Source organism: Drosophila montana, unplaced genomic scaffold (genome assembly GCF_035044405.1).
Source record: "Drosophila montana isolate Dmon_TW-CO22-7 unplaced genomic scaffold, ASM3504440v1 contig_1761_1, whole genome shotgun sequence".
Taxonomy (NCBI): Eukaryota; Metazoa; Arthropoda; class Insecta; order Diptera; family Drosophilidae; genus Drosophila; species Drosophila montana.
The window spans coordinates 1,506,886-1,575,479 of NW_026996690.1; the positions used below are offsets into that span (position 1 = coordinate 1,506,886).

General features: G+C 41.7%; 10 protein-coding genes, 1 long non-coding RNA gene and 2 other non-coding genes across 13 annotated transcripts; 6 read left to right on the forward strand and 7 right to left on the reverse strand.

Moving 5' to 3' along the window:
• The first annotated feature begins 2,065 nt into the window (after nt 1–2,065).
• Nucleotides 2,066–3,008, forward strand: LOC135440953 (chymotrypsin-2). Its single transcript, XM_064700373.1, has 2 exons — nt 2,066–2,746; nt 2,813–3,008. Exons 1-2 carry the CDS (start codon nt 2,066–2,068, stop codon nt 2,999–3,001), a joined length of 870 nt encoding a protein of 289 aa, XP_064556443.1. The 3' UTR covers nt 3,002–3,008.
• A 2,306-nt stretch (nt 3,009–5,314) lies between these two features.
• Pglym87 (Phosphoglyceromutase 87) lies at nt 5,315–6,491 on the reverse strand. Its single transcript, XM_064700475.1, has one exon. The coding sequence runs from the start codon at nt 6,419–6,421 to the stop codon at nt 5,522–5,524; it is 900 nt and encodes a 299-aa protein (XP_064556545.1). The 5' UTR covers nt 6,422–6,491; the 3' UTR covers nt 5,315–5,521.
• A 6,536-nt stretch (nt 6,492–13,027) lies between these two features.
• On the forward strand, nt 13,028–14,020 carry LOC135440954 (chymotrypsin-1). The gene is made up of 3 exons (XM_064700374.1): nt 13,028–13,112; nt 13,179–13,780; nt 13,850–14,020. Exons 1-3 carry the CDS (start codon nt 13,028–13,030, stop codon nt 14,003–14,005), a joined length of 843 nt encoding a protein of 280 aa, XP_064556444.1. The 3' UTR covers nt 14,006–14,020.
• A 292-nt stretch (nt 14,021–14,312) lies between these two features.
• LOC135440955 (collagen alpha-1(III) chain) lies at nt 14,313–15,822 on the reverse strand. The gene is made up of 3 exons (XM_064700375.1): nt 15,792–15,822; nt 15,454–15,732; nt 14,313–15,379 (listed from the first exon to the last, which is right to left on the reverse strand). Exons 1-3 carry the CDS (start codon nt 15,820–15,822, stop codon nt 14,313–14,315), a joined length of 1,377 nt encoding a protein of 458 aa, XP_064556445.1.
• A 3,838-nt stretch (nt 15,823–19,660) lies between these two features.
• LOC135440956 (chymotrypsin-1) lies at nt 19,661–20,599 on the forward strand. Its single transcript, XM_064700376.1, has 3 exons — nt 19,661–19,727; nt 19,786–20,381; nt 20,444–20,599. Exons 1-3 carry the CDS (start codon nt 19,661–19,663, stop codon nt 20,597–20,599), a joined length of 819 nt encoding a protein of 272 aa, XP_064556446.1.
• Nucleotides 20,600–20,799: 200 nt separating this feature from the next.
• Rsbp15 (Radial spoke binding protein 15) lies at nt 20,800–22,894 on the reverse strand. The gene is made up of 4 exons (XM_064700377.1): nt 22,600–22,894; nt 21,657–22,216; nt 21,575–21,592; nt 20,800–21,516 (listed from the first exon to the last, which is right to left on the reverse strand). The coding sequence occupies exons 1-4, from the start codon at nt 22,781–22,783 to the stop codon at nt 21,025–21,027; spliced, it is 1,254 nt and encodes a 417-aa protein (XP_064556447.1). The 5' UTR covers nt 22,784–22,894; the 3' UTR covers nt 20,800–21,024.
• A 1,316-nt stretch (nt 22,895–24,210) lies between these two features.
• Nucleotides 24,211–25,655, forward strand: LOC135440968 (short-chain specific acyl-CoA dehydrogenase, mitochondrial). The gene is made up of 3 exons (XM_064700389.1): nt 24,211–24,322; nt 24,382–24,600; nt 24,653–25,655. Exons 1-3 carry the CDS (start codon nt 24,289–24,291, stop codon nt 25,624–25,626), a joined length of 1,227 nt encoding a protein of 408 aa, XP_064556459.1. The 5' UTR covers nt 24,211–24,288; the 3' UTR covers nt 25,627–25,655.
• A 343-nt stretch (nt 25,656–25,998) lies between these two features.
• Cog1 (conserved oligomeric Golgi complex subunit 1) lies at nt 25,999–31,297 on the forward strand. Its single transcript, XM_064700388.1, has 5 exons — nt 25,999–26,207; nt 26,285–26,976; nt 27,356–28,413; nt 28,480–29,142; nt 30,820–31,297. Exons 1-5 carry the CDS (start codon nt 26,074–26,076, stop codon nt 30,964–30,966), a joined length of 2,694 nt encoding a protein of 897 aa, XP_064556458.1. The 5' UTR covers nt 25,999–26,073; the 3' UTR covers nt 30,967–31,297.
• Nucleotides 31,298–39,486: 8,189 nt separating this feature from the next.
• On the reverse strand, nt 39,487–39,558 carry TRNAT-UGU (transfer RNA threonine (anticodon UGU)). Its single transcript has one exon. It is a non-coding gene; the product is annotated as a tRNA-Thr (tRNA).
• Nucleotides 39,559–50,298: 10,740 nt separating this feature from the next.
• Nucleotides 50,299–51,718, reverse strand: Adk1 (Adenosine kinase 1). Its single transcript, XM_064700441.1, has one exon. It carries the CDS (start codon nt 51,589–51,591, stop codon nt 50,371–50,373), a length of 1,221 nt encoding a protein of 406 aa, XP_064556511.1. The 5' UTR covers nt 51,592–51,718; the 3' UTR covers nt 50,299–50,370.
• A 2,974-nt stretch (nt 51,719–54,692) lies between these two features.
• LOC135441002 (uncharacterized) lies at nt 54,693–55,271 on the reverse strand. Its single transcript, XR_010438383.1, has 3 exons — nt 55,257–55,271; nt 54,927–55,154; nt 54,693–54,862 (listed from the first exon to the last, which is right to left on the reverse strand). It is a non-coding gene; the product is annotated as an uncharacterized LOC135441002 (long non-coding RNA).
• Nucleotides 55,272–55,489: 218 nt separating this feature from the next.
• On the forward strand, nt 55,490–57,487 carry eIF3d2 (eukaryotic translation initiation factor 3 subunit d2). The gene is made up of 2 exons (XM_064700434.1): nt 55,490–57,045; nt 57,101–57,487. Exons 1-2 carry the CDS (start codon nt 55,662–55,664, stop codon nt 57,379–57,381), a joined length of 1,665 nt encoding a protein of 554 aa, XP_064556504.1. The 5' UTR covers nt 55,490–55,661; the 3' UTR covers nt 57,382–57,487.
• Nucleotides 57,488–61,558: 4,071 nt separating this feature from the next.
• On the reverse strand, nt 61,559–61,630 carry TRNAT-UGU (transfer RNA threonine (anticodon UGU)). Its single transcript has one exon. It is a non-coding gene; the product is annotated as a tRNA-Thr (tRNA).
• Nucleotides 61,631–68,594: the final 6,964 nt, after the last annotated feature.

Here is a 68,594-nt window from a genome sequence, read left to right on the forward strand (position 1 = left end):
TGACTGACTGACTGACTGATTGGTGATCAACGCACAGCCCAAACCGTAAGAGCTAGGAAGCTGAAATTTTCACTGTAGTTACCTTATGTGATGTAGGTGCACGTTAAGACGGGGTTTCGGGAAATTCCACCCGCAAGTGTGGCAAAATCGCGAAAAACGTTTGTATGTAACTTTTTTGTTTACCATCCGATCGGCCTCAAACTTATTTTCAAAGATCTTTGTTCAAATTCATTTGAGGGGTGTTTCACACTTTTCGAAAAATACGTTCCTCCGTGGTGGAAATGGAGGTCAAAGATTTGGTGGGTGACGTTTCGCGCTCAATTTCATTTCCAGAGATCTATAAGAAAAATCATTTGATACGTGTTTCACACTTTTCGCAGAATTCAAACTTTTTCGGGTGGAATGCGACTCAAAGATTTGTTGTGCGAAGTTTTAAATTGTGTCCGATTTGCTTCAAACCTATTTTCAAAGCTCTACATAAGAATGTAATGAATACGTCTTTCAGCGATTTGGGAAATTCCACTCGCAACAGTGGTAAATCATACGTTTGTATGAAAGTTATTTGTTTACCGTCCGATCAGTTTCAAAATCATTTCAAATTTGTTTGAGAACATTGATTTTATAACATACGTACCACGGGCAAGGCCGGGTTATACCCGCTAGTATATAATATAATAATAGAATATAATTTCAGTATAATATAATAGTAATTCAGTTAGTTCAGATTAAAGAACATCTTGACTACTTCATTATATTGAATATCTGTCTTAAATCTTGCTCCGACAAAATTTGCATATCAGTTACAATTCCAAATGCAATCTTCATAATTTGCATTGATTTCAAATTGTAAAATCAATCTCGAAATGGAGCACATGTGAGCACATAAGTGATTGCAGCTGCTTGGAATTACACTATATAAATGTGTGTAAGAAATCCTTGGGAGGCTCATTTTCAATTTACGCAAAGACAAATCAAATTAGCCGAGGGAAAACGGAAAATGAGTTCAGTTCGCATATGTGAGGAGCCTGCGAGCAGCACCAGGTGCTCAAATTGCCACAGGTACGAGCTATGCGAGCCGAAATTCAACTGCAACAGCAACAGGAACCACAAGCGGAGGTTAAGCGAGCAAAGTTCATGAACGTGCTGCATGTGTGTGTGCGTGTGTGTGTGCGTGTGTGTGTGCGTGTGTTTGTGTGAGTTGCAACTGCATCTCAATTTCAACTGCAGCTGTGCAGTAGCCCCAACGCTGGCCACTGTTTGTTTGGGGTCTCGGCCGCGGTCTCTGTGCGGCTCCCGCTTCCAGTCTCAATTTCCAGTCGCCGAAGCACTCATGTCCACATTTGGCCATATTCACTGCGTTCGGAAAACTTTTGACCTTCTCACGCGTCACTTGAAATTTTCGTAATTGTAAGCGCCATTTCATTTATTTTTTTTCGGCAAAAAGAAAAGTTCATTACGAAATATGATTAGGCGCAACGGAACGTGATAGATAATTATAGATAGACGGATAGAAAGTTGATCGATGGCTACAGATAGGTCGCTAGTTCTTGCTTAATAAAATATTTGAATTTAAAATTTAAAAGATATTTTCTGCCTTCTGTCTTCAAAGGGGTTCAATCCCTTAACTCCGTGGTAACGCTCAGCCAAATATGAAAGTACTTGGGCTTTGTTTTTTTTTTTAAATATTTGCTATCGATCTCTTATTTTAATCTGAGGAACTACATTGGATTACAGTGAATAAAAAAAATATAATCTTTAACCTAGAACTCGTGTAAACAAACTTGACTTTCATTGGTTTTCCTTCGGTGAGAAATTCTTAACCATGATCTCATTCATAATCATCTTCCATCTATATATGTATATGCAAATGTAAACATATTTGTATGAGTATAAATATACATTTTATGCAGCAAAAAATTGCAAGCATTTGTTTAGCCACATCTTATCTCAGGCATATTTATCAAGACTGAGCTAAAGATATTCGCAACGCATCTATAAGATACATGCTGTATAAAAGATACAGCTCTTCAGATACGCACACATTCGTAAAGTGTAAACTGACAAAATGATAGCAAAATATCAACAGCTTTTCAGGATTTGCCATGTGGGTATCCTCTGCCTGATTCTAGCAGGCGCAGATGCAGGCAATATTCCCGAGTCTGGAGAGGATCTGACTGCAGAGCTGGATGCAGCCCGCATCAATGGCGGCCAATTGATGAACGAATCGGTGCCATTTCAGGTCTCAATGCAGATGCTGCGCCGTGGCCGCTGGCGGCACTTCTGCAGCGGCTCCATTGTCAGCGAGCAGCATGTCCTGACGGCGGCGCATTGCGTGGACAAGCTGCAGGTGGCCCACCTAAGCGTGCTGGGCGGCACACTTAACTGGCAGCTGGATGGACGCCATCGGCACGGAATTGTGGCCAAGCACGTGCATCCGCAGTATACCATGAGTCCGCGCATAATCAATGACATTGCCCTGCTGAGGGTCAGTCGGCCGTTTCAGCTGCAGTTCGCGGAGATTGCCACCGTGCCGTTGGGTGACAGCACACGCATTGGCCGCCAGGTGCCCGTCCGTCTCACCGGCTGGGGCTCCATAACGCCCAACAGTACGGGCGCTCAGGTGCCGGATCGCCTGCAGGTGCTCAACTATCAGACCATCTCGAATGAGGAATGCGTCCAGAAAGGCTTTCGCGTCACACCCAACGAGATTTGCGCACTTTCAGCGCCCGGCCAGGGCGCCTGCATGGTGAGTAGTGCGTTAGACTGGAGATTTGCTATGCTTAACTCAACTGCTGGCATTTTCGACCAACAGGGTGACTCGGGTGGTCCACTGATCTTGACGGCCAGCGGCCGTCCGCTGCAGCTGGTGGGCATTGTGTCCTATGGCAGCGCCACCTGCGCCCAGGGCAAGCCCGATGTCTATACGCGTGTCTCCAGCTTTTTGCCCTACATCAGCAAGATCCTTAACCAGGATCTGGCCCAGGCGACGCATAAGCAATAAATTCTCTTGTGGTTCACATTTTATTTACCTCCTTTTCTACTATTCATTTATTTCGTTTCCTTTTATACCCTAAACTCAATGAAAGTGGTAAAAAAGGGTATCATGCTTCTGTGCACATGTATGTAACTGGCTGAAAGAAGCAGCTCCGACCGTAAAAAGTGTATATATTCTTGATCAAAACGACGAGTTGGGTTTATCTAACCATGTCCATCTCTCTGTCCGTGTGATCTCGGATATTGCAAAAGCTAGAGACTGGCAAATTAAAATATATATACTCCTATACCAAGCGCAGAAGAAGCTCATCATTTTTATCGATATCTTGTGGCATTTCCATAATATCGATATTTATCGATGTTGTTACTTGGATTTTTAGGCATGGCTCAAGGATTATAAGAGCTAGATACGCCTAATTTGGTATGTAGGCTCTCGTACAGTTTATATTGAACGGTTATATTTAACTTTTTGGATACCTCCCAACATTTTCCCAAAAGCTGGAGAAATGTCTTGATTAAAGCTGGTGTAAGAAGTGTGCGTGTGTGTGTGTGTTTATGTGTCTGTCTGTATAGAAGGAAGCTTGAGGGATTGTTACAGCAGCTCGGCGCTGGGTCCAGGGTATCTCTTAGTCGGGTTCCCCCGACTGGCGCATTTTTACTTGTTTTCATGTTTTGTTTTTTTTTTTTGGCGGCTAATTAAAAATCTTGTTCAATATTCGCCACAGCCGTTGGCAGCCTGGCCTGGCAGCGTCTTCAACCCGGCAATGGGCCTAGGCCTAGGCCTGGCCTGTGGCCTGGGTCGGGTCTGGTCTGGTCTGGTCTGGCTCGGCTCCAGCTTTTGGCCCGCTCTGCGCGCACCATGATAAATGCAAAAAGCAATTTATCGCACATTTAACTCAATTCAGTTTCTTTATGGGCAGCCACAGACGGGGCAGCGGGGCGTTGGGCAGCATCTTTTGTAGCTGGGGGCACGCCTGCCAGCCAGTCGGCCAGACTAAGTTTCGCTGACACGCACGCTGCATGGACCTGCTGCATGCCACATGCCGCATGCCGCTTGCCGCCTGATGCCCCTTGAAACGCGTTGCCCGAACCGTGGCGACTCGCTCTCCGCGCATCTCTTGTAATTCGATATTAGATTTTATGTGCGACAAATACGAAGTGCAAACATTTTTATGTTCCCTCAATTTCTATGCTGCATTCGTATTTGTAGTGGAACCAACTCGCGAAAGAGATGCCAAAGATGCGCACCCAGAGCTCTGCTTTTCTTTTACATAATTAAGTTGAGCTCACGCTTTTCGATTTGTGCATGCCAAATACCTGAGAGCTATCCGGAGAACCAGCGGAAAAACAAATTATATAATCTGTAATATTGCGACAGTTGATAAACAATTCTTAAAATTTGTAAAAGTTATTTAATGTACATATATTTCAATATGCAACCTATTTTTGATTATTTTATTAAGGAAGACTTAACGGAAGAAATTGCATTAACAAAATGTTGGAATAAATATTAATAATTACTTTATTTTAAGTAATTTTCTGAATATACCATAATTATAATATAATTATAAAGCTGAATCTTCCATTTAATTTGCCAAATTTCTAATTGTTATTTAACCTACATATACGAATCTCGTATCGCACGCTCATTTTGTTTAGTCTTTTCGAACACTGGCCAGAGCATATTAAATCAATATGGTCACACTGTTTGCATAATAAGTTGTATGTCAAATCTAACCTTTGTTGACGCACGTTGCTTCGGCAGTTAAAGAGACAACATCGACTCAAGAATTATTCAGAGTTGACTCATATGAATATGAATCTAGGCTATTGTGAGTGTAAAACTTGTGCAAGGCATAGGGGTATAAGTGGGGGTAAAAAGAGGAAGAGAGAGTGTGCGAGTATGAGTAAGAGAAAGAGCGGGAGCATGCATTTGTTAGACGCTCGTCGCTGACCGCATAAATTCATTTAGATCAATCAATTCAATTTGTTTGTCAATAAAACCTAAATGAGTATTTCATTTAAACATATTAAAATTCGACCCATTTGAATGTCGCGCAACAGACATTCCAACTGAACCCGAACAACAACAATTAAAATTGACGTTGAAATAAGACTGGGATTGGGTCTGAACAGACTGCAGACCGAACTCTAAAGACTGAGACATACTTATTACCCTGCAGCCAGCTAACTCTGCGATATATACATATATATATATATATATCAATATATATATCTATATGCATATATAGATACATTCAGCAGAGGCGCTGTCTTGCAGCCTTTGTTGACTTTTCATTGTCAATTAAAATCAAATAAATTTATTTGCTGCTTGACATTCGCGTTTATTTCGCTCACTCTCTGAATTGCGATTCCGATTTCGATTCTGATTCGGATTCAGATACAGATACAGATTCAGCTAAAGATTGGGGCAGGCAAGTGCATTGAGTAAGAAATATTATTTTGACCTTCTTCTTGTATTTTTCGTAATTTATGTTGGCTGTTGTGCATAACCTTTGACTTCATGCTACTTTGCCTTTCCCTGCTTGGACACAGATTCGATGGCCTTCTTAACGGTTTCGGGATCGCCCAAGAATTTCATGGGCGCCAGCGGCAGCATGCACTTGTCTAGCTCATAGACAAAGGGTATGCCCGTGGGCAGATTAAGCTCCATTATGGCCTCATCGGATATCTGATCCAGATGCTTCACTATGCCCCTCAGGCTGTTTCCGTGTGCGGCGATGATCAGCTTTTTGCCCTGCCTTATCTGCGGCACGATTACATCGTTCCAGTATGGCATAGTACGCTCAATGGTCAGTTTGAGGGATTCAGCTTTGGGAAACTCGTCCTGCTTGGGTCCATCACAATATCTGGGATCCTTGGCTATGCACTCGTAGTACTTGTGATCCTGCTCCATGGGCGGCGGCGGCGTATCAAAGCTGCGTCGCCAGATCTTAACCTTCTCCTCGCCATACTTCTTGGCCGTCTCCGCCTTGTTCAGACCCGTCAGCCCGCCGTAGTGGCGCTCATTGAGGCGCCACGTCTTCTGTATGCATATATCCTTTTGTCCCGTCACCTCCAGTATGGACTGCAATGTGTCCTGGGCCCGCGTCAGCAGTGATGTGTGCGCCACGTCGAACTTCAGCTTGGCATCCTTGATGGCCTTGCCCGCCGCACTCGCCTCCTTGCGCCCCTTCTCCGACAGCTTGGCATCGTACCAGCCGCAAAAGAGATTCTGCTGATTCCACTCGGACTCCCCGTGCCGCACCATAACTACCGTGAATTTCTCACAATCGTGCGAGTATTTCCGCTGCAGCTCCAGAGATAACCATTTTGGTGGCTCCACAAAGGCGCCCCTGTTCTGCCTGCTGCCAAAGCAGAGGTTCAGCAGGTGACCACCGTAGCCGAGCCTTAGAAGCCCAGACATTGCTTACAATTTAAAATTTTTAGAGTCTGAGAAAGTAAAAGTTTGACAAACGTTTGAGTGTAGCTTAGTTTTGTTGCCTACTGTACCGTTATGTACTGTAATACAGACTTTTTAATCTGCCTGGACCCAATGATGTTAGGAACTACGCGAGCTGGAGTTGGCAAATTTAGTATATGCTTAATATATATTATCAGGTTTCTACTGATATATACTCTGTAAGTCTATTGAACCCTAGGCAACAAATGTAACATATGTTACAAGAAGAAGAACTGTTAGCAGACTTTTAAGCTGTTTTTATTCTTTCAAGATCTCGCTGAACCCAGCTAACTCAGGAACTCAGTATGCTACAGTTGGGCTATTTGGTAAGCTATATAAAGCTGTGCAGATTATTTATCCCCCGCTGTAACACGTGAAGGGTATCAAACCCAAGAGAGGGCCATATGTTCTCTGGAATAGCTTCAGCTACTGTTGCATAATGCCTTGAGAGGCGAGCCTAAGCTAAATCATTTCAAGCATAAAACGAGCGACAGCTCAATGCAAACTGTCAAACTGAAGCGTGGACACCGAATGCAAACAGGAAAAAGACCTATCGACTGAGAGACAGTTGGAAAAGTATGTGGAGCTAGGTGGATAGGATACGGCTGGAGCGATCCACAGCAGAAGCAGAAGCAGCCATAAAGAGCTTTTACGACCGCCACTAGGCGGCAGCTCGAATGATAAATTGTCTACTGTGGCCAGTTCTGGTGGTGCCTGCTGGTCGACAACTTTTCACTACCAGAGATCGATGCACCACCACCACCAGCACCACGACGAGCAGCAGCAGACCAGACTGACCAGGCCCGACTGGAGTCGGAGGCGCGCAGAGATTAGACAATTTGTAGAGAAGCTGCGGAGCTGTTTGCTTTGCCTGGAAGCGCCACTCTGGTGGCAGAGCCAAGGCACGGGCTATCGGGCCATGCGGAATGCCATGTGGCATACCTGGTCCGAGAGCTCTTTACAGTTGCCTCGTGTTAATTGAAAATTGTACGGTAATGTTGCTTATCGCTTGGCTATCAGGCGATGTCGTCGTCTCCCAAGTATGGGCTCTGTCTCTGCTCTATGGATTGGGGTCTGGGGCTTGCGTGTAGCATGGAGCCGTGCGGCATGCTTGGTGCCACACCTCGAGGCCTCACGCATTGGCAGAGGTGTTTGATAAACATCCCAAGTCATGTCGTAGGATTTTTGTAGGTTTATTTTTTATTATTTTATTTATTTTTTTTTTATGTGCCGCTCGCGGTGAAAATTTCTCAAACGCTTTTTGACAACTTTCATGTGAACGCACTTAACAAAATTTATCGCCTCGCGCATTATTTGTGGCTTTAATTGCTTAAAGACGTTAGGAAGCTGTCCTCCAGCTTCTTGTCGCGCTTCTTTCGGGCCAGACCAGACGCGGACACTGACACCTGCGGCCCAGCTGGGGCTTAGCCTTATAAGCAGGGCCTTAAATGCGTTGCCAGTTGACACGATTCGCGGCTTAATTGCTTTTACAAAATGATTGATCACATTCGGTTATATTGAGTGGAATTATGTCTCTTATTGGAACAAGTCGCGTACTGAAAGTTCTTTAGGTTTTCGAGTTTTTCGAGTCGTTTTGGCATTTGCTTGTGGGACACTCCCAGAAACGGAGAAACATATTTTCGAAATTCTTACTTCAATTTCAGTTCCAACTGAGTTCTTCGTACATTTCTGTCAATTCAGTTGCATATTCCCAGCAAATTGCTCGAACAAAATGCTTGCTAATAAAAGAAACATATAACGACTAACAGGCCGAAGATTAAATACCCTTTAAGAACTGTAAAGCTCGTGATTGCTGAGTTTGGTTGAGTTCCATGCAAAAATACATTTTTTGACAAATTCTTTTTATGAAACTATAAGAGAAAGTAGTTCGATATTGAAAGGACTTTGCTTATGTTAAGGAAAACTATTAAATACCGAGTTTGGGGAAGATATATTGATAAAGAAAACTGATCTTCATATTAGAACTAAATTTTCAATCGGCAGCTATGTGATATAGTTATTCGATCAGAATGGTTCCGACATTTAGACGGAAAATGCAAGAAAATGTAGAACGTGGGCAAAGTTTCAGGACGAAATCTGGGAGACTAGTTTGCATAGAAGCAGATGGGCTTGGCTATATAGACTCGGCCTTTGATACGGAATCTGGAATATATATGTTTTATGGAGTCTGCTTCCTTTTATGCCTTGCACATTTCATGACAGAATTATAATACCCTCTGCAAGCGTATAAGAACAGCATTTCATAAGCATTTCTGCAGATCCGTTGTCAGTATGTTACCCGATTTGGAGTTTTTATTGGACCAGTCGGGTTACGGGCACGGTGTTAACAAGATAAGCATCCTGTCGCCGTCGCAGTTGCTGTCGCTGTCGCTGGCCCGGCAGAGCCGCCCGGAACGCCATCATTATTATGACATTTTGGTTGATTGCCCGCCTCATTCTCGGCCTTGTTCGCCGGCCAAGTTCTAGGGAATTGTGCGTGTGGCCGGGCACCAGAAGAGGGCCTCACAAAATATTCAGACTGCAACTTTTATTGCCTGTTGCTGTTTCTCAATCTGATTTATATGCCCGGTTCTTAAAGCAAAGCCGCTCATTTTATGACCCGACCAGGCGGCTCTCAAGCTGGACCCTCGAAATACAGTAGCCAGCCTGGAGCTGGGAATTTAATTGCTGCCTGCACGTGTGCTCTGCTCTGAATTGGTCTTTCACTTGGAGGATTCAAGATAATGTTTAAAAGCGAAAAACATATAACTACCGAATGTCTTATTTGATGACAATATTTAAATGAATGGAATTGCAAGTAACATGTACTTGTCATAAATGACTACACTAATCGGGAGTGCCAGCCTAGGAGATACCCAGAGCCACAAACGGCCTAAGCAAATGTGTGTATATAACACGTATGATATAAAGGGAAAGAAGAAACCATCTGAATGATGAGAGAGTCTCTCAGATCGACGCTTCTTCAACAAGAGTGCTTCTCTCCTTCATCAGGAAGAATGAACATTTCTTGCTCACCGTCTCACAGTCACAGCTCCCCTTCCCCCTCCATTACAAATAAAAATAATTTCGATTTCTAATTCAATTAGTTAGCCTAATATGCAAATTAGTCGAGCTAAAGTTATGGATAATAAATTAGCCCTAGACTGGCATTTTCTACATGAATGTAAGTCAGCGCGTTTTCAAATAAATTTTCCACTTGTTGTTGCGGCAATTAATTTTCGCACTCGTTACGATAATTTCGCGGGACAGAAAAAAAAAATAACAACAAGTTTTAGTTAAAACCGAGCATGGAAGATTTGGAATAAATGTTGGCGGAATGGAAAAAAATTAATTGCATGTTTTGCATAATCAGTAAATTGGTCGTTTATTTTAGTACTTAATTTGCCAGCAGCACGAGGTGCGCCAGCCCAGGCAGCCCCCGTCCAAGGAGCCTGCCATATGCACACACTATAAATTATGACTGCAGTCGAGTGCTCGTCCCCCCTCCGTCAGATCCCTCAGCCTCTTTCTCTAAGAGCTCCTTCGATGGGTCCAAATGAAATACATTTTTATTTACAAATCAGATAAGAGATCTGAGATCACAGCAAGCAGCTTGAACCATTTGTAGATATGCAGCAAGGAGACTCCACCGGGTTACTGGATACCCTGGATAGCCTCGCTCCTCGTAATATTTATCGGTCGCGTGTGCTTGTTACCTAATTGATGACAACAGGTAGGCGCTTCTGTCAACCCGGTGAGAGAATATGATTGCAGCGGACTCATCTGCAAGATATCTCTTATGATTGTCGGGCACGCACAGCCAAACAGCAGGCGGCAACAGTTGTCCCACTGTGACCAAGTCAGGAACTTGAGATTGAAATGAAATGTGAGAGAGAATTCAATATTGGTGAAATATATCGCTGGAACTTTTTACTTGTCTGCCCTGAGCCAAGGCATAGACCTGATATATATTTGTGTTCTTGGTCAGCATTAATAGACGAGTCGGTTAAAATATATTTGTCATTACATTGTCAAATCGGAACACCAACATATCTCAACCATGCTTGAAAATTATACTCTCATATCATATAAATTTCATAAAATTTCGAGCTATCTATGCTCTTTTTAATATCATATAATATATTCTAATATCATATCTTATTCCCATTATCATATAGGTTTTAAAGGAATAATTTTTCGCAACTTGACTTTTTTTTCCAAGATATCTCAAGCACACTTTAAAATGACGAGCTATACTTTCTTAAATATCATATCAAATCCATAATATTATATGACTTCCAATAGAACAATATTTTTGTATTATAAATACTTGAAAATTTCCAGTTATATGGGAATCTTTTAAACTCAAATAATATCATATCACAATATCATATTATCCCCCATGTCACATAGCTTCTCGAGGAACACTTGATCGCAACATGAGTTTTTATATGAAAAACCTTTCGCTTTTCAAGCTTTCTCAAGCAAAGTTGAAAAATACGAGCTGTACGTTATTATGCTCATTTTAATCTCATATCCTATAATATCATTTTGCCATTCCAACTTTTCACATAATATTATATACATTATTATATTATATCAAATCCTATCACATCAAATTCTATTACGTCTAATACCATACTGTATCTTTGTATAATAAATCATTAGGTTTTTTTTAAGATATCTGGAACTAGCTCAGAACTTTTTTAGCTAAATCTTAAAAGCTTCCCTTAATTCTCTGCATTTCTTAGAAAAACTCTGCTTTCATGTTACTTACCAAATATTTGTGGGTATTTGTTGGTATTTTTTATAAGATTTTTGTGTTTAGGCAGGCAGCTAGGCTCAGTACCTAAAACTAGATAGCCCAAGCTGGCCATTGCCTACAAAAAAATTTAGACATAGAAAACTTGAAGCCTCCAGGCTTAAAAGCACTTTTAAGGCCTTGGCCATGGCTTAGCATGAATCTTAAAAAAGCTTTATTCTTTTACAATTGTTGATTATGTGGCATTTGCTTTGAAATGGCTGCTTAGAAAACTCAATTGCATCACTGATTGTGTACCCTTTCATGGAGTTGCTTGGCAAATGCATTAATCATGACAAGGAATTCAATTCCCTTTCGCTTTGTTGTGGGCAGCTTCTTGTGTGTCTCATTTTGGGTGGCATTTCGCGTGCAGACAGAGAGCCAGCGCTTAACAGACATGTGATGGGGGACGGAGGCTGAGGGAGAAGCTGTTTCCTCAATTCCTGGGAATGGCACCTACAGCCTGGCTGCAGCAACACCTACAACCAAATTGAAACGACAAGACGCAGACACAAGTGCCACAAGCAGCAGAGAGGAAGAAACAGCGGGGAGGGTGGAGTGGGGGGTGTCAGTCGGAGGCAGGTTGAGTGGCTGCAGCTTGATCTGGTTGCAGTTTTAATCAATGAATAATTTAAATATTCCGATTAAACAAGCTGCTGCTGCTGCTGCTGGCTGCGGACATTTCTTTTAATTCATTGTAGACAGCGGAGCATGGGTGGCGCTGTGAGGGGATGGAGGAAAGGGCGGGTGCTCGGCACAGGCAATTGGAGCACTGAAGCCAGTTGAGCAATCAACACCTTTCTGGCTGCATTTCGGACTGTATCTGTGGCCGGGGCGCACATGTTCGATGCAAATCAACTTGCGAACCTGGGCGGGCCCAGAGACCTGGGCTATCTCCGAAACCCTGCCATGTGTCAGTTCCGGCCTGATTGGAGGCCGGCTAATGAATCATTTTGCTGTGCCTCGCCAGAGTGTGTGAGTGTGTGTGTGTGTGGCAGCGACGCAAATTAATTATGCACACCTCCACGTTTTGTGGCTGGTCTTAGCTTCTCCTGGAGTCGCATGTTGAGGTCTTGATCTTTGGACTACTGTGTTAATTGTTGGCTCTGGCTTTTTGGCGCTGACTACCTGAACCGATTTGAACCTCAAATGGCTTTATTATTATTTTATTTTTTTTTGGCCAGGATGTGCCATTGGCGCCCCACTCCAGCTGCGTCTGCCTTTGGCTTTTGTTAATTGGACCACCCTGCAAAGCCGCACAACGTGACAGGATTTGAATCTTGGTGAATTTTATATTTAGCTGCCGGTTTTAATTTGCATGTGAGCTCACCGACTCGCCCTGACAGGTTAATCCGCATGTTAACTCATTAGGCTTTGTTCTCGCCCTGGCACAAAATTCTGATTAAATGCGGTAGTCAACATTTTTATTTTGAACCAAACGAAATTCTTAATTTCAACTGGTTGGATTTAAAGCCTAGCTTAAGACGCACAAATTGAGGCAAGAACTACTCATCGCAGCTGGTTTTACCAAGAACAAACAAACTGTGCCACATTTTATGAGCTGCTAGTTATCAAACCCTTAGCTTGGCTAGCTTCACAAGCTTATCTCGCTTTATGGAACGACCTTGTTAACTATTATATGCGGTCAGACCACCCACAGCTATCGCCCCGATAAAATTCTAATGAGCCCAAATGCAATGTATAAAAACCCCCAATGCTTAGTCGAAGCCAAACAGTAGAGGGTTCTAATCCAAAAGCACAAGAACAACATGGAAGCTCGATGGAATTTTGTCTTACTGCTGCTCGGTCTGCTGCAGCTCACGGCTGGCAAGCCCATGGGCAACGTAATAGATTGTAAGTGCACGAAATAATATCATAAGAGCAGTTTTACCAAGTCCACAACTCTACACGCACACACAGTGGATGCCTATTTCGAGAGTGCGGATAGCAGCTCGCAGGAGCGCGTGGTGGGCGGCTATGATGTGCCCGACGATGAGTATGTGCCCTACCAGGTGTCCATGCAGTTTTTAACGCGCAGCGGCAAAATGCGGCACTTTTGCGGTGGCTCCCTAATAGCGCCCAACCGGGTGCTCACCGCGGCGCACTGCGTCAATGGGCAGAATGCGAGCCGGATCAGCGTGGTTGCGGGCATACGTGATCTGAATGACAACAGCGGCTATCGCGCCCAGGTGCAGTCGTACGAGATGAACGAGCACTACGAGGAGCTGGTGACCAGCGATATAGCTATTCTGAAGATCGATCCACCCTTCGAGTTGGATGGCAAACGCGTGGGCACCATCGATGTGAGCAGCAATGAGCTGGTTGGAGCTGATCAGGAAGTGCTGCTAACCGGTTGGGGCTCTGTGTTTCACTTTGGCACCGGACCCTTTGCCAAATACCCCACAATACTGCAGAAACTCTCCTACAAGACGCTCGACAATGCCAAGTGTAAGCATACGATGACTCAGCTGACGGATACGGAGATATGCGCGCTGGAACGGTTTGGCAAGGGCGCCTGCAATGTGAGTAGCCAAGGGCTGAACAGTTTTAAATCTGACTGAATCACCCCTCAACTTATTCTTCCTGTGCAGGGCGATTCGGGCGGTCCTTTGGTCATGGCCAACGGCGAATCGCTGAAGCAGGTGGGCGTCGTCTCATATGGCACTGCCTTCTGCGCCTCCAATAGTCCCGATGTTTACACTCGCGTCTCCATGTTTGATAATTGGATTAAAGAGCGCATGGCCTAGGCGGAATAGGCATAGCCCACATGACACATACCCTTAATCCTATAAGAAAGCTGACAAAATAAATTCAAATTCATTAAATTATAGCGGTTGCTAAATTCAAGCAGTTTACAAAGAACGCAAGCAGTCCTTTTCACCTGTGCGCCATTTTTTGTGCATACTTTTAAGCTGATGCAAAATTGCCGTCAAGCAGTGCGAATTGTGTATAAATATTGGCTGCATGAAATTAAAAAAAATGATTTAAAATACATAAAAATCAATGTCTCAGCGCACAAATACAGTCTTCAAATTCACATTTATTAGTTTTTGTTTAAATATCTACGTTATCTCTATATATATGAAATGGATTGCGACGTTTGCTTATTGATAATATCAAAGGCCTATTTCCACTTCTTTCCTGAACTAAATAGCCTTCGATTGGCTGATCAGAGTTCTCTATGTCGTTGTTTTCTTCGCTATTCGTTTCGTACTCATCTTCTTGATCTTCAAACTTTTCATCGCTCTCCGGAGCCTCTTCGGCTCCATCTGGTTTCATTTCTGTCTGCTCATGCGCCGCATCCTCTTCAGGCGCCTCCACATCTTCATCTTCGACTTCTTCGCTCTTTAGATCCTTCTCCTCATTTGGCTGAGCGTTTTCCAAATCAGTTTCAGAAGAATCTGTTGAAATTTCTTGAGGCGCAGGTTGAGCAGATTCCAGCTTATGGAATTTTCTTACTTCGGAATCAGTTGTCATCGTTTTTTTTTGAGCCTTGTGGTGCTTGTGAGGCCCATGGGGATCATGTGGATTATGAGAGTCATGCGGGTCATGCGGATCATGCGGATCATGCGGATGATGCTCTCCTTTATGATGATGATTGTGCGGATCATGCGGATGATGCTCTCCTTTATGATGATGATTGTGCGGCTCATGCTCGTGGTGATGATGATGGTCTCCCTTATGAGATTGATGTCCGTTGTAGGGTGGTAAGGGGTAAGGGTAAATGATTGGCGGCGGTTGGTGATTATGTGGAGGTGGTGGTATAGGCCATGCGGGCGACGGTGGTCCTGGAGGTCCTGGCGGTCCCGGTGGTCCTTGAGAGCCTGGAGCTCCTGGTGAACCTGGAGATCCCGACGAGCCTGGTGGTCCCAAAGGTCCCTGGGAACCTGGCGAACCTGGAGATCCAGGTGAGCCTTGTGTTCCCTGGAATCCTTGGGAGCCTGGCGGTCCCTGAGAACCTTGTGGACCTGGAGCTCCAGGAAGGCCCTGAGGTCCTTGCGCTCCTTGTGGTCCCTGAGCTCCTTGCGCACCGTTGTGGCCCTTGTCACCCTTCTCTCCTTTGGCTCCCCTCTCACCCTTCTCGCCCTCATCACCTTTGTCACCTTTCGAGCCTGGATGTCCTGGTTTCCCTGTATCACCTATACAATTGCATTGCTAGATTTTAGGCTAAAGACTGTCTTTGTAAGGAACATACCTGAGAGTCCTGGAGGACCTGGGGGTCCAGGTGGCCCGGGCGGACAATTACACTTCGTCGAGGGATGCTGATGATGATACGGCGGTGGTGGCGGGTAGAAATGTGGCAGCGGTGGTGGCGGTGGCGGATGATAGTGAACGGGCCGTTTGATGATCACATTCGGCGGAGATGGCGCAGAAGCGGGTGTAGGTGCCGGAAGCTGAACTGAAAGATGCCTGCCGGCATTTTTGGTGTTCTGATTTCTAGTGGACAAGCTGATGCCGCCAGAGAAGGCCAGAGCTGTGAAATAGTGAAGATTGCAGGATGGAAATTTTATATTAAAGATAAAGGCCACTTACTCAGGCAGAATAGCGTCGCGAGCTGTGCCATGGTCCAAACTTATTTGCTGGGATCAGCGAGTAATTGCGTTCTTTTATAGCAAAGAAATGGTCACTTTCCGAAATCCAGATTTGAAGGAACCGTTAAGCATAATATACGTCAAGATATCTTATTTTAATAGTCATCTTTTACTATCTTACTGTTCTTTTAATAGCACCCTCCACATATTGTCGCCTCATCGTCGCACAATTTATATGCTTAAATATGCTCTGGATTTAACTTGAAACTGGTTTGAAAGTCCTCTGAAAGAAATTAGAACCAAATGTTTTGATATGAAAATGGGGATTTTTGGCATTAGTTCATCAAAATAATATTTATATATTTATATATTTTACTAATATGTTAAAGACACACCTCTTGAACGTCATTAGTGTGCCAAAGAATGGGAATGTGTAATAACTTTTGCTGATTTGAATATATATATTTATGGACTTTGCATAATAGCTTACACATTCCCATTCTTAGTTCTTTGTTAGCTTTTTTGTTGACTTCACAAATTGATCATAAAGATTGAATTTAATGGACTGAAGATTCGTCCAACAACAACGTGATGTCGCGTGCCTAATAACCTAGATAAAGGGCAGATCTCAATGAAAGCAGAGAGTGAGCTAGCTTTTAAAAGCCTCAATAAAATTATAATTTAAAAATAAGTGATTCAAACAAATATGAATAACAATTGTGTACAAACTTAAACTTTATCAATGAATCTCTAGTAAATAATAGATGACTCATGTTTGTTTACTTGTCGTATATCAGGTAATGCTGTAAGCTTTTTTCCCTTTTGATTCTTAGTTATACAAATCTTGAGAGAGTTAACAAGTCTGTGTTTAGTACATATGTATTGCCTTTTCAAGTGTTCCCAAAAAATTATAACAACCATAACAAGTAGAGTGCTCGGATGGTGGTCGGGAATTCTAGGGGCATCCTAAAGGGAATTCTCGGGGGAAAGCCAAGAGGTATTCAAAAAGTGTTAAATTCTGTGTACGTGTATGCTATTTGAAAGCCCCGAAATGTGTTCAAATAACCCAATCTGGAAATCGATACTTATCGATTTGGTGAATGAGATTTCGGTAAATTGATTTAAACTTGAGCTAGAGGCTTGAAATTGAGAAGTTTTAGTTCTAACAGTGTCTGAGATAGATCGTTGAAGGGCGGACTTGATCAGGAATGAAAACTTTATAGGGTCGGAACAGCTTCCCTTTGTTTCCCTTTTTATGCATTAGCAAGTTTTTTAGAGTATTCAAATAATAATAATAATAATAATATTAATAATAATAATAATAGGAATAATAATAATAAAATTAACGTAATAAAAACAAATAAAATCGAATAAATTCTTTTTAGCAGGTTTCAAGCTAGTTTTGTTTACTTCGGTCAAGCAGTGCAAAAGTCAAGCAGGAAGCAGTTCAAAATTTGTATCTTGCATATCACAGAGCTCTGCAGGCTAATCTTATCGTATCTTTTTTACCATCCAATAATTCGTCTTTTGATTCTTTTCCAATTCGTATGCCTTTTACAACAAAGTACGTGTTTTCGACCTCAAGCGAATCGAAGCCTTCGTCTAGGGACAGAGTCACCAAGCACGCATCTACATCCAGGCGCAGTTAACTTATGCCTGGTGGACCCGTGGGTCCTGGTGGGCCTATATCGCCCATATCTCCCTTCTCGCTAGGCGCACCTGGGGTACCGGCATCACCCTTGGGTCCAACTGGGCCAGGACTGCCCGGATTTCCTGGTTTACCCGGTCTCCCGGTCTACCTGGACGACTGGGCGGCCTCGGTGAACCCGGCGGGCAATTACAACCAATTCCAGGCGGGGGATAGAGATAAACCGGCGGCGAAAAGTATTTTGGTTCTCCTTTGTAGCGTCCACTCGATGAACTGTGCTCCGGCACATGAATAGCAATTGTTCTGCCGGCCGCTTCTTTGTTTTTGTACGTTTCGGCAGAACTGATGCCGCGCCCAAGTGGACCAGACCTGGGTGAGGAATCTGTTTTAATTTAAAATTGTTTATCTGAAGAGTATTCTTACCTAGGCAAAAGAGCGTTATGCGCGGCTACATGTCCAAATCGCAAATGCTTTGACGATCAATTAACTGATTCCTTTTATACGAAAACTCTCCATTTTAAAACCAACAAAATTTCTTTATGCTTCTTTTTATTGCGAAATTTCAATCTCAAATCTTGCAAACAGAGTTCTTGCTAGATTCCAAGTTTCATGAAACCGTTAAAAGCTTAAAGTTGTTTCTTTGCCTTTGTAAAGGGTATTTTTATTTAGTCAAACTATTTGTGTATAAGGCTGGAAGTAGATATATACGCATCAAGTATGTATATACTCTTGATCTTCGGCATGGCAAAGATAGTTTTTCTTCTCTTTATGCAATGCCTAGAAATGCTTAGACGCATATGTGCATATATTAGCAAATAATTAAATTCCTGAACAGCATGACGCAATCCGTAGAGGACAATACACTCGAGAATAAAGTAAAATAAATAATATAATATTATTTAATGATAAATCTATTTGCTCTGATGTGCAAAAAGAAGACTGCGTCTAAATATGCTAAAATATCCCAGTTCGAGATCTAAGCTATAATCGGTGCCAAAGAATTGTAGCCAACTTGAATGGCATCTTATTGCTTATGCATAATATCGATTATGAGTTGGGATTGGCTAGACGCTTTTGTTATTCTCTGAATGAGCGAGCTGATTTTATGAACTGCAGACTGATATAATGACAACTCAGTCTTGTAGACCAGCATTCGGGAGCCAAGTTGAGAACTGACCTACTTAGATAATCGAATGCTAATGCGAGATGCGTAAAACTCACCTAAAATCCAAAGACAATGTGAAACGTATTAAGTCAAAATTGATGAAAAGATAAAATAAAACTATTTCGGGAATTTATTGCTCTGCTTGACTACACTGAGCGAAAGAGTAGAATGTGAGAATAAATAAACAAAAATCAAGTTATGAGAAAAACACTACTATACAGAAGAGAAGCGGAAAAAGTTATGTTTAATATGTTATGGAAACAAAGAAAATTAAAACTGGAAAATAAAATATACAAACAATTGCATAGTTGATATTATTGCTGATTTGAATACGAAACGCCATTTTGTTTTTAAAGATGGTTTAACAAAAAAATAATAAATAAATTTCCTTGTTAAAATGTTGAAAATGTCTGGGAATGCAAGGTTCGAAACTCAAACTGGATTTAAGGATGTGAAAAGCAGATTTAACGCACCGAACCTAAGCGCAGGTTGGTTGGTTCGAACCGTGAAAAGGAACCTGCGACAACATTAGTTAGAACAGGCGTCTTTGTTGAAAATAAAGAAATGTTGACACAGGTTCCAACCAAAATCTTTGCTTATAAAAAAACAAAAGCCTGTTTCACAAACCAAACCTAAGGACAGGCTGTTGGTTCGAACCGTGAACCGAAATAACGGCAAAATGTACAATTTTGACAAGGAAAGGCTCAAACTACGAGAGGAAACTTCGGACGAAACATTGGCTTAAGCCGGCAGATCTTTGAGTCTTTCTAGTTAATTGTCTGCCACCCTAGAAACTCCATATACAATTTGCCAAATGAGCCGCGCCTTAGCTAGCCCACAGAAAGCTATCTGTGAAAATTTGTTTTCTGGGTTAGGGTGACGTTTGAAGCATATGCCAATTACCGCCATGAAAGCTCATTAAATTTTGAATTTCAAGATCAAAATAAATGGCATAACCGCTGCGTTATCTATGCAAATGCAACCAAATGGAGGTCGGCTCCAGTCCTATAAATAGGCTGTGGCATAGACCGCAACTTCAACAGAAACCAGACCAAGCATGTCTCTAGTAGAACTAGTTTTGATGACAGCTCTGACGCTAGGTGGCGCCACGGCGCGTTCCAATTGTAAGTTGAGGTTATGAGAAGTGGAAGATATAGTTCAACACTTTACAACACTCGCCAGCAGCACGCCAGTCCAGCGGCTTTACGCCCACACGCGTTGTGGGCGGCTCGGATGTGCCACACGGCGACTACGTGCCCTACCAGGTCTCGCTGCAGTACAGAGTTCGCGACGGACATGTGCACTTCTGTGGCGGCTCGATTATAGCCCCGAACCGCATACTCACGGCCGCCCACTGTTGCAAGGGACTCAATGCGACGCGCATGTCCGTTGTCGCCGGCATACGCAATCTGGATGATCAGGGCGGATCACGCTCTCGTGTGCTCTCCTATGACATACATCCCGACTACAGGGAGCTGGTGACCAGCGACATTGCAGTGCTCAGCATTGAACCGCCGCTGGTCTATAACAACGTCAGCGTGGCGCCCATTGAGTTTGCCTCGGAAGAGTTTGTGGTCGGCGGCGTGCCAGTTACCCTCACAGGTTGGGGCTTGCGTTTGCCGGTGGCCTTTCCATTTCTAGAGAACGTCAACTATCCAAAAACGCTGCAGCGCATGAGCTACAGAACGATTACGAATCAGGAGTGTCGGGAGAGGGGCATGGAAGATGTTTCAGATACGGAGATTTGTGCCAGAGGTGTCTTCAGGGGCGCCTGTTCGGTAAGCAAGTGCACAGGTTTAAGGCGATTGAAGGCATACTAAGAAGAAACTCTCACACACAGGGTGACTCCGGTGGTCCACTGGTCCGGAACGACAATGGCTTGAAGCAGGTTGGAGTGGTATCCTATGGATTGGTCGTGTGCGGTCTCTTCATATCTCCCGATGTCTACACAAGAGTATCCACCTTTAGCAACTGGCTGCAGCAGCGCATAAAGTAGACCTCTTGAGTTACACGATATCGACTAGAAGAAAATACCGGGCATCGACCGGGCCACGTCCAATCCAATTTAATAAACAAAAATAACATATTGTCAATTGCTGCATTTGAACCAGGGCTCTCTCGCTTTTTGGTCCGACGCTTTTTTCGTTTTTCCCCGATAATAGGTTGTTTTAGTAAGAATGAACTATATACAATATATTAGATAAAACCAGATCAGTTCGTCTATTTCTCCATTAAATGTTCTGGCTGTTTCTGACGGCTATCCTCAAGACATTTTAAATACATACAATTACACATTGAACTAATTTACAAGTTAAAGATCAGAAATCCTTAAAGGCCAAGGGAAGCATTAAGAATCATGGGGTTAATAAATAAAAAAACATGCAAACAAAACAAAAAAAGAAGCTGAGCTGTACTCAAAGACTATTCAGCTGCTTCCTCGGCTGGTGGTGCTTCCTCTGCAGCTGGTTCTTCAGCTGGTGCTGGTGGTGGCGCCTCTTCAGCTGGCGGTGATGCGGCCGCTTCCTCAGCTGGTGGTGCTGCCTCAGCTGCAGCTGGTTCCGCGGCAGGTTCTTCGGCCTTGGGCGCTTCCGGTTCTGGTTCAGGCTCAGGCTCCGGGGCAGCTGGAGCGGGCGCTTCCTCTGCAGCCGTCCCAGGTGGAGCCTCCTCAGCGGGAGCCTCTTCTGCAGCAAGCTGCAATTTAGCTTCGGAAGGAGCTGCTGTAGGAGCTGCTGTAGGAGCTGCTGTAGGAGCTGCTGTAGGAGCTGCTGTAGGAGCAGCTGTGCCAGCGGCTGTGCCAGCGGCTGTGCCAGCGGCTGTGGCGGGAGCTGTCTCAGCAGCTGTGGCTTCAGTAGCGATCGGTAAGCCTTCATCCTTGGAGGAAGGAGTTTCCTTTTCCTTGCAAGGATCCTCAATCTAATTGGATAGTTTGGAGGTCAAAAGCAAGGCAGAGTATTTCATCTACAAGACTTACCGCCTTTATGGTCTGGCGCTGTAGGGCAGAGTCGAAGGTATTAGCTGATATCCATTAAAATAGTATTAAAGCGACAACCCACCGATAGAACCGAACGGAAGAAGCGCTGCAAAATGCGAGCAGCCCTGTCCATGCGCATGTACTCATCGTCATCCTTCTCGTCGAGCATGCAGGTGCATACGCAGACATGCTGCGCCATCATGCGGCGCACCAGGTAGCCCCGGAAGGCGGCCTGTATGGTGATGGCCGCCTGGTCGCGCATCAGCTCCTCGATGCGTTTCAGTTCGCGATCGCGGAAGTATTGATAGAGTAACTCGGTACCCTGGGAGTCTTTGCCCGCGGCCATGTAGGCATCCACGAATCGCTTGTAGGCGGTCTCTATGGCTGGTTTTGAGGCGTCCAGCTCTTGCTCGGAGAAATGGCATTTTCTGATCAGCTCCTCGAGCATGTCAATGTCTGCAAATTTGATCGTCTCCTTGCCGCGACGCATCTCACAGCGACGCTTCTCCAGGAAATTGCGGAAACAATCCTCCATCACTTGGGCCATCTCATCCGATTTCTCCTTGGACAAATCGCACACGCATAAATCGGATATAATGCTGTCCACCTGGCGCAGAGCGCGATCCAATATGCTTTTGGCCACTGCGAAAAAACTTTGTAAGAAAATTTTGTTCCTGATTGACTGACGGACGGACTAATTGACAGGTTGATTGGTGATCACAGCGCAAACCGGAAGAGTTAATATTTTTGCAGTTACTATATGGTTTTGGAAAATCCACCTCTTCCTTAGCGGAAACAGGGGTCAGAGATGTGGTAAGTGAAGTTAGCAGTTCAAACTCATATCCAAGGACCTTGAAGGTCCGGCTTCAAATTCAAACAATGTGGCGCTTAATTCAAACTCAACTTGAAATTTTTACGTAAAATACGTGTACATTTAAATTTTCCACGAGCGGAAAATGAGGCGAAGATCGGGACATACCATCTGATCTGTGATGTATACATTATATACGTAGGATATAGCTCACCCAGGGCCTTCTCGCGCGTGACAATCACCGAGTGCAAATAGTCAATGATGAACTGGCAGAGGCACTCCTTGGTCGGCTGGCAGCGCAGCACCTCGCGTGTTATGTCGGAGAGCAGCTCCGGCAGACCCTCGGGCACGTTGATGGCCTGCTGGCGCACCTTGCCACGCTGTATGAGATAATTCATGTTGGTATTTTGGTAAAGTTTTACTTTGGAAACGTTTAAAAAGAAACCAGTTAAAAAAATTTTGAACCTATTTGTTGCAGCAGCTGTGTTCAAATCTACAGATTGCCTTTAAATTAAATATATATATATACAAATTTACAAGCAATTGAGTTAGAAAGGAAGTCCTACTGGGTTCCATTCATCTATTTAACAAGAGTGCTTTGGTTGCATGGCAATTCTTGATAAATTTCGGTATTTATAGTCCGATCTTAGAGAAATTTAGTGGGCTTAAATATGGATAAATATGGCTAGGATATTCCCATAAAAAGTGATTTGTGATCTGAAAATCGGTTTTGTTTCTTTTAATTATCAATGAAAATATTTTATGAAATTGCCACATCTATATACATTTCCTTTGCAAAAGTGGGTGTGTTGGGTTTCGCATATCGTATGTCATTTAATCGCGTTTTAATTTGCATTGCAAAGTTTGTTGTCAGGTGCGAACAATTTCCGTAAAGCGTTGAACCGCTTTCCATTTCGGGCAGCTGAACTTTCTACCCAGCACAGCACTTTTACACGTTATTCTGTGCACGACTACGCAGATACCCTCGGCCTAAGTTGCATTTCAACAAGAGCTGAGTCTGTATGGCTAGTGAGTGGCATATACCCCATTAAGTTACATGCCGCAAACGGCATTAAAAGCTCAACACAAAGAAGTAATCAAATATGCAAACTTGAATCTACTTGAAGTAAGCGCAGTGTATATCAAGCAGGACAGGGGCGCCTTAAAAAGGGCTGCCATCTGTTAACAGGCTTTTCTACGGTCTAATTTGGCATTATATTCAGCAAGCTCCCAACCCGTAAGCGTTAGCTTTTGTGTTTGCAAGCAAAAATGGGTTTTTCTATTAGAAAAACTTTTCAATTGCATATAAGCCTAAACAGAGTCAAAAGATTCGTTGCTACTGTACCTAATTCTAATAAGAAATTTGTTTTTCTACTGCTTTCCAATAAAACAAGAACGTTTAAAACAATCTGCTTGCCAATATTTTATTCATAAATCAAGATCATATTCTCCCACTTAATTCCAATAAGGACAACTGCTTCACACTGCTTTTCACAAATCTAACAAGATATTCAAGCAACTGCCGCTCATTAGAATGACAGAACGCTCGCACTACCGCAGGGAATTCTAATTAGAATGACACCCCCAAGTTGCAAAAGATCTGCTCAATAAGAAAACCTGCTTGTAAACTGCTTGCAGAAGTGCAGATCCTCACACACTTGCAACAAACAGCTTGCTGCCTGCTTCAGACCCCCTGGCACACACCTACAACGCCACCTCTGGCTGCACGCGCCAGCTTCAACTTAAGTCAGAGCTTTTTGCAATGCATATAAAAGCTTTTATAGCTCGCTGATTGTTTACGATTGCTCGACGGCTTTCAGTGCGTGGCGAATCGTTGATCGAAGCAGACGGCTCCAAAAGGTTTTTCGCATTCCACACGCAACGCAGCTGAAGCTCTGGCACCATGCTAAAGCTCTGTAGAAGCGCATTGGCGCTTGGTAATAGAAAAAATAATAACAATAACAAAAATATTAGTTGAAGCTTTCCGGCTTTGAAGGTCAACGCACTGGCAACGGCTTCGGTGGCAGAGGCATCGCCTGCCTGGCGGCGCTCTCGGAAACGCATCAAATTCTGCAAAAGACCTGCCGCGATTTTGCCAATGCGGAGCTAGCGCCGCACGCGAGACGCCACGATCGCGAGCAGCTGCATCCGGCGGAGCAGGTGCGACGGCTGGGCGAGCTGGGGCTAATGTCTGTCGCTGTGCGGGAGGAATACGGTGAGCACGGCGCCCAGAGATTGTGCAGAGCCTGAACGACGACTACTTGCAGGTGGCGCCGGGCTGGATTATCTGGCCTATGCCATAGGCATGGAGGAGGTGGCGCGCGGCGATGCCGCCGTGTCCATTGTTATGGGCGTGAACAATCTGTATCTGGGAACAGTGCAGCAGCATGGCACGGAGGCGCAGAAGCAACAGTTTCTGGTGCCCTACACTCAGGGCCAGCACATAGCCTTCTATGCGCTCTCGGAGCCGGGCAGCGGTTCAGATGCCAGCGCCGCCAGCACCACAGCCAAACTTAATGCCAGCGGGGATTACCTGCTCAACGGCACCAAGGCCTGGATATCCAACTCGAAGGAGGCCAGCGGCGGACTCATCTTTGCCACCATTGACAAATCCCTGAAGCACAAGGGGATTACAGCTTTTCTGACGGAGAAGCTTGTGCCCGGTCTGTCCATAGCCAAGAAGGAGAGCAAGCTGGGCATGCGTGCCAGCTCCACGTGCCAGCTGACGCTGGACGATATGTGCGTGCCGAAGTCCCAAGTGCTCGGAACGCCCGGCGGAGGCTTTAGGATCGCCATGGAATCCCTCGACTGCGGTCGCATAGGCATTGCCGCACAGTCCACGGGCATAGCACAGGCGGCACTGGAGCTGGCCGTCGACTATGCGGATAAGCGTGTGGCCTTTGGGCAGCGGCTGTCCCGATTGCAAATGATTCAGCAGAAGCTGGCGGACATGGCGCTGCGCGTGGAGACCGCTCGGTTGCTAACTTGGCGCGCCGCTTGGCTCAAGGACAATGGACTGCCCATCACCAAGGAGGCGGCCATGGCCAAGCTGCATGCTTCCGAAACGGCCACCTACTGTGCGCATCAGTGTATCCAAATCCTGGGCGGCATGGGCTATACAACAGATCTGCCCGCCGAACTTTATTACAGAAATGCCCGCGTCACGGAAATTTACGAGGGCACCTCCGAAATACAGCGCATTGTGATTGCCAATTGTGTAATGCAAAGCATTTACAATTAGTTAAAATAAACAAGTAAGTCGAGTTCTAATCGCCGTCTGCATTTAAAGTTGGCGGGCGATAATTAATATAATCGATTAATAATATAACTGCCATCGTCAAACGGCAGACATAAACGAAATCCACGAAGGCTTCTCCAAAATACAGTGTATTGGCATTGCCAATTCATATTGCAAGCAGTTCACATTTTTTTAAAATACATAAATAATAGTAAACAAGAAAATTGTGCATTAAGTGCGATCAGCTTTTAAAAATGGCGGGCGATAACTAACAAAACCGCGCGACCGCCACAAATAATCGTGAGTCAAACAGCTGTCTGCAGCGATAGTATTGTTTCAGGCAGCCTATCGACCGACCACCTCACTTGCTGACTTGCACAATAGTTGTTATCGAAGTTATCGAATTGAAAAGCCGAAAAGAATTTTATAATTTGTGCATAATAAAAATAAATGAGCGCCGATTTACTGCAATTAGATGTGGACACGCTGTTCGAGCAGCACGGCGTGTCCGAGATCGATGCTGTGCAGAAGAAAATCCAAACGGTGGTGGAAAACAAGCGCGAAGAGCTGCGCACGATGGTCGGGTAAGTCGTGGGCCCATATCGTGATGTGGCATGTTTGGGCAGCCAGCGCAACATAAATAATTGCGGTTTAATCCCAGCGAACGCTATCGGGATTTGCTTAAGGCCGCCGACACCATAGCAGCAATGCAAACATCGGCCAGCACGCTCATCGAGCAGGTGCACTGCGTCCAGGGCAACTGTCGCAGCCTGAACGAACAGCAGCTGCTGGGCTTTCAGACCACGCCCACAGCTGCCGAGGTGCTGCTGCAGCAGCGGACCGTCAACAAACAGCTGAGCAACTATTACAGCACCATGGTGCAGATCAAGCTGCTAAGCAGCCTGCCGGAGCTCATCTGGACGCACATTGATCGGGAACAGTTTTATGCGGCCACCGAGCTCTTCATATTCAGTCGGCACATCAGCACCGGGCTCCAGCTGGATGCGAAGAATGCGCTAATGCAACGGCTTCCCGTCGCCCTGAAGCAATGGGAAATCCTGCGTCCGTTTCATGTGACCATCAAGCAGTCGGTGCTCGCAGTGCTGGAACGGGAACAGCTCAGCGCCGAGATGGCCGTCGACTGCATGCTGAGCCTGCTGCTGCTGGACAAATGCGATTTGGGTCAGGTGCTGCGAACCTTCCTGCAGCTGCGCGCATCGGCCTACGTAAACTGCCTGCAGAGCCAAAGCAGCGATACGGACAAGGATAAGCCAAGGCGTGTCAAGGAGCGCATACTAGCTAGTTTGCATATACTGAACGGCACCATTGAGCTCCTTGACACCTGTCTGCTAGGTGAGCGGTGAAAGCTAGATGTATGTGTCTTGACTGACTGATTGATTGATGGACTGACTGAATGGTTGACAGACGCACAGTCCAAACCGTAGAACTAGATGTATTTAGCCCGCCCTGAGTCGATAAATTGCCTGACAGTTAGATTGATTGACTAATTGAATGATTAAGCGATTACTAGCTTCACTACTCTCCTTATATATCTGAAAAAATTATACCATATTTCTACAAGGGTATTTAATCTTCTGCGTGTTATTTTTGGGTTTTCATTCGATTTTTCTTTAAATCATTTTCATAGATCTTTGTAAAAGTATATTATAGATTTAAGCATCAAGCTTGTTAAATTAGAAGCATAATTAATGACACATTTATCTCTTTTTAGCCAATGGCCTGCTCTTTGTGCGCCTGGCGGAGTGCGTCGCGCCCACCTCGCCGCCCAGCATCAACCGCATGGACAGTAGCGAGAGACAGCTGGCGCATCTGCTGCCCGACATTGTATCTGGATATAAGCCGCAGTTCGAGACTCCAAAATTGGCGCCGCAGCAGCTGAGCGATGCACTACGTCAGTGGATGTCGCAAATAGACAGTCTGGCAGCCAAGCAGCTGCAGCAAATCTTCGCGCTAGTCGGCAACATGCAGACCATACAGGACATCAAGCTGGCAGCAGGCGCGACGGCTAAGCGCAGCTATGCCGAGCTCGAGCAGCAGCTGAAGCTGCCGCAGGCTCAACTAGACTTCTACAGGATCAAATACATGCCGCTTATTAATGCGCGTGTGCGTGAGATTATACGCAGCAGCTGGGCTGCGGCATTGCAGCAAACCTACGAGCAGGTGATCCAACTGGTCGAAAACAGCACGCCGCCAGCGCCGCTGCAGATCTGGCGCGAACAGAGCGACGACTTGCCGCTGAGTCTGGCTGCGGCGCTCAGCGATCAGCCAAAGCGTTTGGCGAATCGCACCAAGGGTTACGAAACGGCGACCATAGCGCTGTGCGCCCAGTTCGATGCCCAGCTGGCGTCCATTGTGCAGGAGCTGAATGTGCTGCTCCAGGAGCAAACAACACGGGCCGAGGACAAATTGGCGCTGATCAAATTCCTGCGCGAAACGGCACAGCAACAGATGACAGAATATTTGCGTCAGCTGAAGGCGCTGCGGCTGCAGGAGCGTCATGCTCTGCTACAAGCGCTGCGCAATACACTCGCCCTGATCGAGCTGTGCCCCCATCTGAAGCTCTGTTTCTGCCAGCCCAGCAGCTGGCGTCAATGGGCGGGCAATCTGACAGCTGGCGGTGCCGAGCATTGGCAGCGGCTGTGCGCCCAGTTCGAGGAGGAATTGCTGCAGCTGTGGCTTCGCATTGTCGATGACATTCTGGCCAGGCACAGCTGCGCGGAGAAGCTGCCCCATCCCATTACACACGATGTTGTATTGCGAGATTTTGCTGTAAGTTCATTAAGTTGTTGCAAGTTCTTGCTGCAGCCAGCTAACCCACCTTCCATTCCCATGCAGCTCTGGCAAACGCAGATGCTGGAGCAGCGCGATGAGGAGCACGACCAGAATGTGCAGTCCACCATACGCATACCCAGTCAGCCGCGCCTGTCGCTGCAAACGTATTTGCATGAGCTGATTCAAGCCCTAAACGATGCTGTGCCCCAAACGCTGCCTCCCAAAGTGCTGCATGCCTTCAATCAGCAGCTGCTTACTCAACTGCTGGCCCACTACGAGCAACTGACCGCTGCGGAGTGCACGCGCAGCAGTCAGAACATTGCGCTGCAGCTGTACTTTGATCTCAAGTTTCTAGAGCGTGTGTTCGGCGTGACTCGCGATGAGCGCAGCCTCTACGAACAGTTCCATGCGCTGCAGCGCAGCCTGCGCGACTGCATCGATCCCTTTGATTTTGAGCTGTTCGCCGAGCACATTACCGCGCAGGTGTCGCGCTCCACAGCGCGTCTGCATGGCGAGCTGGGCGTCCTGACGCCGCCGCAGGGTAACACGCAATCGGCCAGTGGCAGCGCTCTGTCCCATGAAGCTGATCCCAATGTGCTTTGTCTAAGCTCCACCGGCTCCACATCGCTGTGGTTTCCCCTGTTGCCCATTGTCATGCCGCAGGCGGCGGCAGTAACAGCAGCTGTTCAAGTTGAACGCAAATCCCTTGCCACAGAGCCAGATAAGGTAAGTTTTTTTTCAATGAAAATACTTTTCCACATTTCTTAAATACGGAATATAGCAAATGCATAGTCCTCGACCCATGAGAGTTTCAAATAATTACACGAGAACTTTTAATTAAAGTTTGTAAACTCTTTGGACTTCGTAGGATGATGCATTTGTATTTTGATGATACCCTTGCATAGGGTATTACGACTTTGAAGAACACTTTTCCAATGCCCGAAAGTGCATATACGTATATCTCGACCCGTATCAATTTCGTCTTTATAGACACATCTAAGCCTGTCGGTCCGCCTAGTTATCAGCTGTCTTCATAAAGCTTGGCATATTACCGTCTTTTTCCGAGAATGTGGGACTACTATGTACATCCATGCTGCAATAAATAGCCCGGCGTTGCCCGGGTTAGATGAAGATTGTTGAAAATAGGTATTTGGACAGATACCTCATATCTCCTATAGGTCTGCAAGGGTATACATTCTTCGGCACGTCGAAGATAATTCTTCTTGTTTTTGTCCTTAACCTATCGTAATGGTATTTACATCTTTATTTATATGAATATTTCTTTTATAGGCGCTCTTTGAATTGTAATTTTGTTTCTAAAATTTGTCATCGTTTATTCATTTTGGGTAGGCATTATGTACGCAAGTTGTGTTAAAAATTTTGCATGCTTGGTGTTGTAATTTTTTGGTGTTGGGTAAACTGATAGATGGAACATGACTGCTGTAACATTTTTCCTTTTTTTTTACCAATTTTAAATAATATTTGTTGCTTTTTAAAAACCCTCAAATGGATATTCCTACTTAAACTACATAATTTAGAATGCATGTTTTATTTCATATTGTTTTTGGGTTTTGAAAAGTAATTTTTTAAATTGGCGCTAACCAAAATGGGAACAAATAATGAGCCTGGTGCTGCACTGCTTTGCTGCATGTTAAAAAGATTACGTTAAACTGCTTGCTTTTCACTGCTTTTCACAACTTGTGTTTCCTTCATATTTTAGCTAGGACACAAACCAGCTATTGTATTTGTTGTTTTTATGTTTAATCCTTTTTTTTTTTAATATTTTTAGTTATTATAAAACACAAATAATTTCATTTTATTTGCAAACCTGTTTTCTAATTAGACTGGACTTTCATTAGCAAACATTTGATTAGCTGCGTAAATGCGACTTCAAGCTGAAGAGCGTTCCACAAATTTCCGCAATTAACAATAAATAAACCAAAACGGCCGTTAAGTAAATTATAATTAGCTGCAGCAGCAGCAGCAGCAGTTGCCACTTATAAATACTGGGCAAAAGTATTGCCAGTTACCTAAGACCAGAAACCGAAACAGAAACCAAAAAACTTGCAACTAGGCAGCTGCCGCACACCTCTTCCTGCTGCGGGTGTGTGTGCGTGAGTGTGTTTGTGTGTGAGGGTGTACCTTAAATGCTAATTAATGAATTGGTCCATTATTGAAATCAAATCGTTAGGCAAATGTTAATTTATAGCCGCTGACTTTGTTGTTTATTTGCGCGCATTTAGTCGCATGTTTCAGCAAATAAATTGAACTCTAATTATGTTTGCTTCCATGTTTATTGCTCTGCCCCATAAAACTGTGCACCGTGTGCGCCGCAAATTAATAGATTAATCACAAAAATTACGCACTTCATTAATAACACATATATCTCTCCAAATGCTTCAGGGGACGACGACACCAGCGCGCAAGCCGACCGGGCGCAAAACCGATGCCAGCGGCAGCAGCAGCAGCACCAGCACCAGCAGCAGCAACAACAAATCCAAGTCAAGCGCCGCCTCATTCTTTGGCATGTCCCAGGAGTGGTTCCGTTAGGAACGGGCATGCCATCAATGCAAACAGCCACTGGCCGCCACAGCTGAGATGCGCCTAATGAAGTGGCCAAGTGAAGAGCACGAAACGCGCTCAGCCAAGCGGAAAGCCGTGCAGAGCTACTGCAGCAGTAGCAGCAGCTGCCACTGCTCCCAGCTGTGTGTGTGTGTATGTGTGTGCGTGTGAAAACTGTGCATTCCGAGCGCTAAAGTTTAAATCCAAACAATTTGCAATATGCAGCCAAATAACGTAATTTAACTACAGTCGGCTATTAAAAACTCTCGCGTTTAATATCTCGTTTTAAACTTAAAAAATATACTTGCATACATATTTATTCTAATATTGTAATTTAATGCGCTTTCTTGGCAATGTGCTGTCCTATTTTTTGCCGCCCTTCTTACCGCCGCCGCCGCCTCCTGCCTTTGGCTCTGGTCCCTTCTTGGCGCCAGCTTTATCTGCGGCCGGAGCAGCTGCTTTGTTTTTGCCACCCCCACCACCACCTGGTGCGCCGCCGCCTCCACCACCACCACCACCTTTTTTCTGTTAACAGAAAGCATAAAAAAGGATTACACAAAAGTGATAAAAGTGCAAATAATAATAAAGATTTATAAAGAAAAATAATATGGCAACAGGTAAGTACATAAATTGTGCTATTCTTCATAGACTTAAGCGTGTGTCTCAAGAGAGCTGGCTTTATTATCTAGCTTAGCTTTATGAAACTCTGGAATCATCGAGTTTAACATGTTAATTAGATTGTGCTCTAATTGTAATATTAAATCTAAAGAAAAATTGAGAGTATTAGCAACTGCAGCCTGCAGCTAGAAAATGTTAGATTGTCCATATAACATTCCTATAAAATTTATGTAGACGTTTATGCATTTAATGGCAATTTAATTATAATTATGTCAATGGGAAATTGATCAATGAGATGACATAATTAGGCTGTGAAAACAAAATGGGCGTAAAGCAGCTTCAGTTATTTTTGTCCTCCAAAAAAGTCAGTTTAAAAATAACAAAAATATGCTAGCAAAATTGTTGCAATTGCATAATTTAGCTGAGTTAAAAACATATAAGTACGTCCATAGAGTTTCTACTGTACATTGTCATGATCAATAGATCAGCGCTTTGTCGATTCCTTTGTCTTTCTGTCCGTTTTGCTTCTCTTACGCATCGATCTCAGATAGCTCATCAAAGGGGTAGAGAACTCCAATGTGAAATTTAGGTTCACGTTTACCAACTTTGAATTTGTTATTTTAATTAAAATACCATTTGGACCCTTTGGACTAAAGCCCAAATGCTCTTAGTTTTTTGTCTGTCCATAAATCTAACTGACTACTCGTTCGTCTGAATACTCCTCTGTCTGGCTGCTCGTCTATCTGTCTGTTCCGTCTGACTATTCCTCTGTCCGCCAATTTGACTGTCTGTCAATAGCGCAGCTCGTCTGTCTATCTTAACTTTCTATATATCCATCAGTCACTGCGCCTGTCTATTTATCCTTCGGTTAACATAAAAACTTTCATATCACAGCCTAATCAGAGCTTTAGATACAATAATTTAGGCGCCATTTAAAGATAATGTTTCAGTTATTTGAAGTAATTGAACAATACTTCGATTGCATTTACATGCGTATCAAAAGAGATGTGTTGATATACATCAAAGTATATCTTTAAGCTGTGTAGTACATTTTTGATATCAAAAGTAACTTAAAGTGTGCCTAAATTAATAATTATTTAAGGCATGTTGTTAGGGCTTACATGGTTTATTTATGATTCTTAATATAAATCAATTAAGAATAAATAGAATTTAAATAAATTAAAAACTAAGAATTTTTAAAAATATTGGTAAAGTATCCTCTATAAATAAGGTTAGACTAAGCATAGGAAAAAATTTCTTGAAATATGGGTAAGGTATGCTCAATATTATTTATGTCTAAAATAAGTTTTTTAATAGATATTGGTAAAGAATCGTCTATTAACAATAGATTAAGTTTATAGATATTTGCTAAAAATTTCTTTTAATATTGGTAAAGTATGCTTGATATTATTTATGTCTAGATTAAGTTTATTAATAGATATTGGTAAAGTATCCTCTATAAATAAGTCAAGAATAAGTTTATTTATAGATGATTTAAAATACTATTAAAAAAACTATTTCTAACTAATTTGCTGTACATTTTAATGGGCACATTCTCTATACATACATACATATATGTCTATATAGTCTGAGGTTTTTATGGCTTAGTCTGTATCAGAGCGAGTGGGTAACTAATTTTAATGATGACATCTTTAGACTCACAATTAAAACGCGAGTTGCATAACACAAATATTGCTTACATTGCCGCCGCCGCCGCCACCACCGCCGCCGCCGCCGCCTCCTCCTCCACCTCCTCCACCGCCGCCTTTATTTTTACCCATTTTCGCAACTTTCTTTGTGTTAAATTATTTAATTTGTTCGACTTGTTGGCGAACAACTTTCGCCGCAAGCAAATTGCAACTAATAAGCGCTCGACGTAAAGAACAAAATGCAAAATGCATAAATAATTTCGCTAGCAAGGGAAAAACGAAATAAACCATGAAACCAAAACAAAATGCAAAAGTACAAGACCAAAATGGAAAAAAACCAAGAGAAATGCGAATCATTGAAAAGTGAGGGCTGTTCGGGGTTGGGGGCGGGGAAGCACTTGGCGAGCAACCGCCTCTCGACCTCCGACGGACGCCAACAGCTCTCTTAACTGATTTAGTTATTGGCCCCATTGCCACCCATGCCCCGCGTTGCTTTCCTCAGCCACAATCGCCCCCGGGACGTTGGCTGTGTTTGTGTTTGCTCTCGGCGAACGAGTGGATTATTTTGTAGTTCTTTCTATTTGGCATTTTGTGTTTCGGCATTTTCCCTCTGGCCCACTCTGAGGCCCCTCCTCGATGGCATTGACATTGTCTCTTCCTCATGTCGGCTCTCACCTTGGGGGCCTAATAAAAATGCAGCGCAAGTTTAGCAAGCACTGGCGGCAACAACAAGCGCTGCGTCGGCTGTCAGACAACTTGTGCGTAAATTGGGGCTTATGCTGCGTATACTTGATGTTATGAAAAGCAAGAGAAATAATCCAACTTATATTTGAATTATAATAAGAATTCATTCATTTACTCTATTATTATAATAACCAATTAGTTTATCAGTTTATCTGTTAGGCGGGGTAGCTTTTTAATTCTGATTTTGAGTTTTTAAGCTTAAGAAATTGTAAAGTCATCTCAATATAAAAACTCGGGCAAAAGTAAACCAATTTTTGTGCTGTTTAACATTTTAAATATGATTAGAACTTCATCCAGTTTCTGCAGCTGAGCTTGTATTTTTAATTGGAAACTCAATTTGATTTGTTCTCCCAATTTTTTTAGGCAATATTAACCCAAAAACATCTACATTCTTAATTATATATAGACGATCCCCTCGCATATATTTTTTTAAATCGCATTTCATACCGCAGATTTAAAATTGTTGACTTTTAAAGTTCGCAAATCCAAAGCCTTTTTTTCACAGGCTTCAATCTCCCATAATCATAAGCTTATTTTTTTTACTTGGTTTGCTTTTCTCAAAAATTTCGTTTGTAATTCTTGAACATTCCCTTAATTGCTTTAAATATGCCCTGGATAACAATTTGCTCAGCCATCTGCATAAATGCTGCCTGCAGTTGACTTTGTGAGATATTCCTTGGCTTGAAACCTGTAAAGGTCCTGGCCACAGACGCAGCTCGCATGTAAGAGTAATTCAATTAAATTTACATGCATGTGCACAAACAGATGCTGCATATTCGGGAGGAGGGTAGGGGGACTAAAGTTGGAAAATTTAATAATTGTTCCACGTGCCTGATTGCCTAGGAAACCCAACAGGTCCATTCAGAAGGACACAATGGTGTGAAGATAGTCGGATTTCTTCATATGCTAATTATATGTGAGTTATCATGTTGCTCAGACGTTGATGCCAGCTCCTGAGTGGGGTTGGCTATGCCAAAACTCAATGCATAGTTAATGAACGAGTAGCACGTCCCGCCCCCTCTCCCTCACTCAAGTTCTGTGTCCTCTGGCTGGTTGGCTAATTAAATGCGATGTTCTAGCCGGTCAGCTGCTAAATGTAACTAATCTGCGGCATGTGGCGAGAACTGTGCCAACTAATGGCGTCACATTTTCAGAAACCACCTCCAGAGCTGACCAAAGGGGAATTTCACTTGACACAAAACTGGAGGCAACTCGCCGTGTGTTTTGTTAATTCAACAAGTTGAAATCTGTTCATGGCTTATAAGCAATGAACATTAAACCAAATTAGAACTGAAAAGTATTAAATAAGCTCATAAAATTACACACACATGACCATGGCAAGGGGCGAGGGGGAGGGGGTGGGGGGTTGTGTGGGCTGTGCCAACTAAAGCGTATGCCAAGCGTGGAAACAAAGTCGCAATGCTCGACCATTTGCAGCAGGTGCAGCTGGAAGATAAACCCAGCTCAAAGCCACCCACTCACCTCAATGGCTGCTCTAACCGAGTGTGCCCGACTAGGAGATACCCTGCATCTATCGCTGAACTAGCTGTCGTTTCTTTCTCTCTTTCTCTTTTTGTGAAATGTTCAGTTTATCTAAAAGTGAAATAGTTATAATCTCTATCGACTATACGAGCACCTATACAGCAAGTTTGGTATATTTAGCTCTTATAATCTTCGGGTTATGCGTAAAAAACTGTGTCTCAAAATCGATATTTATCGATATTATGAAAATGAGAGGAGATATCGCTCAAAAATGAACTATTATATTTAAAATATCACGTCTCTAGACTTTGTAGTTTTTCGCATCGACGCTTACACACAGAAATGGCTAGATCGATTGAGCTGATCAGCCTGATCAAGAATATATATGCTTTATGGGGTCGGATTGCCTTTTGCCTGTCAAAAACATTATACCCTTTTTGACCATTTTCAATGGGTACGGGGTACAGTAAAAAAGAAGAAACTCAGCTATATAAAATGCCGACAGACAAACCGAGGAAAAGTGGGCGTGCCGGGTGGGCGTAACGGGTCTGGCTAAATACATACGTACATAGAAGCTGCAGCGAGAGTGCAGCGTCTGGGCACAGGAAAAGTGCGGAACTTTAATTAAGTTTTGGCTCTCCCAGCTGACTGACATCTTGAATTACAAATGAAAAACTTGTGTGCAAACTACAGGAAACCCTAAAAAAAAAAAATAAAATAAAATGTAGAAAAAAAGCTAAAGAAAAACCTAAAAAAGAAAAACTGGCAGCATAATAACACACCGAGCAAAAGGTGGGACAGCAGCGGACAAGAATGCGAATAACTTGCTTTTGGACAGACAGTGAGAAGCAGGAGGGAGAGAGAGGGGGAGAGCGAGAGATATGGTCAAAGAGCGGCAGAGAGAATCCATGAGCTGAGCTCAAACCTAAACAGACCAAAATACACTGTAGCCCCGCCCCGGCTAGTTAGCTAATATAAAAGTCCGAGCAGCGCAGGAAGCAGCACGGACTGAAGGCTGTGCCGCGGTACACTGTGACAAAATCACAGTAAGAAAGTTAAAGGAAAAGCCGTGAATTGAGCCGCGTTTGCCAGCCAACTGAATAGACAATTTTATATTCATGCCGCAAGGAAATGATTATGCATAAGTGAGCTAACACTAAGGTAGTCGACTATAAAGATACCCTACATGTGGATGTCGAGAAAGTGTACAATGTTAAAGGAAGAGTGCATACAAATATAGAAAAAAGTTTATTTTTTCAACCTCATTTTAAATCATATTAAGAAAATTCCAAGTTTTTCCAGCTCTTGATTTGAGGCTTCTTTTCTTATTTAAGTAACAAAGGGAATATTTTAAATACATTTTCGACAATATTTTTTGGTAGCCTTAAAACGATATGTTCTCACCGGATATATCCCACAAATGCGGGGTATTTTAAGCCGGCTAACTTGTCAAATGAATGTCTGAGAATTGTCGCTGTGCTAAGCCTTTGGAGAGACCGCATTGGAACTTCATCATCAGCGATTTTGCTGGTAGCTGCTGGCGCTGCACTTGGTTCATGTTGCCCAAGCTGCAGCATGATTTTTACCTCCGCTGAGGAACAGAACTGAAAGGCGAAGGGGAAAGCGAGGGAAGGCAACGGGGCGGGTGCAGGCAACCAGGAAACAGATGTTTGCAAATATCTTGAGAAAACTTTTGGCTGAGGCATTTAAATAAAGGTGCGCTCCAACAACTTTTTCGACAGCCGCAAAATTAACAGAGGAAAAAAAATGTAAAATCCAGAACGTGGAAAAAAAGAATCATGGAAAAAATGAGGAAAAGAAATGGGAAACCAAAACTATTCAATTGCATCATTGAATTGCCAGATTATTCCATGGAGGAAACTTGACTGTAATGAAAATTCAAAGGAAATGCCATGGCTTTTCATCTGACAGCCAAGAGCCGAGCTTTCAATAGCTCTAATGGAACATTATATACTATATAAGTACGAGTTTCTGTGTGTACTTGTGCGTTAAACTATTTGGTTAGATTGAATATAATTGTGAATGAACATTTATAAATGAATTGCATTCTTTGCATCAGGTGCGATAGCTCTTCTTTATATTATATTTAATTCCAATTATATTTAATATTAAAGATTTAAGTATGAAAATATAAATATACATTTTATTCAGAATTTTTATCAGAATATTAATTATTATTAACTATTTAGACAGTTCCTTTTGGTATTAAAAATACTAATATTCAAATATATTTTTATTATTATTACTACTATTAATGTTATTATTATTATTTTCTATTATTATATAATATTTTTCTATTATTATACTAATATTATTTCTATTGCATTTAAATCAAGTTAAAAGCTCAAGATATTTGGCAATATATTTTTTGCTGATATTAATTATTAATAAATCTCTATAAAGGATACATTCTTTTATGCAGAGAAGGCCCGTTTTACTTCAATCGAATACCCACTTTATCCGTATAAGTTTCTTACATTTAAAACAAAATAAAAATATGAAATACTTGCCCTTTCCAAACAGCTAACATAAATAAATATATTAAATATGAACTCCCTAAAATACTAAACAAATAAAGTGCCCGACAAAACAATTGCGACACGCGATTTGATGAACGTTTCGCATAAAAAAATATATGTAAAGTTCCATAAATCAGAAGCCGAACTGAAAATTTGTATGAGTTTATTTATGACTAAAGACTTTCAAGTTCATGTTTGCGCCGTCAATACAATTCGATGCTGGGTAAACAGAAATTGGCATTTTGAGTCAAATAAACCGGAGAAGGGATGCCCACATATCATTCAAGTGCCGCTTGCAAGGGAGGGCGCAGGGGCATAAAATCATTTTATTTAGTCATAAAAATCGCGCGAATTTAATTCAACAATTGTAAGAGAGATGGTAGAGATTTAGCGAGGGAAACCTGCCCCATAATTCTGACACATGTTAAGCTGGAGGGCTTCGAGGGGTTGTTGGTGGGGAGTTTGGGTCGCAGGCTAAATCACATTAAATCACGGGCGCATCACAAAAGGGCGCTTCGCACGAAATTAAAGGTAAATAAAATGTTTATGAGTGGAACGCAATCGTTCATATGATTTCACATTTGATTGAATAACATTTACACACGCAAACGCCGGAGTCCTGTTTACGGTAGCGAGTCCTGCTATCGCATAGCCATACATATGTTCGCCCATATCCAGGCACTCGCTTCTTTGGCCAAAGATGGGCAATAAATTCAAACATGTGCACATAAATTTTTATTTCGATTTGCTGAGCCGCCGTCGCAACCGCTTCGCCTCGTCCCGCCCAGTGGTTCAATTTTATGAACTGTGAATATGGACGTCACGAAAGGACCTTTTGCTATGTGCTATATGGCAGCAGGATGCGGTTGTGTCTGTGTCGGTGTGCCGCAGAGGATGCTACATGCTTCTTGCCTGCTTGGGGCGCTGCATGTGGTGTTGTGCTGCTGCGGGTGCTGCTGGGTTCATAGTGGGCGGACGACAGCATTCGGCATTCGGCATCACAAATTATTGCATTCACTCGTTTGCATCGCCTTAAGCGCATTTTCAACAGCATCAAATTGTTGTTGTCTGTCACAATTGACTTGTCATGTCCCACCGAAGGCATCTCAGCTCTATCTTTAGATTACGATTTCTGAAGAAATTTCACTTCAAGTCAAATATCTAATCACGGTTGTTTGTTATATATTGGCTTGGTATGTCGGAAGATTGACTTGAAAGATTCCTGAGATGAGCTCTCATTTTGGGAAGAATAAAAAAGTGTGAATATCTTTTCCAACTATGTTAGCTCTATATATATCTATATCAGAAATAGTTCCACTTCTTTACGATTCTTGAAGTTATTTCTTATAATTTCTTAAGACTAATTTTTTTAAGAACATAATGTTCGGGTGTTCGATTGAAGTATAAAAAAACTTTCCTCAGATATCTAGCAAATTGTATTATTATTAAGAAATATAAAAATGGCGGTTAATTCCTGCCTCCTGTGAGAATTGAACTCACGACCCCTGGTTTACAAGACCAGTGCTCTGCCACTGAGCTAAAGAGGCGCACAGATTCCTTCAAATATTTCTAGTAGAAGAAGATAGCAAAAAACGAGTGAGGAGGGTCTCCAGATCGAAAGACATTAATTACTTAGGAGCTCGTAGATAAGAGTGCAGACGCGAATGTTTTCAGCGCAACGAAAAGTATCTGTAGTTAGAGAAATTATTTGATAAAAGTAGACAGAAACCAGATTGCTTAGAGCTCGACTCGAAAAAGAGGTATATACTAGTTAGATTGAAAAACATATGTTTAATATTTATTTAATAGTTATTTATTTTATTAATAATTATTAAATATTTAATTCAATTATAAAATGAAAAAAAGGATAAATACATAAAAAAAGATAAATTTATAAGATGGGATGCGATCTAAAATGGTTTATAAATACTGGAAAACTTATTGGATGCTTGTTTTTATAAATTTTAAATTCAATCAATTATTTCTGATGGACTTGCTAGAGGTAGGAAATTGTAGGAAAAGTTCCTTAGTTTTTATCTTGTATTTTTTATTAAAATTAATTAAATAAATTTTGTAATTTAGCTTGAGTTATGTTGATATATTGTAGATTGCGTTTTATGTCATGTTTGTTATTATAAATTAATTTATTTTTTTTCCTGTGGGAATTCTTGACCCGACTGGAGAACTTATAGTAAGATAATCTCTTATTATAAAGTAAATTCCTTAGATTTCATAATATATTTCAGATCGCATTTAATGGTATGCTTCTTATTAATATAAATTATATCCATTTTCATTAATGGTCATCTGTCCTGTCTGGAGAACTTATTATAGGATAAGCTTTTATTATAGGGATCCTATTAGTTTATGGACATTCTTGACCTTGCTGAAGCGCTTGTTGTGGGATTAACTTTAAGTATAGAAAAGTACTAGAGGGCATCTAATCTTCTGTTTGTTATTATGAAAACCAATTTTCGAACAAGGGCCATATTTAACTATTTTTGAATCGTTCCTCTAACCAATAATCAATTTACATATATACAAATAATACGTACTTTTCCTGGCAATTAAAGTTTATAGCATTAGCTTTTGTCTATAATTTCCGGTAATCGGGTCATGAATCAGTTGCTAAAATTAATTGAGTTCCTCGTTACATTAGTGATAGACAATGTATCCGTTCATTCATCCGGCCTTCAATCAAATCCGTCAGTACATTTGACTGTGCTTCGTATTGTTCGCCTCAATCGATGTGTAATTGCATGAGCCACTGAGCCGCATCGTTTCGTGTGTATTTCCGTTGGTTTACTAAATTGGCAAATCAATTGCCTGAGGGAGGACGCTGATTGTGAAGCTCATTTAGGCACCTGCATAGGTAACTCCTCGGAAAACCCACAGATTTCCATTAGCTTGCTGTCGAAGTATAAAACATTTACCCCAAATTCAGCAAATCAATTTCGCCTGTTGCATGTCAGCGAGGGGTGAGGGTGAGGGGGACGGTGCAGGTGTGGGTGCAGGTGCGAGTGCAGGTGCAGGTGTAGGTGCGGGTAGAGCAGCTACACGTACAAATTTACAAATATATATAAATGACTTTTCCTCGCACTTTCCTCGGCTATCAAAAGTAATTGGAGTACTGAATTCAATTAATGAATTGAATCGAATGAAATGGAACTGAATTGAATTTGTCTGATACAGGTTACAGGTAAATACACGAGCACTGACAGCGAACCAAAATGCATTTCTAAGCACCCTTTAAGCACCTGACATCAGACATTGAAACGCAGTCACAAGCGTTGACACTGAAAAGCTCCGGACCTGCGCGCATCGAAGAGTTTGTGTGCACTGACCGGGAAAATTATTTACTCCATTTGGAAAATAAATGTAATTTATTTTTGATGCGAAAGTAAATTTCAGTGAATTGCTTTTATTTATCTAGTGCGCATAATTGTGAAGCGTATAAATGTTTAATAATGATTTATTTAATATTCCTTTCAAGTGACGATATTCTTAGTAGTTACAGTTTGAACTGACTATGTGAACTCTGTCAGTTGGGCAGTTGTCTTCTTGAAATTTGGTATATATACTTGTTTTGCTGTACATATGCTTTTCTTCGCGTTCGGCGTGATCACATCAATATATAATCTAGCTGTCATAGAGCTACCGAGCTTTACTTGATATAACTAAATACATCTATGAATTCTTGTCTTTCGAGTGCACTCTCTGTTCTTAGACTTGTTCTTGATGCAGCGTTGATCAGTATATTGTGTAACATCTATAGTCGAAAGCGTCTTGTATTGCTTTCCCATTAAATACTGTCCATAAAACTATTTTATTTCTTCGCAAATGTACGCTTTTACTACTGCTGAACTATTAAATCATTGAGCGTTGCGCGCTATTAAGGACTTGTAAATCTATTTAAAGTATGTTAAAGGAAAACACATAAACACGTATACACCACGCTGTACGCGACTCCATTGTACACCTTGCAGATAATCAGCATCAGAAGCTCAAGCAGGGAGAGCGAGCTGAAGGCAACATTGCCCGTAGCCAGACTTAACAAGTATTTATCGAGTTTTTCAATATTTTTAATGTCAGTTTAAATACTTGATGCGATTATTTTTCCAGCGATTTTGTTTTGCATACTCCCCAAACGCGACGCGGTGAACAGTGCTCGCGGGCTCGCTCCAAACTTTTCAAGTGCCAAACACACGCAAAGTTTTTCCCGAACATGCAGCGAGAGACATAAAACTTTTATGCAAGTTATTAAAAGTGCAATGCTTGGGGGGCAACAAGGGTTGCCGTGTGGGGTGCTACCGCGAAAGGCTGTCGGGGAGAGGTCTTCAACGCCAAAGAGTTGCTTCAGCGCCATAAGAAAAAATAAGATCAACTAAGCGTGCTTTATTCACGAGTGTTCAACTGGGAGATACCTTGTGCATCAACAAAAAACACATACACGCGGCGGCTGTGCTTCCTCTTCTAGGCGCCCCACACTTGTGAAGATTCACTTTTAAATAATTTCTGTGTTTTTTTTCCGATCGGTACAATTAAATATGGTATCCAGAAGTAGGTACATACCAAATGTCATATATCCACTCTTTATAATCTCCGATTAAATAAACCGTGGCTTACAATCTAAGCTTATCGATTATCGATAACGGGTGGAAGTTATCGATAATTCAACATAAGTTTGACCTGTGCATGATATTGAGATAATTTCAGGTTTATTTGGAGTTTAAAAACAGGCGGACATGCTTGTACATACTTCTTCCGCCTGTTACATGTCGCTGCAACAACTGCAGCATGCCCCTCATTCATCCATTTACCATGTGTACAGGGTATCAGAAAATGAAGAAAAAATTTCTCATCTGGCATTCAATAAATCTTAACGCGTTTTTGCTGCCAGATGGCCGCCAGTTGCAAGTCCCGAGCTCTTTTCCGGACGGCCCCCTAAATAATGACCGCGCGACGGCGCCAGTTTGTACATTGTTATCTGCGAGGGGGGCGGGGTGATGGGAATGGGGGGGTAAGGCTTGCTAGCAAGGTGCACGCCGGCTAAAAGTAGTCCTGCATTCATTATTCAAACGCATTAACTGAAGCTGAAGTTGGCCGGCACGAGTGCACGACAATCTCATGATATCCTTGACTCGGCATAACTTTTGCGCCAAGTCAGGCGCCACCCTGACACGCTGCCCCTCACCCAAGCGCCTGCACCCGGCGGCGCCGCTGGTTTCTTTGCAGCAGTTGCAACACAGAAAGTGGTGGCAAAGTTTCCATGCTGCACTCGAACAATAACAGAGCCCAAGTATTTAAATGCAAATTAGCCCCAAATGATGCAATCATAATGCGAAGCTACTTGCTGCAGGCAGTTGCTCCAACTGCGTCGTGGCTGCTCGGGTGCTCGGCTGCTCCTTTCCCTGCGCCCCCCGCTGCTGCCTTGCCGTGCGCTCTTGTGTGCCCATTTAGTTTTTTAATTTCAACTGGCGCTCATTTAGCACAATTTGGCAGGTTTTCCTAGCACCAATTCCTCGCCGTTTGGCCCCGCCCTAGGCAGAAATTAATTTCCACCTTTTTTGCAGTTGTTAAGCGAAGTTTTAGTGTCCGGTTGGGACATGGGGTGGGAAGGGGCATGGTCGTTATGAGTCTGGAAGATAAATGCATTTCAACACATGTTGTTGAAAGTTAATTTTCGGAAAACGCAGCTCATTTCTGCTAAATGCGCATTTAGTTTTCTTTTGCTGCCATTTGCTTCTTTCTTTCTTTCTCTTTTTTTTTTATTTCCCCCTCTCCATCACCCATACACATACATTTCCTTCCCATCGTGTATGCGCGCAAATGTGTTTTTGATACTTATGACTGGGCAAAGGGAACTGGAACCGGGAACTTGCAGTTATTTTCGGATGGACCTTAAATGGGCCACTCGCTCGTTGAGAGTTGTTGTCAAATTATTTGAGCCTTGGTTTAAAAAGAGGTACATTAAGTCTGGAGTAGGGAGAACTTGGGTTAAATGCCTTCCTGTGTTCTAATTTTTGATTACTTTTCAACAAGACTTTTGCCTAGACTGTTATAACTGTTTTACTATCCTGGGAACCTTTATTGTTACTCTAAGCTGTTTAGCTTTGCAGTTAAGCTATACTGTTTCCTAGACTGTTATACTTACTTGCCATATACACTGTTATACTTTATCACTATTCTTGGCTGTCATAATAGACCTTTTTCTCAACTTTTATAATACTGTTATACTTGACTGTTATACCATTCTGATGCACTATATTTCTTCTCCAGGCTGTTCAACTTTGCAGTTATGCCACACTTTCCCAGACTGTTATACTAACTGTTGTACCTGAACTTTTACTCTACTCAGCGACATGATAGATTTTATCCTTCACTGTTTTAATATAATCTGTTTTAATTTAATATCATATTTTAATATTCAAATGTTATATTTGACTGCTCTTATATTGTTGTACTGATATATACTGTTGTTATACTAGACTGTAATGTAGCTTTTTTTAATGTTATATTCTGCTGATATACCATGTAGTTTAGAACAGAATTCGGCGACACAGCAGTACGTTCTCCTTTAATGTTATACTCCACTTTTATATTTAGAATTGTTTTATCAAACTGAATTTAATAGCTTTATTTGTTTAAAAGTATTTGGGAATTGATTATGCAATGTCTAAATACTGCTCCAAAATCTTGTCTGAAGAGTTAGCATTTTTATTATAAATTATAAATGTTGCTCAACTTTACCCAATTATTTATCCCCACTTAAGCAACTGGCCAGACGACATAATCAAGTAAACCCAAAAGCCGAAAAACCAATGCCAAACGAATGTCTTGAGAGTTGAAACAATGAGCTGGAAGCAGAAACCAGCGTATTAGCTGACCTCAAGCCTCAGACAAGAAAACTTTGTTCTGATAATCGGCAGCAAATTTAAGTGCTGTTGATATTCCTAATTAACACATACACACACAAACGGACACACAGGGAGCATTTGGTTCTTTCCATGTGGCGATGAAAGCAATTTTCAAAATTGGAAAAAACCAACAATGCGCCAGATGAGCAGAGCTGTGTGTAATTTTGTTGTGTGTGGCTGTGTATGTGTGCGTGTTTTGGCGTATTCCGAATTAGGGCATTTTATTATTTGCACAGCAAATTATGTGGTGGAATATACATTCGCAAGCGGTTGCCTTCCTTTATATGACTGTCAGGGGAGTTTTGGCAGCTGCCGGTGCAATGGGGCGTATGCGCAATGTGTGACAACAATGTGCGAAGCACTTTAAACTTAGCAACTGTCTGTTGAAAATCTGGCATTGAACGCTTGAGAACACACTTTAAAGTCCATTAGCGTCAAGTGGCTCAACAAAAGCAGCAAAGCACCAAAAGGAGCAACACTTAAATGGGAAGCACGAGGCGTATGCGCAATTTGCAATCTGTAGCATTCGATTCATGTTTATGCGCTGCAGTTGCAGTTCAATCTGTCTCTTTAGCTACATGTATAGATATATTTATTATGTTTATCACATTTACAATCGCTCCAAAATTTGATGTCGTTGACATTTTTATTCCTATTTTCATTTGCCTTACTTTTTGTAGTCAGTGAAGCCAACGGATTTTATTCTGTATTTGGTGCTTTGTGTCAATCGTGTGACATCGAATTTTTATTCTTGTCTTGACAACAAAAATACAAACAAAATGGAGTTACACAAACTTTTCGAAAATAAAACCCAACCGGCAACCCTCTTACAATAGCGTAATATTTTCTTTACATTTGTTCTTTTTTCATTTTTTTTTATTCCTGCCAGTTTTGTTTTCTTTTATTGGTGTAGACAATACGAAAAACTGGCACAAAAGTATCCATGAAACACATTATTGCTGCAAATTATCGCACTAGATTGCTTATGGAAAAGTTTTTCTTTTTCTGCGATGAAACTCTCTTTGTTGTCGCCCATATGTAAATCTATAGTTTGTAGTTAAAGACAAGAAGCATGAAAATTGATGGAAAATATTTAAAGTTTAGCTAAAACAGATTTGGTATTTTATAGTTGTTTTCTCTTATGAAACATATTTACATGTATGCAGATTGTATATTTTTTTTGGTGTGAGTATTAAGTGTTTAACGATTTGATAGTTTGGAAAAATTCTATAAAATATTTTGGGCGTATTCTGTTTTGCCTAAATTCAACAAAAATCTGTAACATAAAATACTTTGCGAAGACCGACTTTATTATGAAAGTCCATTTGATGAACATAAAAAGTATATAAAAAATTATAAATATAAAAAAAACAAAAATTATAAAATTTCAAATTGTTCAGAAAATTGTCTGAAATTTTCTAAATATGTGCATATATATATTTGATAATATATAAAGTTCTTAATTTGTCTCCCTAATTGCTTGAGATTTTCTTATTTCTTATATCTCAAATCCAAATATTATTTTAGCAAATATATTTAAAATGATTTATAGGGTAACTCGATGTCTGGCCTGTTGCCATTGAGCGCTGCCAGTTAATAACATAATTATTGAAGTTTATTCAAAGTTAATTTCCAATATTTAGCACACGCGCCACACGCACATCCATACATCCATTTCATGTTATATCTAATCAATTAGGTGAATTATCGCTGATTCACACAAAGTTTTAGAGGAGATCTAATTGAAACAATGTTATAACTCAAGCAATCAAGTTCAAGTACTTGAATAATACGGGTATCAATCACATTTGGAACATGGCAATCGAATTAAGTTAATACAATTTTATAGCGTTTGTCGGCGGCGACAAGCAATTGTGTGTCTGTGTGTTTTTGTCTGTGTGGCAGATCCTTTTAAATGTCTTGGATGCTCATATATACATATTTCGAATCCTCGGTGTCATCAGTGTCGAGTGACTAACAAATTTCCAGCAATGAAAAAACAATGGAAACACGATTTGCCATTATGCCGGAAATCTTCGATTATTTCAAATAATCCACACACACATACACACACACGCACACAGGCACACGCACAGCTAAAGACTGAAGGGAAGTGCTGATTCAATGGTAGCCTCCGGCAATGTCTCAGACAATCAGCACTTCAGACAGGCAACAACAACGACAACAACAAGCGGAAGCCAAGGACAAAACGCGTCTGCGGTCTTTACGGGGCCGGGCAGGATCTGTTGCGAACTTGACTGAATACTGAACGACTCTGTAAGCGACGCGCTGCCTGCATTGGGTTAATGGCAGGCGACATCAGTGGGGAATAGAGGGCTTGGCCAGGGGGTTAAATGGGTGTCTGAGCCGGGCCAAGAGCACTGCACACAAAGTAAGTAGAAAACTTTTGCCATTTCTTACAAAAACAGACGCACACACACTCACTGCCAATTGTTTTTGTTTTTGTGTTTAGCTGTTATTGTTGTAGCAAAGTTACAAGCAGCATTTGAAACTTGTCATCGTCATCGTCAAAGTCAAAGTCGTTGCCGCTGCTGAGGTTGCCAGTGCGTATGAGTAATTTTTATGAGCCAAACCTCAATGCAACTATTTGCTGCCTGTGTTGGCCTTGCTTCCTTAACTCTGTTCGCTTCAACTGTTTAGTTCCACGTTTTGTGATACACTTCGAATTTGCCTTTGTTCTTCTGAATTTTTTATGACCGGCGCTCAGGTCAAAGGTCCCCTGTTAATTTGCCTGTGACCCATGCTTTTGCATCGACTATGGCCTGTTTTTTTTTCTACTCGTCTTTTGAATTTTTGCCTGCCAATGAAGTTAATCGAATTAGGGGTCCACTTAGTGGCAGAAATTTGCCTTGGGCACAGGCCTGCCTAAGTAATTGCATTCTAGGAACTCTTATCATGCGTAAATTTTACGTAACTGTTGAAAAATTTAAAGAATGCTTTGTGAATGCCTTGAATGACTTAAAATTGCCAAAAATATGTTGTTTATTGTCTGTTTTAAATGTATTTAAAAGTCTTTTGAAAATACGCTATTTGTAATTTTTTTGAGAAGCATATATATGAAGAACTATATTCCTTACCTTTTTTAACAAATTAAAAGGTCAAAATCTTATGTAGTTTCTGAAATTGAACCGCCGACGTTTCGCTTGCTAGCATAACGCACCCATTTAGTCACACAGGCACACTACGTCAGGTTTGCAAAGCGCAATTATATGACTGCGTCGATTTTGATGTTTTTCAGACAAACTTTAACTACAATTTTCCCCCTCTTGGTGGTTGAATTTCCCAAAAGACATTTCGATATACATGCATAAGAAAAATGTATAAAATTGATGCTTTATGTGAGCCCTCTAGCAGAAGTTGTCAGAAAATGCTGTCAAGCAATTGCTAAAGTATGCCATGAAGAATCTTTGTCTTTGTTCACATAACTCCGAGCGACTTGTTGGATGTCAACTAAGTGTGAAGGAATATTAGCTTGAAGATGTGCATATGACAAATCTGAAAAGTTTTCAGCCACTTGGTTCAAATAAAGTTTTATTTAAATTTGTTTGCCACAAGAAACTTTGCATTTGGCCACTGCAAAGCTGTGTGTGTGTGCCAGCGCGCATGTGTGTGTGTGTAACCTTAAAGTGGAGGCGAAAGGGCGGGCGGGTCAGCACATGACACTTGTGACTTGACGCTGCATTGTTTGATTGTGGCTTAGGCATTTCTTTTGTGCCGCTGCTCAGTTTCCCGGCTAATTGTGTGTCCTGGCCAAGTGGAAGGATGCGGCAAGAAATGGCTAAGCCATTGAGCACACAATGCTGCTGCAGTAGAAGAAGAGAAGCGCGCATCAAGCCATAAATCACAATGGATACATGCATAAATTATAGCACGAAGCTGGAGCTGGCGCTGAAGCTGGGGCTGCTGGCGAGAAATCAAAGTGGGCAGGCGGAGAAAGAGAAAATGCCACAGAGAGAGAGAGAGAGAGAGAGAGAGAGAGAGAGAGAGAAAGTGAGAGAGGGTGGGGGAATACAAGCTGGCAAGTGTTAAAAAACGAAGCGACGTTTAAGGATTTAACGAGAAAAAATCGCTGTCACGCGAACGCTGGACGCATCGTTTTAATCAGTGGGCGACAGCCGCAGCCCACACCACACCCCGCCCGCTGCCAACGGGCACGTGCGCTAGCACAGGCAGCACAGCTCCAGCTCCAGTTGCGACTCGTAATATTTTGTCCAGGCCAAAGTCAACAGCCGGCACTTGGATTGTGTGGCAGCAAGAAGACAAAGCGCGACAAGTAACGTGGGCTGGGTTGTCGTAAGGGGGACGGGCGGGTTGGTAGTGGTGAGGGTGTTCAAATTTGCATTGGCGCTGCAAAGTATGCAACGCATATTTTTACTTCACTTCTGTTTGTTCCGCTTGGCTCAGTGGACCAAACATGCCCAATACCCACACTTCCCCTGCCCCACCACCCCTTCAACATTCCGTTTTTTTACATATATATATATATATATACATATATACACATATACATGCACACATACATATAACAACGAAACGCTGCCTTGCGCCAAAGCTAAAGGCGCGTTTATGTGCCAAAAAAGTTGCAGGAAATCAAGGCATTTCGTTTGTTGTGATTAAATATGATTGTTAATTTATTTTATTTTTAATTAAAATTTAACGAGAGCTTATGCAAAGACATTTGTATTAAACATTAATGAACATTAAAATCAGAAATTATTTTTATCTTGATTAACATATAATTTTAAGGCAGGCTGCAATCATAATAAATTACAATTTATTTCAAAATTAAATATATATTAATAAATAATGAATTATTTTAATAAAAAATATCTGAAGCTGAAATACGTTTCCAGACGAGTTCAAGTGTTCGAATTTGGCTCTTGATTGAACTCAAGTTGAAGAAGGCACCTGCGACCCTGTAAAGTTTATATATTCTTGTTCAAAACCAACAGCTGAGTTGATATAGTCGTCTGTTTCTCTCGGATCCGGTTGGATCAGATCCCTATATTATATAGGAATGATCCGTCAAAGTACTTTTATGAAACACTTTATCGTTTGTCAGATATCTGATCTCGCTTCGGCATATATATGTTTCCCTCTTCCCCTTACATATATTTTGTCGTATCTATCAATATCGGACTAACATATAGTAAAAGTCTCTAGGTTGAACTGATGGAAAAATGAGCTTATGTATAGAGAAATGGGCGTGATTTCCAAGATATAATCGCCAAAGTCAGCTCTTACATCTGCACAACAGTAAGCTACATAAAAAGTATTCAGGGGATGGTGTTCAATCTTCGACAAGCCGAAGTAAACCGTTGCTTCCTTTTACAAATAAATCAACTTCACTTTTTGGTGCTCCCATTTATAAAATATATAAAAATTTACCCTTGAATTTGGTTAGAAATGAGCATGTGCCTCTTATATGCAACTCTCCCTATACTTGGACAGTTTGTCAATTTGGATGCCGACGATGCGCAGGACCTGCTGTGATGCAAAGATGCCCGTGCGGATGCAGTAGTCGAGGGGCATGTGTTGGACCAGCTGCGAAAGGAAGCCGCCGACAAAGGCGTCGCCGCAGCCGTTGGTGTCCACAATTATTTTCTTGTCAACCTTGGGTACCGGATACTCGAGCACCTTATCGTTTTCCTGGAAGCAGAGCACCGGGCAGACAGCATCGGTGATCATGACAATGCGTGGACGGTTATTTTCATTGGGCAGGCTCTGCAGCTTTCGTCCGATCTCAAAGATGTCCGTGGTGTCCCAATCATGTGACGTGGCATATGCTAAGGCCTCCTGCTTGTTGCCAATAACCATATTCGTGTATGGCAGAATATGGTCCAGCTCCAGTTTGTGTGATTGCAGCACGAAGACAGCGCTGAAATTGAGCACAAAACAGCGATTGGAGTCGCTGGAGAGCTTCGCTATGCGGAGTACGCTGGCTGCGTTCACGGCGACAATGAAGCCGGTCGCATAGAAATACTGTGCGCGCTCAAACAGACACTGGTTCTCTTCAATGTCCAGCCAATCCTCACTGAACAGAGCCGCGGCGCCCAAGCTTGCGACCAGGGAGCGATTTTGACCCGATATTATGACCGCACAGGTGCCGGTTGATACCTCGTCCTTGACCTGATAGTGCGTCTCGACGCCATCGAACAGCGCCCGCTTGGCAATTCTATCCCCAAACGAATCCCGGCCAACGGCGCCAAAGAACAGGGCTCGAAATGGTTTGCCCACAATCCACTGGAAGACACGCATTGAATTCTGGCAAGCACCCCCAGCCGAATATTGCACGTTCTCCTGGTTGGTCAGCTCCTCGAAAAGCGGCATGTGCTTCTCCTCGGCAATGATGGCAGCATTGGGCTTCAGCTCGTATTTCTCGAGCAGCGTTGTGTCCTCCACAATGCTGGTTATGTCTAGCAGCGGATTGCCGAAACCAATTAGAATGCCCTCTGGCAAGTCCATTTTCCTCTTTGAGTATCCTTTGATAGATTGAGGACAACGGCAGGCCTTTCTTTCGATGATATTTCCCACTTTAAGGCAGCTAAGGCAACAGCTGGTACGACGACCTTTAACTGTATCTGGTTGCCCAAATTGGATTGAGAGTTGCTTGCTTATGGCGATACATGAAAGCCGACGCATAGCCCAAACTAAACGTCACTTCTCATCGGTACTAAACAGTTTGTTTGCATTTTCTAACTACAAAGACGCTACAATTTTTAGGAGCACTTGCTTTCGATTCGAATTTCTGGAACATACTGGAACCAACCCAACCCTGATTGGAAATACAAAGTTTGTTTTTTGAAATAGTTCTTGAAATGAAAAATGTTCAAATTTTTTTAACTGACGACGTTATTTATTTATTTTTATTTTTTTAATTCTTGATGATTCATTATTTTCTTATATATTTAACTAATATATACTTTCATATTGGCCCTCTTTTACCTGGAATCTGAACCTGAATCTCTTTTACTAGTCTTGTCCATTTATTTTTGACGCTTTAAGTCTGTGTATTTAATTTTCCCACCTTTCGTAACCTATTTCAGGGTATTGCCTATTCGACTAGCTAAACTTATTTGTAATTCTCTTGTATAACCATTTTTTGTTCTCTTAATTATCTCTACGACAATTTAACATTTAGTTTGTCAAGCACAAACGTTTTTGTTTATTTTCTGCAGGGTATGGTCTAGTCGTGCACCTGATAGCACTTCAGCTTTAATTACCCGCATAAATCAATCATGTTTTATTAATGGTCGGTCCATTTAATATGCTATTAATTACATTTTCATCTGGTCGTGCATTTTTATATGCAATTTAAGCGCCATTACGACAGGCTGTGAGTCGGCCAGGGGAGCGTGGGGCCTGGTAAATGGAGGCCTTTCACTAACTGACAGCTGGCGAGGTGTGAGCATTTTTATTTTCACCTGCCTAAGGGTGGGAGGGGGTGACGGTGGGGGATGGTTTGGGTTGTGGCTTAGAGCAAGGAATTGAATGCCATCATAAAAATATGTACGTCTTGTCAGCTGGCGTTGCGTTGCGCTTGACGAGCTGAGAATGCAGTTGCGGCCACCGGGAACGTCCTTGCCACGAGTGTAGCCGAAGGGTCTGTTTTCGGCGAGGAGGGGTGGGGGGGGGGGGGGGTTAGACGGGGGTTGGGCAGATGAAAACAATGGCATTTGCAGTGCTTTGCACAAGTTGCCTCGCATAAATATTAATTTTTATGCAACAAAAGCAGCCGCAGCGACAACAGCAGCCGCGGCAATGCAACCGAATGGAGCAGCAGCAACAACAACAACAACAATAGCAACAACAATAGCAGCAATAATAACAACAATAGCAGCAGCAGCAGCAAAAATAACAATAGCAACAAGCGTCGCTTATCGCCTGCGAGCGCCGCAAAGTATGCAAGCGGTTTTTCACTTTGCTGCTGTTACGCATATACCCTATAGTTAAATAGCCAAATGGGGAATGCTGTGCTACGATATAAATGTTTTAGCTTGAGTCTGGTTTTAATCAAATTGCTTGCTCTTGAGATATTTTACAATATATATTAATATAATAGCTGCCTATTTATTTCTTAAATGCATATTTTAATACATTAAATTTGGCTGAAGTTTGTATAAATAATTTAATTTATATGTTAAAAGATTTGTCGCCCCATGGTTTGTGTGCATATAGGTCCAGCTTTTAATCCAATTTTTTTCAACGATAGATTTTATTAGAGTGAGTTGATTGAATATTACGCTGGACTGCTCGGGGTCAGCTCTAATAACACGCTGAGAATTTTAATGTTATAATTTATTACTTATTAAAATACACGCTCATTAAAATAAGTATAGGATTTCGAACTCTTTCCATAAAGTCTGATTATAGCTTTACAATGATAGTAATACCTGTGCTCAGATTGTCGCTTCCTGAAGAGGTACTTGCTTATGTGTGAACATTTTTCTTAGTCGTGTGCCTTTAGCAAACCGCAGCAGCAGGAGCAGCAGCGGCGGCAACAACAACAGTAAGAGTAGAAGGGCATGGCGGAGGGAGGTAAAGCCGAAGCTCTAGCAGTAGCAGCGACGAAGCCGCGCAGGATCTGTAGCTGGAGCTCGACCACAGCGGCAATGCAGCTGCATAATGTGGCATGTGGTTAGCATTAAAAATGATATGCAACATGAGGAGCAGCTGCGTGCGGGCGAGGGTTGGCAGAGCGGTTGCATTTTGAGGTGCAGGCAGTCACTGACAGCCGCATGGCAACTATAATCCACACGAACAGACGCGAGCAGCCACTCAACCACCCAACCACCCAACCACCCAATCGCCCAACTTGCACGCACTGCCAAACCGAGCGTATGTGGCTTAAGAGTGTTAACTATAGCTCAGGGTGTCAGGGCGAGGGGTGGGATTAAGAGGTTCGAGATTGGCGGTTGGGCTTGAGTTGTGTTGGGGGCCTGTAAGCAGCAGCAGCTGCCACTGGCACACAATGAACACATCAACATGACACTGTCGGCCTGACAAAAGCTTAGCAGCCAGCTGAGTGGCAGCCAGCCCCAAGCCGAAAAAAAAGGAAGCAGAATTCCAAGTCCATTCGCATATATGCAGCAACGCCTCCCTTCTAACACTGCGCTACCCCCTGGGAGACATTCACAAGCTCGACGCTTTTTTGATATCCGCTTCCGTTTGCGCTTGCACCGGCAACTGAGATTGTTATGTAACAAGCTCTTTATGTGATTACCTTTACCTTCTGTTAGTTTTACTATAATTTGGCCTTTACTTTTAACGAGATTGTTGCCAGATTTTCCAAATCGAGAGCAGCCAACATTCTATGTAACTGAAACGTGCCGCATTCAAGCATAAAATGCAGGATGTTCCCTGCTCCTGATTCTTCTCCTACCCGCACATCCACATTCACATTCATTCAGATGAGCATGAGTTCTCACATGCGTATCTGAGTATATGCGCTTGAATTCGTGTACTCGCATTTCCATTGTGCTGCATTTTCTCTGCTACTCATTTCCTCATATCCAATGCCACACAATGGCCAAAGGACTAAAGTTATAATAATAAATGTACGGGTTTTGGGATTTTGTAAGGGATTTGGGTACATTTCCCTGGATCAGATTTTCACTATTCACTTCCTACGACAACGTCGGACTAATTTTATGTGCTACTGAATTAAATTACAATTGTTATTGGGGCGATTCAAAAGCTCAAAAAATAATAATCTAATGCCTAATATTTTTGGCATACATTACTTATATTAAAAGTATATATTTCAATAGGGAATTGTATTTAATGTAATTACAAAATTTAAACAAGGTTTAAAGTTAAAAATTTGATTGTATATAGATCAAGTTTCCATACAGTTTCCGGTTCTGGTTCCGGTTTCAGTTGTAGTTAGATTAAGTAAGTGCCTCGGTGTCACCTAGTAGGAGAAATAATTGCTTGGCTTTCAGCCTGGGCTTGTGGTTCTTAAATATACGACTTACCGGTAAATGTTTCCACTGACATTGCAAATGATAGTCACTAACATGCGTAGCAAGATAAATATGGCACATAAACACAGTATAATTGCATTTATGGACCAACGATAGATCGTCAGAATATCAACCATCGTTTTTGTCAGAGTTCATTCATTGATTTATGTGTAAAAAGGGGTCTTTTTTGTTTTGTTTTGACATGTTTGAAGCTTTGGCTACTTAGATATTTAAATAAGCCTGGAAAAAATGTGCAAAGCTTATAAATTGTTATCGATAAAAAAAATTAATTTAAATCAAGAAATTTATATTTTCTGCAATTTCTTTATTAATTAGAAATACTATTTCGATTTGTGGTGCTCTCAACTGATTAATCCATCATTATTGTCGATAAATACTTAATGACAATACAATTCAACTTTAGCCGGTTAAAAATGTTCGCATATATAAATATGGAATTTTTTAAAGGATTCATACATATACTTTTATGGGTATGACCTGTTATATATATTTTCTATCAAGAGTTTTTTTTTTCGTATCACATAGCCGCCCTACTTGAATCAAGTTTGAGTATTCATTTCCACCTTGTCACACTACGAAAACGTATCACAATTTCCGTAGCGCTAAAAAATCAAGAAACGTATATAAATAAATCTAGCTCGAATTTGAATAATTTTAGTGAAAGGGTCAGGGATTCAATTCCAGATCTGAATTTCAAAAGTGTGTTTTTGTTAAATAGTATTAATCATGTCGCAATACGCGCCCTTCATCAAGCCCTACATCGAATACAATCAGTTCGGCTGGGGTCCCTGCGATATGCCCGATATGGAGGTGCCCTATCAGCCGTTCTGCAAGAGCGATCGCCTGGGCAAGATCAGCGACTGGATGCTGCCCGTGCAGGAGAAGAAGTACGCCAACAAATATGCCTCGACCTTTGGCAGCAACAACAGCCAGTACGCGTACTTCCATGAGGACGACGATGCCACCTTTCACCTGGTCGATGGCGGCAATCCGCGCGCGCTCAAGCCCTTTCAGCGCAATCGCTATCGTCCCAATCAGCGCAACAATGTGCGTGTCCATGGTCGCAATGTGCGTGGCAATGCGGCCACAGGTGGGGGTCAGGGTGGTGCCGGCGGTGCCGGTGGAGCAGGGGTGGGCAACAAATATGGCAAGGGACGGGACATGCGAAGGGGCAACATGGGTCGCCGCTTCATGCGCAATGCGCCAGTGCGTCTGCGCGAAAGCTCCGTGGTGGTGCGCTCCGACTGGGTCTCCATAGAGGAAATTGACTTTCCTCGCTTGCTTAAGCTTTCGCTGCCGAATATTAAGGACGGGATGGATGTGGTCACCTGCGGCACGCTGGAGTACTATGACAAGCAATGCGATCGCATCAATGTGAAGAACGAACGGCCGCTGCAGAAGATCGATCGCATCATCAATGTGCCGGGCACTATAGACGATCCCATCATACGGCGTCTGTCGAAGAGCATGGGCAATGTCTTTGCCACAGATGATATAATTGCCACGCTTATGTGTTGCACACGCTCCAACTACTCCTGGGACATTGTCATCGAAAAGCTGGGTACCAAGGTGTTCCTGGACAAGCGCGACAATGCCCAGTTCGATTTGCTGACGGTCAATGAGACGGCACTGGAGCCGCCGCAGGATGAGGAGGGCTCCATCAACTCGCCGCAGAGCCTGTCGCTGGAGGCCACCTTGATCAATCATAATTTCAGTCAGCAGGTACTCAAGATTGGCGAACAGGAGCCGAAGCACAAGTTCGATGAGCCCAATCCCTTCGAGGAGCCCGGCGTGGAGCTCGCCTCCGTTGCCTATCGCTACAAGCAATGGCAACTTGGCGACGATGTGGTTCTAATAGCGCGCTGCAAGCACAACGGCGTCATCAAATCGCCAGCTGGGGAGATGCAGTTCCTCTCCATCAAGGCGCTCAATGAGTGGGACTCGAAGGCGGCCAACAGTGTCGAGTGGCGCCAAAAGCTGGACAGCCAGCGCGGCGCAGTGCTCGCCTCCGAGCTGCGCAACAATGCCTGCAAGCTGGCCAAGTGGACCGTGGAGGCGGTGCTCGCTGGTTCCGATCAGCTCAAGCTGGGCTATGTCTCGCGTGTGAATCGTAAGATATGCAATTATAACACTCTGATATACTCTATATAGAGCGCCTTACGCAGGCAAGGATCATCTGCGTCATGTCATCCTGGGCATGCAGCAGTTCAAGCCACAGGAATTTGCCACACAAATCAATCTGAATATGGATAATGCTTGGGGCGTGCTGCGTTGCCTGGTTGACATTGTGCTAAAGCAGCCGGATGGCAAGTATCTGATCATGAAGGATCCAAACAAACCCATGATACGCCTCTACGATATTCCCGACAACGCATTCGACTCGGAGGGTAACGACGACGAGGAGACCAGCGATGACAGACCGTTCCTCAAGTCTTTGGGTAATTAGATTCACATTTAGTTAGCATTTGTTTCCTTTTCAATTATGTATATCTAAGCTGTTTTTGTGTGTTCAACTGAAAATTAAATGATCTGTGGCGAACAGGGAATTGAAATATCAGATGTGCTAAGGGTAGCTAAGTTTAAAAGACGAAGGATGAATCATTGATTGCATTTGTGTCGATTGAGGACATGTTCCTCTATGCAAGCTTATTGTATTCGGCAGGTTCAGACCACTATATAATATTGAATATTTATATGATAAATATTTTATGGCTTTAACATATCATAACCAATTGCAAGCCTTATTAGACTCAAGGCTGCAGACCTTAGAATTTGTTGGGTTTTCGGTTCACGCTTGGAACTAATGCCTCATTCATGGTTCGTTTCGAGAATTAGCTTTTCCGCATATATTCACCTAGGCCATATTTATAGAACTTAAAAAAATATTTTAGTCGATTGATTTTGTTCCTTTAATCCATGAAATTCTTTGGTCAATAACTGCTCGAAAGATCAACGTGTATATACTATTTACATTTGAATACAATGTATTCATTCATTTCGCTTTTGTTGCTGTTGCTATTGCTGTTGCTATTGTTGTTGTGGTTTGACTGATAGTTAGTCGCCCTCGAGCTGTGAGTCCATATAAATGAGCTCCTGACAGCAGCCAACGACAGAAGTGGCAACTGCGCTCGACTGGCGCAGAACAATGGAAATAAATACAATTTAAATTGAGTTTTTGACCAAGCACAAAAAGACGCACACACACACACAGAACATATGTCGGCTTATGTACATTGGTATACTTCCGCCCACTCCCTGTAGATAATCCCCTGGCAGCCCCCTCGAGATCTGACAAGAGTCACAGTTATTTGATGATAACATGTCCGCATCAATCATTGCGGTTCTGCATGCAAAGAAATACGAAATGAAACCAAGTAAAATAAATGTACATTGTCAGTGTTTTAGTGTGCGTGTGTGTGTGCTTGGAATGACATTTGACATTGTCACACAGACACCCACACAAATATACATACACACCCACACAGACACAGCGAGTAATTGTGCTCAGGACATTCGCCTGTTGTTTAGCTCAAGTTCGCCTCAGCTACAATAAATCACAAAATGGCATCAATCAATGCAAATTTCAAAGCAATTTCATTAGACGCAGCCCATTTTAAAAAAGCTGTGTGCTACAATTTTAATTAATTTTTCCGATTTAACATTGGCACAAATTGCAAATTGCATTCGAATTACGAGCCTAATTGATCGCCAGCCCTTAGGAATTCGCTCGCATGCAAATCCTTTGCTGGCCCACAACTAAATTATCAAAATGAAACTTTGTTAGTTGAAACAACAACAATAATAGTAAAAACATAAACACAAGCATTTAATTTAGCCAACAGTTTGTTACTTCATTTCATTAAAATCGTTTAATTGCCCGGACAAAAGCCTGTTGGCATTTTAAATACGTATTAAGAATTAAAATAAATGCTTAAAGATGCGTGAGTATCTGTGAGAAACTTTTCTGCAATTGTTGCAAATTTGTTTTGAGTGAAGTGTTTACATGTTAAGCTGTTGAATTACAAATAAGAGTTGTTTGATTATAATTAATATTTAATTGCACATAAAGTAGGAAATGTTTTTGTCTATTTTATTGCTTTTTCAAAATATAACTTTTAAAAAACAATTAAATCAGTATATAAATTTTAAAATAAAGTATACGACTTTATATTTTGGTATATGAATGTACGAAGCGAGATTTTAGCAATAGAGTATTCTACATTTATATGCCATCATAGAATTTTATATCCATTCCGTTTGTTCGCTTGTCTAAGTGCGTTACTTAGAAAACACATCAACCGAACAACATAAAATAAAAAGGTTGATTAATTCATAAATAGAGAATATTATATATAGAGAATAGAGAATATTAAATTATATTATGCCCACTTTTTAAAAACTGTTCATATTAATTTGTTTAGTTGCTTCTACTTATCAAGTATACGTACGGTTAGCCCATCGGTTCTAGCAGTGCCCTTCAAAAAAAAACTAAAAATTTAATTAAAACTCTAACAAGTTTATGCAATTTAGAAACAACAATATACTTACATACTAAGAGTTTATTTAACGGAAACTACACGCTTACATATGCGTATATAAAGCATACGCACCACTGCCTAAATTAAGAAAATAAACATAAATCCTCAGCAACTCAGTTGGAAATCCATAAAAAAGCTCAAAAGCAATTCAAAGTTAATAAATGTCCTTAAGCACTATCAAACTGAAAATGAAGCATACGCAATGTTGGCATTTAAATGCTTTAAGTGCTGTAGAAAGTTAGAAAAAAAATTGAGAGTATAAAAAGTGGTTGTTGTGTGTTATTCAATTAAAACATTTTGTTTGCTAAATCAACATGTCCGGAGTAACTACAAAATGACTTTTGTTGATGGTTGCGAGCGTTGTGCGGCTGCCCCACAGAAAAGTTGCGCGCCTGGTTAGCTGCCTGAGTGGCCGGCCCACTACGGCTGCTGACAACTGCTGGGCTCCATGGGCTAAGAGTTTTTGGCCTGTTCTGGCCGGGGGCAGTCGTTGCATTTCAAGGTCTGCGCTTGGCTAACCACGCCGTTGAAAGGCGTTTAACAAACTGCGCCCTTGGCACTGCGGCAACTCTGAAGCCAGCTCAAGTGGCGCCTCAATGCAAAACTTTTCTCTGCATTTTAACGCACAGTCGGGCTTAAAGGGGGAGAGGGAGGGATAGTTGAGGTATGGCTTACTCAACCGACGGCATTTGCATATGGAACCGCAAGCGGCGCCCGAGTGCGAGATGAAAAGTTAAGCGTTGAATGAGGGCGACAAATTGCAAATTAAACTCTTTTGCATTTTACACACACATGAAACTAGTTGTAAATAAAAATGCGCACAGCAACTTTTGCCCACAGCTGAAAATTGAATTTAATTCCAATTCGGAAAACAGCACACAAAACCTCGAAACCGAACCTCCCCCAACCCCATCGACCGTCTGCCTGAAAAGATTTAAGCGTTCTGCACAGCCAGCGGGCATTTAATCGTTTATGCAACAAATCTGTAAAATGTCAAATTTAAGCATCTCTCTCTCCCCTCTATAGCGTAGGCCCTCACCTAAGCAACCCTCAAACAAACAAAAAGTACCCTTGGCGAGCTGAAAAAGAGTTTAAATTTGGGCGAATGTAAACTTTTTGAATCTCTCGCTGGCATTTGCTTTGCCTTTTGGCATATTTAATTTGGCGACTTCTGTCAGCTTTCGGCTTTTTTTTTTGGTGGGGCCCAAGACATTGGCCATGTCAATTTGGCCAAGCGCTAGCAACTTTTCAAATGCAGCTCATTTAAATATAATTTTTCAGAACTTTTTATTTTTCGTCTCCAACAAGCTAGCGGCAAAAGTGTAAGGTGCGCGGTGGGCAGGGGGGAGTGGCAGTTATTCTTAGTAAAGTGGGCTCCAATGGGCCGGAAAAATAACGTAGGGCTTAAGCTGGTTTTGTTCTGAAAATAGACACAATTATTTCTTTAAAAAAATAATAATACTATATAAAATAAATGAAGATATATGGGAATTCTAAAAGCAAGTGTAAAAAAAAACAAAAAAAAAATAAAATTAAAAATATAAAATATATAATATATAATAACAATATATAAATATATATATCCAAATAAATATAAATAAATATAAAAATATATAAAATCTGTAAGACTCAAGAGCTTAAGAAAATAAAGCAAATTTCTCGTAAAGCTGTTGCCGACTTTGCTATTGATTCTAGTATTGCTAACGACTTTGCCCCTCTTCGAAGCTTTAACTTGTTGGCAATTTTAAGCGTCAAGCAAGGAAAACAACAGTTGGCATAGCAGAGTGCATCTTCTGTGTGTCTTACACAGGGGCAACAACTGTCTTTGCGAAAGAACTTCGCTCTTTTCTTCTTCGAAGAATTTTGTATAGAAATTAATATAACAAAAATATGAAAAATTATTAAATTCATTTTATTAAATTTTATAGAACAAAAATATATAAAACTCATTGATATGAATTTCAAAAATATAAAAAATAAACAAAATTCATTTTTATATGAGCGTTAAAATATCCAGTTTATGTAAGTCTGACATAACAAAACTTAAAATCTTGGAATGAATGTACAAAATATCAGCCATATCTGTGCCTCCTGTGAGGATTGAACTCACGACCCCTGGTTTACAAGACCAGTGCTCTGCCACTGAGCTAAAGAGGCTTCTTGCTGCTGGTGGCCAAGTACCCGAACAAATGTGCAGATGCTGCCTGAACCAGCAATCGTTGATAAGAAATATCAACGTTAAGAGCTATGGAAATAAATGTTTGCGCAGTTGTTTAGAGATAGCAGTCAAAATATTGAATACATATGTTTGCTGTTAAAGATATTAACAAAAACAATGGGTATGTTGAGTGTGTGTTGCATGATAATATTTGTTATACAAGAAGTGGATTGATTGTATTTCTGTCTGTACAAAATTGTGTGTTGTTTGTTTGACAGACTGACTAATTGAATGCTGATCAATGCGCTGCTTAAACTATGCTAGAAAACGGTTTCTTTTTACATTAGTTACTTTTTGTGTTGTAAATAAACACTACGGCCGGATTTAACAATATTCCAAGCACAAGTGTGAGAGATCAATGGGAAACGCTTGAGCAATTTATGACAGCATTTTAGTCATTTTGATAAAGATTCTGTTTAATTGAAAACATTTTTCGCACTTAACCGAAAAGCTAAAGTCTGGGTGAAATTAAAATTTCCAAGCTCAACATCAAACATTTCTCCGTCTTATTAATATACAAAAATAATATGAAAATAATTATGCTTTTTATGAAAAATACTTTGACTGGCTTTTATACATTCGCGTACTCTTAAATTCCAACTTCTTTAAAAAGATAAACTAGACATGTGTTATTCTATTTAAGCTGCGACAGGACAAACCACACGGAACCGGAAATGACAAGCAAATTTTTACCGTCCATTTACGAATCTGTAACAATAGTGATAATTTATCTCAACCGACTGTCGAGAAAATAAAGGGAAAGAAAACTTCGCCCAACATTTTGACAAAGTTTGCGGTATGTTTAAATTTGATGTTCAACGCGCAAAGTTCTGAAAAATGTTGAAAAATATTACAGGAAAAAAAAGATGTGAATATAATTCGACGGGCAGACTAGGCGGTGGGTTCGTGAGGCGGCAGCTCAGCTGTTTAAATCATTCATATTCAGTCACACCCTTTTGCGGGTGTCTCGGGCTGAGGGCCGGCGAAATCATTGCACTGACACCCGGCACAATGGCTGCAAAAAGTTTTCAACCGCCCGCCCCATTGCATGATGGCCTAAGAATTATCGCCCGCCAGGCCGGAAATCATTCCTGCTTTCCGGCTGCGTCTCGCACAGAGATTTTCCAGCTAACGGCTCCCAGTTCGCAGCTTCTTATGGCCACAAAACATTTTTCATAGCTGCTGCTGCTGCTGCTATTGCGCTGCTGCTGGGACCTCCAACTGGCAATTGAGTAACTTCTGTTCTACACATTTCTAATTCATTTCTCCCCCGCCCGCCTCTTATTCCACTTACACTACCAGCACCCAGGGCGACTGCAGCCGGCGCATTTGGCAGGTTCGCTGCCGATGGCATTGGCATCCATCCGGCTGCCCCTGTCTGCATCTGCCCATTGACTGGCGCTCATCTGAGTGCCGGGTCGAGTCGGGCTCAGTTTGGGTTTGAATTTGGGCTTGAATTTGGGACTGGGGCTGGGGCTGGGTCAGAGTGTTAGCCAGCTGTTCTGAATGTTCGCAAATTTCAAATTAAATTCATTGAATACTTGTCAAAATATTCGATTCGCAGTTCGCTCGATGCTCGTAATTGGATTTTTGTTCGTGCCACATGTGCACTTTGCACTTTTGAATAATTTTACACGCAATTTTCGAGATATTTTTGGTGCGATTCCGGGGGCAGTCGCAGTGCTCGACACTTTTCAATTGTTATTCCTTTCAACAATCCGTTAAGTCGTCGACTGGCAATATTGCAATTCGGCCGAAATTGAGCTTCAGCAGTACCATAGGTGAGCCAAAGGTGCGACACTTGAAAATCTAGTTTGTGAAATAAAAAGAAAATTAAGGGTGTACAGACTTGGAAGTGAATATCTGGCAAATAGAGATTGATAGACTTTAATTTGCCTAATATGTTGAATGTAAACTTTAATGGAAAGGCTATACAAGCTCTTTCTCATGGCTCCACCTCCAAGTCACCATATTGTGGTCAAAGTTTGTGTCAAAATCCATTTCAGACATTACAAAACATACAAACGTGGCGTTATGAACCTGCGTGGTTGAGATGTCTGCGCATCGAACTAACAAACGAGAAGTCGCTGGCTCGAATTCAGCAGTAATCTTAAAAATGTTCACAAATTTATTCAGTTTGTTAATTTTCTCAAAGAAAAAGCAATAGCACTTGCATTATTCATATGACTCCGAGATGCCTGGTAATTGAGACTAAGTAGTTTTCATTAATATATGTATGTATTCTTTTTCTATAACCAAGGGTTTAGCGGTTTCATTTATTATGTTTATTGCTTCACATAAGGAATTTAAAAGCTGGCTTTTTGTATATTTTAAACACTTTATTTGCCCTCATCTAAAGTAAACTTTGTCGCAAGTAATTTTCCGAGAAAATCAAATTGCGTTACCCAATTTTGAGCTGCTTTTTAGTTGGGAGAAGATCAAAAACATAGCTGCCATTCCACATCATCTGATATGGTGATTATGCCAAGCAGATTTTTTGGGTATCTTCCCTTTTCTTATTTTTTTATTTTATTTTTTTAATGCGGCAAGGGTCGCTGGGCGCGGCAGTATGTGCTCCAAATTGAGGTAAAAGTAAATCAACAAGTTGCCGAACTTCAACGCACACCGTTGGAATATTTTAAGCTCGACGAGCTCTTAACTGCTTAAAGTTTTCAACATAAATATTAAGTGTACGCAGGCGAAATAAAACAAAAATGCACAAAGCAAAGAAGAAGAAGAAGAGGAGCAGAGAAGAGAGTAAACCAAATTCAGCAGAGGTAAAAAGAAAAACCGACGCACAACAAAGTTGCTTTACTTTTTGTTGTTGCTTTTCTGGTTTGCTTTTCTTTTTTTGTTGTTTGGTTCTTTTGTGCATTTCGCCAAAAGCATGAAAATCGATTACCTGTGCGGAATGGAAAACACCTATATATATGCTCAAGTGCGTGCGTGTGTGTGTGTGAGAGTGTGTGTGTGCTTGTGTGTATTTGTGGCGTTGCGAGACCTAACCGAAGCGCATCAAATATTTTGGCTTATTGGGGGGGAGAAAGCAGAAAGCTGATTGTTTTTCCAGTAAGTAGACTTTGCATAAACGAATATGTGAATACATTTGAACAAAACAACATTTAAATTACGAATATACGAATAAATATATATATTCGATTCCTACAAAACACCCCACACCGTTCCGCCTCGAGGTGTCGTATGCAAATGCGAATGAAGGCCGCTTAAATGCCAATTGATTTCTTTTAATTTCGCATTGACAACATTTGCCAGCGGCGCCAGAGTTGCCAGATACGTTGCCAGATCACAATAAATAACGGCACTCGCAGCTGGCAGCCAGACAACAATCCATCAGATACAACTCGTTGATTTCGACATTGGCTCTAAGTGCAACTGGCTGAAAAACTTTTCAGAGAGACAATTTGAAATGATTTTGTTCAATTGGTGGCCATTGACGGGCTTTGTCTTGCCACTTTGTCTTGGCCTGCTGCCCGTCCGCTTGGCTTCTATTGCCCTATGCTCTACTGAAGGGTATACGAAGATATCTCAAAAGTCTGTTAACCACTGAAGAGGATACTTTTGAGTCTGTAAAAAGGATTTATCGTTTAAATATTGTTTAATGATCATAAGCAATAAGCATAATTGCATTATAGCCTTGCCTTTTTATTTCTTTTCTATAACTGACTATGTAAACTCTGCAAGTGTTTGAGTTCTGTTAAGAAATATTGGTGCAGATGATTCGTTCTGTTTTAAGAGAAATATAAGTTAAATTAGGTTGATTGTCTCACAAAATCGTATAGCTCTCATAGAAATAATTCTCGGAATATAAAGATCTTGTGTGTAGAACTTTTTTACTCTTACAGATAGTTTGGCTGGATTTATCAGTTATAAATCTCTATTGTTTATACCTTTACGTTTTGTCATATATCTACTATATAAATTGTTGCCAAATGTATAAAAAGCTCTAAAGAGCGATTTTGAGAGCACAACTTTATTTCTGCCACAAATACCTTAAACAAGAATCCTTAAGAAGAAATGTATCAAATATGCTCTACCAAAAATGGCCCAGAAAAGCTAGCTTAAATCCCCTTTAGAGAAATAAAATTAGACCGATATATCAACAAGCTGCTTAAAGAAAAAGTATCTCGGTCAGAGATATAAACAACATCGCTTAGATCCGATATTTATATCTCTCATTTCTTTATTTATTTTTAATCCCGGAGTCTGTAAGGGCATCTACTCGGCAGCACACTAAAAGTATAAAATTTCCTTTTGCTGATTTTTATTTTATTTGCAACAAATTAGGTTTTATCCATCTATGTCCTTGTCAAGATGGAGAGCTGCCCTTCTGACTGGCCCTCGCACGGCCGCACTCGCTTTTGCCCTGGCCAAACAGCTGATGCGATGACAAAGTCCCGAATGGACTGTTAGCTGTTGTTCTTGGCCAAGTTCTCGTATCGGTCACAATGTTAGCCCAACACAAGATACGGATACTTGTATTGCTTGTGCAACGTATTTGCACAAAGTTTCGCACAAAATTAAATTCCATTCGACCCAATCTTCAATCTTTACCTCGCTGCAATCTGCGGCAGTTGCAAGTCGCTTGCGCTGGCACAAATTTCCCCATCATTGCAGCAAAATTGACCCAAAAGGGTGGGCGGCTGGCAGGGATGGTACTCCTTTCCTCCATGTGTGTGTGTGTGTGTGTGGTTGTGGAAACATACTCCATTCGTTTGCCATTGGCCAGTGTCAAGAAAAAGATCAAGTGCAACACTTGTTGGCGTCACAAAAATGCATCTCAAGTTGATTTTGATAAAGTTACGCGAGCGATGTGAACAGCTCTTGGCAGCTGCACAGATTTTCTGCCCCCCCCGCACGTCTCCTCTACCCTGCTTTTTTCATTTTCCTCATTTCTTTTTTTTTGCTTTGTTTTTACTGCATTCGGTAATGGAAAAGGGGTTTTGTAGGTGTTTGTAATGGCATTTTTGCAATTTGTCCACTCAGCAATAGTTTTCTTTTTCCTTTTCTTTTCTTGCAAGCATTCGTCCCATTTATTCTAAAATATTCTGCAATTTTGAGAGATTGCAAATCATGTGGCAAGACTTGGTAGCTGAAAATATTTACATTTTAATATATTGGCTAAAAGTGTGCTAAGAAATGCAAATAGCGAAGAGAAGTTGTCTTGACAGAGGGGTAGACGTAAGGTGAAGAGATTCTAGCTTATTTCTTATTTCTAGCTGTTAGAGAAAATGTTGCATACTTTCTACAGCTGTGTCGCTTACGTGTCTGAGCGTCGAACTATCAAGCTAGAGGTTGCCTGTTCAAATGAAACAACTCCCTTGTTGACTTTTTCCTTACGCTTTTGCAAATATGTATGGATAGTCAAACGTAAATCCTGAATTTGGTGAAAATATCTTGGAAAACATTATATTTTGTCATCAAGAATAAGCTATATGATATAGTGGTCTGATTCGGCCGATTCCGAGATGTGTGCTGCCTGCAACAGAGAAATTGATCTTTGTAAAATTTCAAGACGATAGCCTTAAAACTAACAGACTAGTTCGCAGACGGCCGGGTAGACGGACATGGCTATTGAACTCGGCTTTGGTTCTGATATACTTTATGCGGTCAGATATGTCTTCTTCTATGCGTTACACATTTCATGATTATAATACCCACTAAAAGGGTATAATAACATAGAAATGGAAAGTAAATGATATTTATGTAGGAAAAGCAGCTACCTTACATTGAAATGGTCTTCCACCAAGTTATACCTACACCCATTTGTCTAAGATTCGAATCCGTTTTGTCCTTAAGGATCAAGGATTGCTTTCAGTTTAGTTTGAGCTTGATTAACCTTTGATACTATTTATTTTTATGCAATACTTAAGATATGTTTAAGCAGATATATGCCTGATTTATATATAAATAAAATATAATCGGAAATGTGCCTTAATGGCATAAATCTCAGAAAAACAAAAGGCACACACAGGACTATTAATATGGAGAATATTTTGAAAGGAGCTTTGCTTAGCAGCTGCTCCCGTGTTGGCAGCAATTCTTTTGCAGCTTCTGTTTAGTATTTTATGTGGTGAAAAATCCAATTAGACTAGATAATTGCTTGTAAACTAAATTTAAATTGTATAAAAGAAAAACGTGTTTGCAGCTGAAGCGTGAATAACGTGAATAACATGAATGCTTGCAACCTATGAACCTGTGAGTGTATACCCATTTATTTTGGTCACCCCAGCCATAAAACTTATCTTGTGTCCTGGTTGCCGTCTCGCAAATATATCATATTTAATGTGTCTGAATTTTTGTTGCTGTTCATCTGCTGCTTCTTTTTGTTCGTCCTGTTCGTATTTTTCTCCTGCATTTTTAGTTTAGTTTCGTCATTTTTGTTTTTCTTCTCTTTTTTTGTTGCGGCAGTTACTTCCGCGCTTTAATGTCCAACATAAACTCTGCTTTACGCTTCTTGCCAAAACAAAATCATGCCACGACTCGCTTCCTATTTGGGTCTGCAACACACCCACCCTCTGCCTGCATTGCTTTAACCGCCCGCCCACAATGGTCGCCCATTTATGTCTCTGTCGACGCATGAATGACTGTGTCAAGTGGCGGGCGTTTAATGAGCTGATTTGAATTAAATTTTATGTGCACAAGCGCATTAAAAGCCATATTCGTGCTAAGTACACGACGTTCTGGTGCTCATGTGTACTCAAATGTAGGTGACATACATACTTATACACACACACACACTCGCAACATTCTTGAGCATTAAATTATGACTTAACTGATTAAATAGTTTACCAAACACAAAATGTGAGCTGGTTTTCTTTTTTTTTTTAAAGGAGAACAAAATCTTACATTTGTTACAATGGGCCCTTTTTCAACTATATTACT

Excerpts from the sequence above, each read along its gene's own strand:
- LOC135440955 (XM_064700375.1), bottom strand. The coding sequence starts at position 15,822 with ATGGCACAGCTCGCGACGCTATTCTGCCTGA. Across the intron at positions 15,733-15,791 it reads CGCGACGCTATTCTGCCTGA|CTCTGGCCTTCTCTGGCGGC; the intron begins GTAAGTGGCCTT and ends ACTATTTCACAG. Across the intron at positions 15,380-15,453 it reads AGGTCCTCCAGGACTCTCAG|GACATCCAGGCTCGAAAGGT; the intron begins GTATGTTCCTTA and ends CAGGGAAACCAG.
- Pglym87 (XM_064700475.1), bottom strand. The coding sequence starts at position 6,421 with ATGTCTGGGCTTCTAAGGCTCGGCTACGGTGGTCACCTGCTGAACCTC.
- LOC135440968 (XM_064700389.1), top strand. The coding sequence starts at position 24,289 with ATGCTAAAGCTCTGTAGAAGCGCATTGGCGCTTG. Across the intron at positions 24,323-24,381 it reads TAGAAGCGCATTGGCGCTTG|GTCAACGCACTGGCAACGGC; the intron begins GTAATAGAAAAA and ends CCGGCTTTGAAG. Across the intron at positions 24,601-24,652 it reads CGCTGTGCGGGAGGAATACG|GTGGCGCCGGGCTGGATTAT; the intron begins GTGAGCACGGCG and ends GACTACTTGCAG.
- LOC135440956 (XM_064700376.1), top strand. The coding sequence starts at position 19,661 with ATGTCTCTAGTAGAACTAGTTTTGATGACAGCTCTGACGCTAGGTGGC. Across the intron at positions 19,728-19,785 it reads CGCCACGGCGCGTTCCAATT|CAGCACGCCAGTCCAGCGGC; the intron begins GTAAGTTGAGGT and ends AACACTCGCCAG. Across the intron at positions 20,382-20,443 it reads TCTTCAGGGGCGCCTGTTCG|GGTGACTCCGGTGGTCCACT; the intron begins GTAAGCAAGTGC and ends TCTCACACACAG.
- Adk1 (XM_064700441.1), bottom strand. The coding sequence starts at position 51,591 with ATGCGTCGGCTTTCATGTATCGCCATAAGCAAGCAACTCTCAATCCAA.
- LOC135440954 (XM_064700374.1), top strand. The coding sequence starts at position 13,028 with ATGGAAGCTCGATGGAATTTTGTCTTACTGCTGCTCGGTCTGCTGCAG. Across the intron at positions 13,113-13,178 it reads CATGGGCAACGTAATAGATT|TGGATGCCTATTTCGAGAGT; the intron begins GTAAGTGCACGA and ends ACGCACACACAG. Across the intron at positions 13,781-13,849 it reads TTGGCAAGGGCGCCTGCAAT|GGCGATTCGGGCGGTCCTTT; the intron begins GTGAGTAGCCAA and ends CTTCCTGTGCAG.
- LOC135440953 (XM_064700373.1), top strand. The coding sequence starts at position 2,066 with ATGATAGCAAAATATCAACAGCTTTTCAGGATTTGCCATGTGGGTATC. Across the intron at positions 2,747-2,812 it reads CCGGCCAGGGCGCCTGCATG|GGTGACTCGGGTGGTCCACT; the intron begins GTGAGTAGTGCG and ends TTCGACCAACAG.
- eIF3d2 (XM_064700434.1), top strand. The coding sequence starts at position 55,662 with ATGTCGCAATACGCGCCCTTCATCAAGCCCTACATCGAATACAATCAG. Across the intron at positions 57,046-57,100 it reads CTATGTCTCGCGTGTGAATC|GCAAGGATCATCTGCGTCAT; the intron begins GTAAGATATGCA and ends CGCCTTACGCAG.
- Rsbp15 (XM_064700377.1), bottom strand. The coding sequence starts at position 22,783 with ATGAATTATCTCATACAGCGTGGCAAGGTGCGCCAGCAGGCCATCAAC. Across the intron at positions 22,217-22,599 it reads CACGCGCGAGAAGGCCCTGG|TGGCCAAAAGCATATTGGAT; the intron begins GTGAGCTATATC and ends GTTTTTTCGCAG.
- Cog1 (XM_064700388.1), top strand. The coding sequence starts at position 26,074 with ATGAGCGCCGATTTACTGCAATTAGATGTGGACACGCTGTTCGAGCAG. Across the intron at positions 26,208-26,284 it reads GAGCTGCGCACGATGGTCGG|CGAACGCTATCGGGATTTGC; the intron begins GTAAGTCGTGGG and ends GTTTAATCCCAG. Across the intron at positions 28,414-28,479 it reads TTGTATTGCGAGATTTTGCT|CTCTGGCAAACGCAGATGCT; the intron begins GTAAGTTCATTA and ends ATTCCCATGCAG.